The sequence below is a fragment of the Elgaria multicarinata genome, chromosome 13 (genome assembly GCF_023053635.1).
Source record: "Elgaria multicarinata webbii isolate HBS135686 ecotype San Diego chromosome 13, rElgMul1.1.pri, whole genome shotgun sequence".
NCBI lineage: Eukaryota > Metazoa > Chordata > Lepidosauria > Squamata > Anguidae > Elgaria > Elgaria multicarinata.
Window position 1 is genome coordinate 11,763,920 of NC_086183.1, and position 70,192 is coordinate 11,834,111.

Genomic DNA, 70,192 nt, shown 5'->3' on the forward strand with positions numbered 1-70,192 from the left:
TAACTATGCCCTGTGTGAAGAAGGACTTCCTTTTATCTGTCCTGAATCTCCCACCAATCAGCTTCATGGGAAGTGACCCCATTGGGTTCTAGCATTATGAGAGAGGGAGGGAAACGGTCTCTGTATCCACATTCTCAGCATCATGCTTAATTCCATACTCCTCTGTCATGTTTCCCCTTACGCGTCTTTTCCCCCTGGTAAACAATCTGCCCCCTTGATCATTTTAGTTCCCCCTTTCTGCACATCTCACTATAGTATGGAACACTGTGACCAGGGGACCTGCATGTCCAGGTGCTAAGAGCTGATGGCCAACTTTTCTTACGATTCTTTTAGCTTTAAAGTAGAATTGGATAGGACCTCCCTTCAAATAGATTACGCTCCTCTGTAACAGAGGAAGGACAATCCATGCGCTTTTATCTCACTCCATAACACTTTCATCACAGCCAGTTCCCTTGAGGCGACTCCGCAAATTGCTGCTTTTGAGCTAGGCTAGCTTGGCATCCCCTGTTCTTAACCCATGGAGCCATGCTACCCACATTTCTGGGGCAGGTATGCCACGCTTTGCCAGATACTGTTACCTTGCCCTGACGCACGACACCACCATCACGCCAGCTGCTGTTGAACCCGGCACACACCCTGTGAGGCTCAACAGAACATGAAGAGGAGGCTCAAAGCCTCAGGCCTGCTGGGGCCCAGCCCTGCCCCGCCCCAGCTCAGCGGCGAAACTGCAGTGAAGTTGCCGAGGCTGGCGGGGCTGCAGGTGTGAGAAGGGCCCGCCCACCGGCCTGCGTGCAGGCGGCCTGAGATGAAAGGCACTCCTTGGTGAGGAAATCAAAGCGAACCATCTGAGGCTAGCGCTCTCCGCCTATGGAAGAAATTTGCAAAGCTCATAAACGTGAACTGGTGGCAGCTGATGCCAACACCTTTGGGAGCCTTGACTGGGAAGAACTGGAGGGCTGACCCCTGCCACTTCATGGCACCAGAGAAGGTCCCAAACTCAGACTTAAAGGTTTCCGTGTGCTGGACAACCTCAAGATGGGCGTACGGTACAGCCTGGCATGCCAGGTAAAGCCTCACAATCACGTGGAGCATTTCCATGGCAATGACACCACGTGCAGCCTCCCAGAAACGTTTTGGAACTGGCACACAAAAGAAACTTTCTGCATGATCTTGGAGAACTGCAAAGAAGGGTTGAGAAAACCTTCCTGTTTTGCTTCTCCTGTTTTCACGTGTGTGTGTTTTTAACCTGAAGTGTTTTTCTCTATCCCAAATATGTAGAACGTCGCACGTTTTGGTAAATTCTGATAACCAAACTGAAATGAAATTCTCACCTGTCTGCACTGGCCAAATTCAATCGGTACAGCTGTTCCCAGCATGAAAAAGCACATGATGTACCTGCTGTTAAAGATGAGAAGCCTGTCAGAAAAAGAGGTGGCAACTCTAGTCCAGCACTAATAGGGTTGCATGCAGAGGCTGGGTTCACACAATACGCTAACCCATCCACTGTGGGTTGGTGTTGAGCCATGTGTTGTCTGAATGCAGTGCTATTTCCGCAGGGTGGTTATTGTGTTCTCTGAACCCAATGTGTTTTCCACAAGCTTGGTTGTTAACCTCCCTGAACAACCCAACAAGAAGCCATGGGTTCTCAAGGTGGCTTGTTCGAGAAAAATAAACCACACTGCAGGGTTAACAAGACACCCTGGGGAAAATGCACTGCAATGGGGCAACTCAATAACCCATGGTGAGTTAGTATGTTGTGTGAACCTAGCCAATGATTCAAACCCAGGCTTTTAAGCACCCAAAGCACTGAATGTCAGTTCTGGTTTCTCCCAGATTGGAATGTTTAAAGATTTTACATACATCTTGTCCCTAATATGGAGAACTGGACAAATACTGGTAAATTCTTACCAAAACCAAACTGAAATTCTCTACCATTACTAGCCACATGGCAAGCCAGAAGCGGCTTAAGATGTTACAGCAATTTCGCCAGATGATCAACTGAGAATCTTCAGCTTGGAGGCTCCAAAATCTCTTTCTTCCTTTTTGCACATCAACCTCAGGGGTTGGCTGGTGGTGGTGGGAGAGGAGGAGCATAGGCAGACAGTTCTGTCGAAGCCTCTCTTTCCGTGTGTGCTGGAGATCCCCATTCATGACACAGACCATGGGAATAGGCCTAAGGCCATCTTCGTCCACAGCCAAGTTTTGTGTTGGAGACGGACTTCAACACAAGACACACCCAGCAAAGTCGCATTCCTTGCATCGACAGCAACCCCTTGTGGCATCAGCGAAGCAACACCCAGCAGAGCAAAGGAGCTGATGTGACGTGTCAGAGGCGCGTGGCGAAGCCTGGAAGAAGCGATCACATCCGCTTCTCCCTCCTACCTGCTTCCCCCTTTGGGGAATCATCCGGAATGTCCGCAACCCGGAAGATACCTCTTGCCCCACCCAGGAATGTAGCAGGAACATACCACAGCTGTAGAAAGCAACAGGCTGGAACACCCAAAGAAAGCACTTTTAGGAGTGCTGTAACATTGGCTGGCAGCAAAAGACAATGGGCAGTTAGTTCAGCACCACAAAGGCTCGTGATTTCATATCTGATTTATCATTTATTAAGCACTTAAAACCCAGCTTGCTAAGGACCATGCGATAAATTTAATGGGGGAGGGGGCTGGAGGGGAAATCCCCCTCCTCTCCCCCCAACAGAGCACACAACTTCTTTGAGGTTAGCTTCTCCATCCTCAAATATAATTTGGTAAAATGCTCCTTGCCTTTCTTCTTGCCACTTTGATAGACATGACCCAGATGTAATCTCTAGCTTGGATTACAATTTATCAAGGAGTTCAGTTCTATCAACAGTGGTTTGAATTGTGATAATGGCTTCCTATCCTCCTACAGGTGTTAATTAGTGCGGGAATGCTAGGATGTTTGTTTTGTGGCGAATGGTCAGCTTTAATGTAAGTGTCACAGACTGTATTTTTTGCATTCGGTTTCCTTTTGACCTCACTGTTCCCATTACCCTGTTCTATCTATGCCTATGTTCAGATACACCTGCCATCTGTAGATAATACTCAAATGTGACATGGGACTCTAGTTCACAAAACCGCATAACATAATAAATGCGTTAATCTTTTAATGCACCACAAAGGAAAGGTTACATTTGGGGCTGCTTAGTTTAGGGAAAAGGCAAGTAATGGGATGGGAACATGATATCGGTGTATAAAATTATGTATGGAGTGGAGAAAGTGGATAGAAAGCAGCTTTTCTCCCTCTCTCATAATACTAGGATCCAGGGTCATCCGCTGAAGCTGATGGGGAAATCATGGCAGACAAAAGGAAGTACTTCTTCACAGAGCGTGGAGTTAAACTGTGGAATTGGCTTCCAAGGAATGTAGTGATGACCACTAACCTAGAGGGCTTTAGCAGGGGATTAGACAGATTCTTGAAGGACAAGGCAAAGGCTAGCAAGGGCTGCTGATCACGCTACGAATGGCTGCTGTACACTACTTCCAGGATCAGAGGTGACAAAGTCTATCAATGGCAGCTATGTACTGCCTCCAGGATCAGAGGTGACCTACCTCTGAATACCACTTGCTAGGGAACAAGAGCCACGGCCCCCATGACCTACTTACAGCCTTTCCATGGGCATCTGGTGGGCCCCTGGGAGAAACAGGAGGCTGGACTGGACAGGCCTTTGGTGTGATGCAACAGGGCTCTTCTTCTGTTCTTTTTTCTCTTCCAAACTACTATTGGAGAAGGAGGGGGGAGCCACAACATCCCCCCCAAATGCCAAAAGCCTGCCCATACTTACACACCAGGGAACAGATGCGCATAGGTCTGGTGCAGAGAGCATGGAAATGTTTTTATTCAGCAGTCTCCCCAACAGAGCACAACTCTGCAGTTAGTGACAACCGAGCAATGCGTAACGAGGCAGAGCAGCCTTCTGCAATCTGGCTCGCTCCAGATGTTTGGGCCACAACTCCCATCAACCATGGGAAGCTGAAGTCCAACCCCTATGGAGGAGCGCCCGGTTGCAGAAGGACAGAATAGAGAAACAGAAGCAGGGACATCTCTCTGGTTATTCTGTATGGAAACGTCTTTCATGGCAACATCCATTATTTTGCCCCTTTGCTGGGAGATTTGATCTTGGCTACACGTGGCCAACTCCTGGGCTCACAGGTGCCAAACCACAACACACTGCCATTTCTTCTTTGGTCAGCTACAAACCATGCACAGGACGACCATCTTCCTGAGAGAAAAGCCTCTCTCTCTCGGGTAGGCAGGTTCCCAATTACCCCAGCACGGTAGCTCTTGTTGGAAGGAACCTAAGGGCACGAGCTGCATTGTGGTAGCCTGTGTTTGCTAGAGGCTTCTTCTTCAGGTCCAGTGACACAGGGGACCCCCCCTCACACCCCTGATGGGAAGGCATCTGGGACAGGGTAAGCTCTGGTCACCAGCTACAGCTGCGGCAGGCACGCTACACGTCCATGGCTTCCTGCTCCAACGTCTCCTCCGGCGGCTGGACATATTTCTCCTGGACTGCTAGTGTGCTGTTTATTGGTGAGTTAAGGTGAAAGGAGCAAACGGCCTGATGCTCAAAGTGTGAGAGGCAGGCAGGCTGATCCATCAATCTTTATCTCTATTTGACAGGTAGCTGACAGTCCAATTACTAGGAGGACTTTCCAAAGTACAGCATCGGAGGTAGCGGATGATACAAAAAAGGGAATTTGAGCTACCTGGAACGAAAGTGGGAGAAGTATTTTTTCTAGATCACAGGTGGCTACCTGGCAGCCCTCCGGCTAAGAGCAGCCTGCAAAATGATTTTCGCCTGACCTCCCCTCCCCCCCCCCCCCCCCCGCCAGTGGTGCTCAACCTTTAATCAAAGGGTGGTACAATTTTGCTCACGGCCTCACTCGTGAGAAATTGCTTTCAAAAGCGGCAAGGGACAGCGATTCCGTACTTCAGTGTTACATCTGTCTTTGAGGTTTTGCTCTGGTTAGTGCCCCCCAGGGCTAGAAACTTACTTGTAAAGCTTGAGTTAGTGTTCTTATAAATCTCTCATAAAGCAGACAGGATCTGTACTAATAAGCCAGATCTTATGGGTTGGCCTATCTTGTCAGGATCTGTGCTAGTGCAGAGTATTCGCAGGGCCCAGGGCCCCTGTCAGGAGCTGTTCTGCTGTAGAGTGATGGCTGGGCTCAGACCCTTTGCCAGCAATACTCCATGGGGGCTGATGTGGATCAGCTGGGAGCAGGTAGGGTCAGGGCTATATAAGACCAGCATTTCTACTCTAGCCTTTGCCACAGCAACGCAATCTCTTGGATCTGTTGTAGCCTGCTCCTCCGGACCCTGCCTTGCCTGAACTGCTGTTTTGTCATGACCACGTCCCTTGCCTCTGGCCCTGCTCGAACTCAGGTTTGCCTTTGGCTTCTGAAACCTGCTTCTTTCTGGACTTTGCCTCTGGCCCTGCTTGGACTTTGTGTACCGTTGGCCTCAGAACCCTGCTATTCCTAGACTCTGCTTTTGCCCCTCGCCCTGCTTGGACTTCGTGTACTCCTGGACTCTGAATCCTGCTCACGCCTGGACTTTGCTGTTGCCTCTGGCTCTGCCATACCTTGCTAGTATTATTAAAGTAAGACCTTTCCAGACTACCTGTCTTGTGTGGGGCTCTGTTATGTTTTAGTTCTCCCGGGTCCCAGAGGCCTAGCCCTAGAGTCCGGCCGCCCACGCCTCGGATCATTACATATGTTGGCTTTGGCAATCTCACCTAACACAAGATGCAGATGTGTCAGTCCGAGGCTCCTGCCCATCAGTATGGTATCATCTGCACTAGTTCTACACACTATCGCTGTCTGCAAAAGGTTGGGTTAATTGCCATCATCCCGACATGCTTTTAAAATGGGGCCACCACTGCGGAAATAGGCGGATTTCAACACACACAGTGATTATGTGCAGGTTTGATTTTACAACTTAAGACCAGCACGTTGACAAGCCACCAATGCCACCGCCAGCCAGTGCAAACTAGCCCTCGAAATGGCAACGCAATGGCTGGCTGGTAGATGTTTTAAATCTTGGATGATTAATTCCCAAAACACATAAGCAAGACCCAGCCTGCCTCTGAGCGGGAGGAGGGAAAGAGAAACAGCAAAAAGGATACGACGTGAAATGGAAATCAGCTCCCACCGCTGCAGACATCAGGGCGCCCAGGCTCCTGTGCTCCAAGTCCCCGAAGGAGTAGCCGTTGGCTTTGTCCACGGCCTGCATCACACGCTGCATGCTCTCCTTGTCCTGGGAAGGGGGAGAGCAAGAACACACGGAGGGCCAGAACGGATTCCTCTCTGTATTTCATCCTGCTATTCAGAGGGATGATCCACATCACATGATTTATCATCACTTGCAAAGACACTCCACTGAGCAGCCTCACGTTCAATGAGACATAGGAGTGCTGTCTTGGGGAGTCAAAACATTCACCCATACATATTTCCATTTGATGCTGCAGCCATCAGGTGGTGCAACCAGCATGTGAACTGGCTTATAAGCAGTTTTTAAATACAGAGCATAGGCTGAGGGTATATAATGCATCCATTTTGCTGAAGCTAAGCAGGTGTGAGTCTGGTCAGTGTCTGGATGGGAGACCTGCTAGGAAACTCAGGCAATACTGACTTGAGTTTCATGATGGAAGAAAGGTGAGATATAAGTGTACTAATAAAAAAATAATCCCAAGCTGCTCTTCCATCCTTGAATACTTATTTCCCTGGCAGCAGATTTTTTTAGCCTTCTAGACTCAAAAGGGTTTTGAGTCCTGCTCAACTAGTCAAATTCACAAGGTGGATCCCAGTGACTGTATTAAACTTTTTGCCTGTTAATTGCAGGGGTCCTTCCACCATTTCTGCACCAATAGATGTTTTCTTCCAGGGACAGTGCTACCTTCTCTGGTCACTCTTACTCCAAACCACCTTCTTCAACCAGATGCTCTCGGATGAACTGGACTACACTTCCCATCATCCCTAGCCCACATGGCAAGTCATGCTGGTTGGGGATAATAGGAATTATAGTCCAACTCATCTAGAGGGTACCAGGTTGGGAAAGGCTGCCTTAGACGATTCAGCTGCCCAAGGAAAACTGTTCTGTACTTTCCTTCCTATATTTTCCATATTTAAAAATGTTATGTTATAACCACATTATTTCATATATTATACCAAGCAAACCCTTTCTTTATGTTCCATACATTGTAACTTCTAATATTACAATAGAGATATTCTATACCAGGGGTGGACAATGTGTGGCCCACTAGATGTCTTGGACTACAACTCCCATCAGCCCTAGTCAGCATAAAAAGTGGTGAAGGATCATGGGAGATGTAGGCCAAAACATCCAGAGGGCCACAATTTTCCCACTCAGGCCCTAGATATAAGGGCTCAGGGGACACACACACACATATTAATATATAATAAATTGCTTATACAGCATATTAACAGAGATACAAGTTTTACTTTGTCAGTAATTAATAAAAGCACTCCTGTTCTTTTTTATGATTTCAACTGTTTCCTTATGCATCACTGTCCAATTTGGCTAATATACACAACTGCATTACCAGTAAAAAGAATCAGTGGTTTCCTTGTTTTCTGGAATGCAGTTTAAGCAAATGTATATGCTTGAACTAAATACTATTTTAAACTTTCACATCATCATCAATGCTGCTGCTTCTTCTTGGTGCTTTTATTGTGCTTTATGTCCTATACTTGGACAGTCCCATTGAGTTCAATGGGACTTATGTAAGTGCGGATAGGGTTGCAGCTTTACACGTTAGCCACAGCTGCATATAATGATAAAACAGGATTCCTAGCTTATCCTGGCTTATTGTGAGGGAGCGGTAGGCACATGCCAACAACCCCTTTGCTCCTGCTTTGCTCCTACTGTTTGTGTGAGTGGATAAACAACCCAGAAATGGTCAGCTTAGCATTACGTCTGAACCTGGCTTGCTGCTTTGATGCTCCCAAACAAACCAGGATTCGTAAGCCAACAACAAATCTGGTTTATTGCTGGCTGGTTTGGGACTAACAAACCAGGATCCTGAGTTCAGGTATAATGCTAAGCTAACCCTTTCTGGTTTGTTTTGCCACTTGCACGAGTGGCTGGAACAAAGCAGGAGTGAATGGGCTCCATACACCAGCATGGAATTTATTCATATAAGACAGGTATACTAGGTTATCGTTACATGAAATGTGGCCATTATCTCAGTGATGTTTACAAAAGCCCTGTGGGTGAAAGACAGAAGACTGCCTTAGTCTACCTAGTGAGCCCGTAGCAGGTGGAATTTGTATTGGGGACCCCTGGCTTCCCAGCTCAGTCTCTTATCCACTAAATTATACTATATTTAATTTAATTTAACCAAAACTATCGTTTAATATTTATTTATTTATTACATTTATATACTGCCCCATAATACTATAACGATGATTGACAGCCCAAGTCTGAAACGGAAATCCACAGATCCAAAAAAATATTAATTTTCCTGCAGGAGAAGGAGGTGAGCCCTTAGAAGTCCAAATGTGGCATAAGTGACTTTAGAAAAATGGATGTGTGCTCCAAGGCTTCAGTGACTGGCTTCCCATCAACGAGACTTGGTTACCTGGACATTGAGAGGTACAAAGGAGACCAAACTGTAGTCTTCAATCACTTCCACAAGCTTCTTGTTCAGGCGATGATAGTTCTTGAAGAAAGGGTCAGAAGACAGGTGATCCAACAGGTAAGACAGATCAAGAACCTCCGTGTAATAATCTAGGTTAAAGGCTGCAAGAGAAGTAAAACAGAAAAATCTTCAGGAAATTCAGGGACAAACGTGCCAGTCAGCCATCTCCAAGCTGGTGCACTCCAAATGTGTTGTACTACAACTCCCAGTATCCCCCACCCAGTCATGCTGGGAGTTGTAGTCCAACACATCTGGGGAGCAGCAGATTGGAGAAGGCTGCTGCAGATCAAGGGGGAATCTGCACGTCGTTCCGAGATCGCTTCTAAGCGACCCCAGTGCGGCGTGAAAGCGAGCGTGTAACTTGCCTTTTGAAGAGCCGACGAAGAGACGTCCTTCCTGCCGCCGCCGCCACCCGCAGACCTCCTCACCGGCTGGGACGGAGAGCTCGGGGGAAGAAGGCGGGGTGGAGAGCTTCTTCCGCTCTCAACCCCGCCTTCTTCAGCCGAGCTCTCCTCGCTGCTTGGCGAGGAGGTCTGTGGGTGGCGACGGTGGGAAGGACGTCTCTTCGTCGGCTCTTCAAAAGGCAAGTTACACGCTCGCTTTCACGCCGCACTGGGGTCGCTTAGAAGCGATCTCAGAACGACGTGCGGATTCCCCCCAAGCCAAATCACATTGGTAATACTAATAGGTTCCAGAGGTCACCTGGATCTTTGAGAATCACACAACAGGCAGAAATTCAGCAGCTGAACCTTTTCACTGCACCTGCTGAATTTGTGTCTTTTAGGCACATATTGAAGGCCAGAAAAGGGCATTTTAGTGGAGAGCAGAAACTGGTCTCTTGTTAATATAGCCAGCATTTAGGCCTGCTTTCAACATTTCGAACATTTCTTCCTAAAACAGGCACAGGGAAAGCGTGGCCCTCCAGATGTGGTTGGACTGCAATTCCCATCAGCCCTAGCCAATATAGCCAATGGTGGAGGGTCATGGGAGTTGCAGTCCAACAGCATCTGGAAGGCCCCACGTTCCCTGTCCACCTCATTAAAGAGGGTAATCTTTCCCTGCCCCACTGCGATCCACCAGCACCAATGGGAGCTGTTTTATGTTGCCAATTGCAGCACACGGAGTGAAGGATTTTCATCCAAATTGCAGCATAAGAACATAAGAAGAGCTGTGCTGGATCAGACCGAGGGTCCACCTAGTCCAGCACTCTGTTCACACAGTGGCCAACCAGCCATCGGCCAGGGACCAACAAAGCAGGACATGGTGCAACAGTGCCCTCCCACCCATGTTCCCCAGCAACTGGTACACACAGGCTTACTGCCTCAGATACTGGACATAGCACACAACCATCAGGGCTAGTAGCCATGGATAGCCTTCTCCTCCAGGAATTTATCCAACCCCCTTTTAAAGCCATCCAAATTGGTGGCCATCGTTACACCTTGTGGTAGTGAGTTCCACAGTTTAACTGTGCTCTGTGTTAAGAAGTACAGCGGGGAATGGAAGAGCCAAACCTCACACACAAACACACATGCTGCAGTCCTGATTCAAAGTGCTCCCCCTCCACTTATTATTTCTTTTTTTAAAAAATGCTCAAGCTGGAACAATGCTGTAGATGACACATTTAACATCACACGTAGTTAAGGTCTCAAATCCTTTTCAGTGGAAAAGCCAGGAATTGAATGAGCAAAGCAAATGCTCTCTCACTCAGCTATGGCCCGTCTCGGGCTACGGGACACGATCAGCCACATCTTTTGAAGCTGCCATCTGATCGCCCCGTAGCAAGAGGCTTCGTTCGTCTACTCCGCAGCCATTTGAGGCCTTCCTGCGACGGGGCTCTCACCCAGTTTCCCGTACTGTTCGACCAGGTCCATTTTGGAGAGGACGTTGACGTGGGGCAGCTCTACGTGGAGCATGGCGGAGAGGGACGTGCAGAGCACGGAGATGAACTTGCCGGGGTCTGTGCAGTAATGAGAATCCACCAGATGAACAGCCGCCAGCTGCGAAGCGCAAACAAGAGAAAGGGAGAGAAGAGTGAGAAACGAACGCGGTGTCGAGTCTGGGATGTTCTAGCACAGCCTTCCTCAACCTGGGGCGCTCCAGATGAGTTGGACTGCATCTCCCAGAATAACCCAGGTGGCTGGGGTATTCTGGGAGATGCAGTCCAACACATCTGGAGCGCCCCAGGTTGAGGAAGGCTGTGGCAGGTCAACACAGGGGGGAAAAGTAACTGGCCAGGGCTTTTCCTTAAGTCAACCTCTAGATAGGTATTTACCGCAGGAGGACAGGGCAGTGTGATGGTTTTGGTGCAAATCTGGTCTTACTTCTGTTCTTCTCCAGTTTTTCACAACATTTTATGTAAGGTTAATAAACAAAGTACCAGGTATCCATGTTCTCACTTTCAGTGGGGCCACCAACTTGGCTGGCAGAGGCATCTGATCCAGGCTAGATGTTACGGCATCAGCCAAGTAGTTAGGGCTTCCAGTGAGCATGGGAAAGGAAAAAAATGCTAGTAGTAATATATATATACTATATATATACACACACACACACAGATAGACACAGACACACACATACAAACACGTACGTACACTCTAAGACAGGGGTCAGCAACCCACCACCAGCACCTGTTCCTCCTACCCCACTGCTCCTTCCTACTGCCAGGCTCAGCTCAGCAGCAAGGAATAAGAACATGGGGCTTCCTCTCTGCTCCCGTTCTCCCAAGGAGAGTGCGGAGGAAGAGGGCAAGTGGGCAGACTTTACTTATTATTTATTTATTACATTTATATCCCACCTTTTTTCCTCCAAGGAACACAAGGCGGCATTCATAATCCCCCTCCTCTCCATTTTATCCTCACAACAACAACCCTGTGAGGTAGGTTGGGCTGAGAGACTGTGACTGGCCTAAAGTCACCCAGTGAGCTTCCGTAGCTGAGTGGGGACTAGAACCTGGATCTCCCGACTCCCAGCCCAACGCTCTAGCCACTACACCACACCTCACAGACATGCAGGGAGGGGGGGTCAGAAGGCAAGCATCAGAAGTGGGGGTGAGGGTGGAGAACCTGCAGGTAAGCAGCAGCGGTGGCAGCACCAGGTACAGCCAGCAGAAGCCGGGTGGTGGTGGTGGAGAAAGATGCCAACAACAGGAGTGGGTGGGAGAGAAAGAAGACGAAGACCGGAGGAGTAGCAGGGAATGGGTGGGAGGAGGAGGAGGAAGGGAGGAAATTTGGAATGGAGGGAAAGAGAGAAGGAAATCCAGAGCCTGCTTGTGGGAGTGCAAGGAAGAGCAAGAGGAAGTCCTAAGTACGTGCTTTGCATGCACAAGGTCCGAAGATTCAGCCGCCTCCAACCCCAATAAACACTTGCTTCCTGTGTGTTACAAGAGAGTCTTTGAGTGGGCTCTTGTGTGCGGCTGCCTGCCCGTGTAAGTTCATAAAATGACTGACCACATGCTTTGCATGCAGAAAGTCCCAGGTTTCGGTGACTCCCATCTGCAATACTTAAAAGGTCTGCTGAATACATTTTTTCTCTTTAATGACTTTGGTATCCTTTGTTCTTATTACTGAGTGCCCCGATGGTCCCACCCCAGGGGCATCCAGTTTTGTGGAAGTGCAGTCTTGCCACTTCCTCAAAAAAGCCACAAACACGCCTACAAGGCTTATCTCCTCCAGCTCTTAAGAGTATCGTTCACCACTTGCCCAAAATACAGAGCTTGGTTCAAGACTTGATTTGATCATATCTCTATGCCAGACGTACCCTGAAGTTCCACTTAGCAAGCTGAGCAAAGATGTTTCTCAACGAACTATGGTGGGTGCAGAGCTCCACTTGCCCTGGGCAGTCAAATAAGAAGTAATGCCCCTTAAATTGGGCTAGTTTCTCCTGCAGCCAGTCAAAGTTGGCCTCCAGATACTCCATGCAATAGATCAAGCCACCATTGGGTCCCAGTTTCAAGTTCTCCATCACATCAGTCAAGGTGATCAGTTCTGAGATATCCACAGCGCACTGGTAGGGAATCCCTTCATTGGCTGGGTCCAGATTCACCACAGCTACCTTGCGCCCAATTGCAGAAAGGAATTCCTGCATGCCAAGACAGTAAGTTGTTTTCCCCGAACCTGGAGGCCCAATCACTGCCTGGCCGAAGGCTAGTGAGGACGGCTTGCGGCTTTTGGACATGATGTACGCTTCTTTCTTTTCCTTAATAATAATTTGTAAAAAAAAGACAACAGAAAGGATGTCAATATATAAGTACCGTTCCACACACCACTCAAAGTTGTGTTTGCCATCAAGTGTATACCCATCAGGAAACCAGCCAATTCTGGCTGCCTGGTGAGAGTACTTGTGTGATCATACTTATTTAGAAGTACACTTAAAACGTTTTAAGTATACATATAACAACACAACATATCAAAGCAACAGTAGAGTAATGCTAGATAACTGCTGTCTTTGAGAGAGCCAGTGACTAGACTGTTAGTCTAGGATCGGAGAGACCTGAATTCGAATCTCCATTCAGGCCACAAAACTCACTAAGTGACTTTGAGCTAGTCCCTTTCTCTGAGTATAATCTATTTTGCAGGATTGTTGTGAAAATAAAGGGGGCAGCCCAATCCACATACTCCTTGGAGAAAAGATGGGAAATAAATGAAAAGAATAATAATATTATTATTATTATTTCAAAGGGGAGCAGTTACTGCTTCTCTGTTGTATCGGCACATAGTGCAACCTGAAATCTGTTTGCCCAGTTTAATTAAGTCTGCATAATAAAATCTAGCAGTATATTTTAAGAGTGCAGAATTTGAGGCTTTTCTGTCCAGCTTTCTCCCATTTTTGTTGCTTTACGTCCAGTTTGACGAGTCCTAGAGAGCTTGAAATCTCGCTCACTACTTCATGACATTTTAGCTGGTCCTAATAAAAGGTATTCCCCTACTGTGACTTTTTAGGTTGTTTTGTGTGGACCAGCATGGCTACCTGCAAATAACTTGTGAAGTGTTCCAAAGTAGTGTAATGACTAAGAGACTGAGCTATGAATCTGGAAGTCCCAGGTTTGAATCTCACATCTGTTGTGAATTTGCTAGGTGGGCTTAGGCAAGCTACGCACTCTCAGCCTCAGTCCTCACATCTGCAATATGCACATAGCAATGCTGACTTGCCTTACTACAGGTCTGGGGAACATATGGCCGCCCAATGTTGTTGGACTACAAGTCTAATGAGCCAGAGCCAGCGTAGCCAATACTAAGGGACAATGGGAGTTGCAATTCAACAACATCTAGAGGGCCACACATTCCCATCCCTGCCTTATAGGGTTGTAAGGATTACAACTAGATACTAACGCACGTGAAGCACTTTAAATACTTGAAAGTAGTAATCACTATTTTGTAGGCAAGAGCAGTCTATAGACCTGAGTTGCCACCAGCTACATCATTACGCAATAACTTATGTACTAGATAAAGCATTGTTTATATTGCTGCACTTTGGGGTGGCTGGGTGGGTGGATAAAAGCTCCCCTTCCTTGGAGCTTTTTTCTTTTCTTTTGCAACAGACTGTTCTATTCCACCCACCCACCGCCCATAACCTAACATAATACAAAATGCACTAAAATCTCCCCTTCCAATAAAAACAATGATTGGAGCCTTCTTAATGAGCCTATGAGACATCTCTGCTTCTAGGGAGCTCTGTGGGGGAAATGAGACATAGTTTGAATGAGCTGCCCAGGGCCATAATGGTAAGCAAAAACCGTGTGTTTTGTGGAGGTTTGGGCTCTGATGGGCTTGAAGGGATGCGCCTGTAGTTGGGGGAGCAAGACCTTCCCCAAAATGCAGGGAGAGTCATGGGGGTGGGGGGTTAAATAAGGTAGGGTGATCATATGGAAAGGAGGACAGGGTTCCTGTATCTTTAACAGTTGCATAGAAAAGAGAATTTCAGTAGGTATCATTAGTATGCATGCAGCACCTGCTGAATTTCCCTCTCCATCCCAACAGTTAAAGCTGCAGGAGCCCTGCTCTCTTTTGTAACTGGTCAGTCTAGTATTGCTAGAGCAGCTTTAACTGCCGTGATGAAGAGGGAATTTCACCAGGTGCTGCAGGCATACAAATGACACCTACTGAAATGCCTTCTTCATCACAACTGTTAAAGATACAGGAGGAGCATCCCTTTTAAGACAAAGAGTTCCCGTCAACCGTTGTCCTCCCCACCCACTTCAAGCTCCCATTAAATAAACTGGGGAAGAAATAAATGGGCCCCTAGAGCGGGGCAGGAAAGAACCGGGGCTAAGAAGTATCCGGAACAAGCACAAAAGTGTCTCTCACCTCCCAAGCAACTGCGACACGGAACCTTTTCGCCGTCACACCGCATCCCCCCTCCCCCATCCGACATAGAGATAGAAAAAGTAAAGTGCAGATGGATGCTGGACTTCCGCTAAAAATCAGAGTTAGGTACTGAACTCGCTCAAACAGTCTACCTGACCCGGCTCCTTAAGTCTCGCCTCCCCCGAGGAGGAGGAGGAGAGAGAGACGCCCATAGAAAATAACGGAGAAAGCCATAATTTTAGAGTGGGGTGTTTGAGCTCCCCCCCACCATCCCCAGAACAAGCGATTGCAGTTCAGAAAGTTGTCCTACTCTTCGTAGATTTTAGAATTCAGGCCTTAGTTCGTGTGAGTAATGTAAAAAAAATATTTTGGATTTTTGTTAAAAATTTTTTTTGTATTTTTCGATGTGCCCTGTATGCGAGAAGGGGGTTGGAAGGAGAAATTTAAGTACACTGATGATTGCTTTTACCCTAACACTACAACCTGGGAGATGTTCATGAAGGATTTGGTTTTCAGTTTTTGCAGCAGGAAATCCAAACCAGCCTTGATCTGTTTTTAATCTTCTCTTTGTTTTTGATGTTGTCATTTTGCCTGTTTAAGTATTTTTGGATTGGATTGGAATTAGGTGTTTATTTTGCCACTTTGGGTAGTTTGGGGGGAAAGGCTAGGATGGAAATTTCAACAAATAAGTAAATAATTATCATACGAATTGTGGGCTACTTTGCAGGACTGTTGTAAACCACTCTCTCTCACCATCACCACCAGCCTACAATGTTGTTTTATTAAATTATAAGAATCTATAGTTCTCTGCAATCAAATTGACTAACTGTTGTTTTATTTTATGTCAAACATGTATGTATATGTCACCTTTCAGAGCAAAAGCCTCCCAAGGCTGGTTATATCAAAACCATCTTATTAATACCAATACCAATACAAAACTAAACATTATCAGAGCAATCCTAAATCACCTGGCTGACAGGAATTATAATATTGAGGGTGTCTAGCCCAGGGATCCTTGAAAAGCTGGAGCCAGCATTGACAACAGCTGCTCTGGAAGCCAGTCGTGTCCATGGAAAGCTCCAGGAGATGGTAGAAAGGAACTCTGCTAGTTGGGGGGCCATGTACAGGGCTGGCATCAAGGGTAGGTATGGTTGGGCAATTGTCAAGGGCCCACACCCCAGTGACAAGAGCCTCCTGGAGTTGGGCCTCCTCTTCACCATGACAACCTGCTTGTCCCCCTGCCTCTCACTCTGGCCCAGACCACAGAGGTGTTGAGAAGGAGGAGAAGATGCCACGGCCTACTTGCTCCCTGGCTCCGGCCTGTCAAGCAAGCAAGGAGGAGCAATGATGAGAAGGAGGAGGCATAATTAGGGTGACCATATGAAAAGGAGGACAGGGCTCCTGTATCTTTAACAGTTGCATAGAAAAGGGAATTTCACCAGGTGTCCTTTGTAGGCATGCGAAAATGAACAGCGCCCAAAGAGCACCCAAGTGCATACACTGAGTACAGTTAAACACTTAACAAAAGACCATGAGACGTCTGTATACGCTCCTACACGTATAAATTATTACACCCAATACAAATTCTTAAAGACAAGTTGCAAAAGTGTTTAAAGCAGAATAGCCAGTTATCTTAACACTCAAGGTTATATATCATAAGCATAACAAATTACATTTGTAGGCATGCAACACCTGCGGAAATTCCCTCTTCATCACAACAATTAAAGCTGCACGTGCCCTACCCTCTTTTGTATGTGGTCAAGGGGGCAGGGCTCCTGCAGCTTTTACTGCATATTAGAAATATGGGGTTAATGAACTGTATTGGCAGGGCAATTTTTTAAGCGTTTTAAACCTTGTGTTTCTCAGTGTGTATGTATATATTTAAATAGCATCCATAGGAAATAAGAACAGAGTCATTAAGAGGTTCTTTGTTCTGCTGCTGCTGCCTTTTGTTTCTAGGTGGACTCACTGCTGCCCAATCACAGCTATACTGAAACCTTAGGTTTCCCCATTGATTGATTTCTGTGGGGCATTCTCACTTCCACCCTGAAAGACCACCCAAAAAAGGGAGAGGTGTTCAAAGTAAACCTGGAATTTTCCTATCCAGATAGTATGGTGAGTTACTCTTAACTTTTCTTACTTCTATAGTAAAAATGGAGAGCCCCCGTTAGCTAGGATTAAGAGTGGCGTCGCTCTATCCCTTGGCATCTCTATAGCAAGGACAGCCATGATTTACATAATTCTGGTTCCGTTTAGGCCGGTTTGTTCCTTCCGCTGTACGCTCTTTATTCCCATCCGGATGGGGGGGAAAAATAAGCGAAGACAACAAGGTTCCGAGCGTACTGCGCGATCATTGGGCAAACGCCCTTGTAAACTGGGCGGCGCGCGCCCCCTGCAGAGCAGAAGTTGTAGTGACACGTCGGCGTCTTTCTGGTTGTTGCTTTTGGCGCGCCCTCTGGTGACGGCAGAGCGAATGACAGCGCCCTCTGCTGATGGAAATTCACCAGAGCCCTGAAGTTTGGAAGGAGGTCCTGTCCTTTGAAAAGGAGAGCCTCTATCACTGCCTTGCCCAACCAGATCACAACTCACATCAGCCCTAGGAAAGATTCCTATAGTCAGGGGTAGTGGGAATTGTAGTCCAAAACATCTGGAGGGCACCAGGGAAGGCTGTGAAAAGCATATTCTTATGGCCATGTGGAAAGAACCACTGCATTCCACTATTTATAACACTCCCTTGGCCTGAACGTCTGGTAGGGGCTCACTAAGACTAAGCCCCCAATGTTAAGCACAGCCAGACTGTAGCAGGAAGAGCTGCTAGGGACAGGCAAGTGTTGCTTTCTGTAATACCTGCAGCTTTGTTCTGCATGTGCCAATCAGTGGCCCTAATGTCATCATCCAGGGAAGCATAGGCTGTCCCCCGTCCCACCCCCCCAATTTGAAATGGCTACACACCATAGCTTCTGGCATCAGCCAGGGTAGGTAGGGCCACTGGGAGGCTGTACCCCCTGCTTCCCAGGAAGGACATCAAAGGGGAAGATGGACCTGGCCATCCCTTGGGGGCTCCTCTCGCCAAAACACTCAGCTCTGACTGACAGTTGCCAAGACGGCAGAAGTAGGAGGAACGATTGCCCTCTGGCCCCAGCCATCCGCCAAAGAAACAAGAGTCACCGACTGGTATCGAAGCAGGACCACCAGCAACGGTAGATCAGCGTAGCCTGCTGTGCATTTAAATGCCCACTTATAGCTCAGCACCCTGTTCTGGTCTTGAAAAAGCAGGCCTTCCTCCTCTTCCCGTGCCCTCCACTCCCAATGCCTTCTGTGTCATGTCTTTTTAGTTTGTAAACCTAAAGGCTGGGCTTCTTTTTTTTTTTATTGACAGGAGCGGCTTTAGGAGAGAATTGCTATCTGGGAAACAGGATAAAAATACAGTAAGCAAGGCGAGGGCAAGGGGAGAGGCTTTCAGGAGACACTCTTCCCACCCACCCCGGCCCTCCCCACGGAATGGTGGCGCTCCGATATGGAAAGTGGGAACCAGCGCTACCATTTCATGGGGAGGACAGAGGGAAAGAGATGAATAGTCAACCCTGTGTGCATAATCCACTCCACGGATGACTATGAGCATGTTGCGTTGAATGCCACATGCTCATAGTCATCCGTGGAGTGGATTATGCACACAGGGTTGACTATTGCGTCCGTCCGAATGTGGCCTACAGCTACTCAGCCAATAGTTTGGGGATATTTCAATTTGCTTTATTACAGTCAAGACTCTCACTTATCTCCACTCCTTAAAAGGAATGGTGGGAATGAAAATAGAACAAACACCAAAAATTGCATTACTGTCACTATTTGAAGATTTAAAATGTGGAAAAGAAATTAAAGAATTGATATCGAGTTTGCTGACTGCAGCACGATTGAGGGTAGCTAGGAACTGGAAGATTCAGGGGGAATACTCTATTGAAGAATGGTATAGAGAAGTTTGGGATATAGCTATTAATGATAAATTGACTTATAATATTAACTGGAGGAAAGGTATAACCAAAATAAATGAGTTTGAAGGAATTTGGAAACAGTTCCTAATATTTGTGTTCTCTAAGGGAAGTGGGAAACCGCCAGCGGAAGAAAGCATGAGATTTTGGAAGCAGGAATAGATCCCGAGGTGGGGGGTGCACTTATATGTTAAGAATGGTTATATTGTATGATAGGATAGGTTATAGATAATATTTACTCAATATATATGTATTCAACATTTATTCAAAATGTATGTAGTATGTTGTGTTGTTGTTTCTTTTTTGTAAGATGTTTATTTTGTGTCTTAAAATAAAAATTTATAAATAAAAAAATAAAAATAAAAAAATAAATAAAAGGAATGGCGTGTTTTCTAATTCGCAGCCACTGCTCTCCTTTTGTGCTTCGTGCCTGGAGTGGCCCTCTTCACTGCAAAGGATTGTTGCTCTTGGCCTGAGCAAGACTGAATGCTTGAACGGCTACAGGGCGGATGTGTGAACTCTGCAGAGGAAGGTGAGGTGAGTCAAGGGCAGCACCGGCAGTAACGCTTCAATTCAGCGTAACGGAAAAAGCCGCAAGAGGTATCTGTTTGTCAAGATTTTAAATAAAAGTAATTAACATTTTGCTCCGACTTGGGCTACAGTAACTCATTTTCTGTTCATTAAAACAAATAAATGCTGGAACGATTCGCCAGTAAGAAAAATGTCTGCCGTTGCAAAAGTAAACGTTGTCCGAGAGTTTCTCCTGGCTGGCCAGCCGCTCAGGAGGAACTGGGGCTCTGATGAACACCGCGGGTGGCCTGGACAAAGGGCACATCTGGCCGGTACTTCATGCTGGTTGGCAGCTGACGCCGGAGCAGTTGCTGGTCTGTGTCGTCGGGACGGGGGTCATCGTAGACGGTGGAGATCAGGGTGGTGCCGTCCCCGCGAGGTTTCTTGCGTTTGGTGAAAGTCTGGAGCTTCTCACCGTGGTAGCTAAAGAAAAGCACAGAAAGAGACTCAGCCTTCAGAGACACAGCACAAGGGAGGGGAAATTCAGTTTGCCCCGACATCCCTTATCTGCATTTAACAGATGACGGCTCTGTTCAGGGTAATTAAGCAGATGAGCCCGAGGCCCCATTTGTAGGCATGCAGCACCCGGTGAAATTCCCTCTTCATCAGAACAGTTACCGCTGCAGGACCAGATACAAAAAAGGACGGGGCTCCTGCAGCTTTAACTATTGGGATGAAGAGGGAATTTCACTGGGTGCTGCATGCCTACAAATGACACCTGCTGAAATTCCCTTTTCTATACAACTGTTAAACATACAGGAGCCCTGTCCTCCCTTTCCATGTGGTCACCCTATTTAAACAACCCCCGAAATGCTTGAGATCAGTTTGTTTTATAGGTGGCCTTTCGTGTGAACACAGTTACCAACACAATCAAGCCACATTGGAGGTCGCTGTTTGTGAAGATCGCCGTCTTATATGGGGAGATTCAAGCCCTTCCTTGCATGTACCACCTTTAAAGGGTAGAACACTCACCCAAAGCCCCTCTTGCATTTGGGGTTCTGGCCCTCATTGTCTAGTGCTTCAGCCATTCCAGAATTGCTGCTTCCCAGGCCGAGGCCCTCAGACCAGCCCTGCTTCTCCATCACTTTCCTGCCGATACCCTGGAGGAAGGAGGAGGAGGAAGAAAAATAAAGTCTTTATAGCAACAGACCAGCCTTCCAGATGTGTATATTATAGCACTTTTCTCCCGTTCTTTAGCTAAACAAGGCTCTCAAGGCGGCTTACAAAAATATTTCTTAAGACAGTCCCTGCCCACAGGCTTACAATCTAAAAAACATGACACAAAAGGAAAGGGGATCATGAGGGAGGAGGGGCAAAAAGCAGATTTAGGCACAAATTCTTAGTTGTTGGACTGCAATTCCCATCAATGCCAGCCAGTATGGCTGGGAACGTCTGAAGGGCACCAGAGTGGGGAAGCTGCAACAGATTATCGATTCTGGAATAAGGAAAGGAACCCAATTTTAAGCTAAAGAAACTTGAGAGCCTCATTATCGGAACCAGGTTAGGGCTTTGCGAACTCCAAAGCAGCTTATTATTCAGGGACCCAGTACAGCCAGACACCCATCATGTACTCTGCCCTTCGCATTACAAACGCACATTCCCGTTCAGCTGCCCAGGCCCTTCCAACTGCAACCTTTAAGATCAAAAATAAGTGAGGATCTTCAACATCGCCCCTATTTCCTTCTACAAACATCTGAGAGTCTCGCCCCAACATCTATACTTACCTTGGTATATTTTTCAAAGTTCCCAATCTGTTGGCCCAGAACAGACCCATCTTCCAATCCGTCCCGGAGTCTCTGTTCAAACCGCATCTGGACCAAATCCCGAGCGTCCTTGTCACCACCATCTGGAACGAGTGGAAATCCCATATCGCTCTCTGCCCCAGGAAAAGAGCAGGAAGCCTAACGGCTCAGAGACAGGAAGGGGAGGGCCCTCAGCTTAGTTCAGCCTTCTCCAAACTCCAGGAGTTTTAAAATGAAACCAGTCAACCTTTCCATTTTGGAAGACATCACTCACTTTCTTTTCGAATGTGAAGTCTACTCTGACATTAGGAACATTTATATCCTTCCCTTCGCTGGTTCAGATGAAAGGAAGATCGCCCTTTGAAAAGCTGCACTTCTTAGTGAATGATTTTAATAAATATATCACTTTTAGAACTGCTAAATTTCTTGTGCTGGCCCTGCATTTGCTTGCAAAGGCCGAGGGGATGAAGGTAACATATGTATGCGAAACTGTGGCTGGTTGCTAATTACAATAAACTTGACTCTCGAATGCAACTAGTTTGGGCTCTGCCCATTCCTGGAATCATACACCCACCCACACAGAGCCCTTAGCCCGAGTACCTTTGTCATAGTAGATGCTCATGTCCACATCCCAGTCGTCTGCTGTCTGCTCATCAAAATCTGCCAAACAGAAGGTGAAGTGTCAAGCCGTTAGAACATGTCAACTCGCTCCAGCTACTGTCGGATCATGGTCATTCTCTTTTTAACCACAGCCAAACACTTCATGAATTCTGTGCAGGTGTTGAAGCTGGATATAGAATTCAGAAGCATTTCATCCATAGTCTTTGCAGAAGGAAACACCTAAAGCAAGGATGGGCAGAAAATAGATCTCCAGATGTTTTGGCCTTCAACTCCCAGCATTCCTGACTTGGCCATGCTAGAAGGGGCTATGGGGAGTTGAAGTCCCAAACATCTGGAGATCTACCTTCTCCCCAATCCTGACGTAAAGGACTGCCTTCTCCCATGTAAACCTGCCCATACATTGGTGTTCTCTATTGAGGCTCTGATCCAAGTGTGCCCACCTTCAGGGTAAGGTGGGCAGCTATTAGGGACAAGGGCCTTTCTGTGGGGTGCCTTGACTGCAGACAGCCCTCCTCAAACATAACAAGCTACCAGATGTGATTTATTTTAGACACGAGGCAAAAGATACTGACCCTGTTCAGATGACATACTAAGCCAAGGTGGTTAAGCATTTTGAGCTAAATATTATTGGTTAGTGTGTAGTGGCTGCATAACCACAGTTCAAATACGTTCACTAACCATTTGCTGCAAAAGGGTTAGCGGCCTAACCATGGCTTCATGTGTTGTCTGAATAAGCCCACTATTTTCTAAACCCTTTGCCTAGTTGGTGACTGTTCATGTTCATCTTAGATTTTATTCTAGTTTTATTTTTTAGCTTTGCACAAGTTGTAAAGCCACCTTGAAGTGCCATTTGATGGACAAGCAGAATAGCAAAAACCTTTTTAAACTGGGTTTGACAATCCCACTGACCCACCTCAAACCAGGCTCTGGTGGGATAAGGGCCAAGAATTCACAGAGGCTACACCAGCCTTCCCATACCTCAGGGGTGGGCAACTTGAAGCCCTGTAACTTCCATCAGCCCTGGCCAGCATAGCCAGTAGGGAGGACTAGTGGGCGTTGTAGTGCAAAACACCCAGAGAGCCAAAAGCTCCCCACCCCATCCTACCTGGTGGCCTTCAGATGTTTAGGACTACAATTCTTCACACAGCGCATAGTTAAATTATGGAATTCACTACCACAAGGTGTAGTCACGGCCACCAAACTGGATGGCTTCAAAAGGGGGTTGGATAAATTCCTGGAGGAGAAGGCTATCCATGGCTACCAGCCCTGATGGTTGTGTGCTATCTCCAGTATTTGAGGCAGTAAGCCTGTGTGCACCAGTTGCTGGGGAACGTGGGTGGGAGGGTGCTGTTGCACCATGTCCTTCTTGTTCATCCCTGGCCAATGACTGGCTGGCCACTGTGTGAACAGAGTGCTGGACTAGATGGATGCTAGGTCTGATCCAGCATGGCGCTTATGTCCTTAATTCCCATTGGCTCCAGCCAGAGAGCCAAATGGTCAGAGATTATGGGAGCTGTAGTCCAAAACATCTGAAGGACACCAGGTTGGGAGAGGCTGAGAATGCAGGATAAAGCGAACTCTTGAAAAGGCAGCCTGACTTTTGGCAACCAGGCAGAATCTCGCTCATGGTTACCTCTTTCTTCTTCTTCGTGCCAGTACTGTGCGTCCGTGTAGAAGACCAACCCAGAGCCTCCCTTCTCCCACTTCAGTTCAATCTCTTCCTCGTACAAACGTTCCTTTGTGCGCTCCTGGCTGGTGACATCCTCGTGCAAGGCTTCGTGGCGCTCCCACTCTTCACACCTATCGTCGTCATCCTGTAGCGGAAGTGGGAGGGGGGAGAGTGGAGATACAGATGAATATAAGAGCAAAGGTTTGGCTCTGAATCCTCTCGCCACCCCTTCCTCCACCTCAACCGGCCTAGCTGTGAATACATCTCTATATATAAAATGCTTAGGTATGTTTCTGTAAAGGCTTCAGCTGATACAGGTTGCTAAGCAACAGTAACGTGTAACGTCAGCTGATACAGGTTGCTAAGCCCCTCGCCCAACTCCTCCGGGCTTTCCAAGGTAATCCTACCCCCCTTTCTGCCTCTTTGCTCCCCTCCACCACAAAGGGGGCAGCGCCACAGTCCGGAGCATGAGAGAGGCACGGCCTGGGCCCTTGGTGGGCGGGTGGGAGGCCGCTCGCCTGCTGCGAGCCCAGGCCCCGGCCTAATCTCATGTGAGCTGGGCAGGCGGCCCAAGGCTGATATGCTACAACGGCGTATGTCACGCCGGGTACAGCTAGTTACTGCAATTAGCTCATTGCTCAGACAGTACTCACCCTGGAACTTCTACACATGCAGAAATCAGGGGAGGGTCTGCCCATCCTCCCTCCCCTTTCACTGTGCATCGAGTTAGACGCCTGAGCTAGGAGGTACCATGTCTGTTTGAATCCAGGATCTGCCTAACCATGTAATCCAAACTTTGCTTTCAGAGTGTCCGAATTAAAGTGTCATGAAGATCCCCCCTTCAAGGACCTGCAGGATCTGTGGGTTGAGGCATTACACTCTACACACACGCAATGAGAAGAGCAGCAGAGGGAGGTGCACAAGCCTGAGACCCGCTCTCGATTGCACTGCATGCAGATAGACACTCCGCAGTGGAATATCACCAGAACAGGCCCCAGGAGAGAATCATTTTGGTTCGTGTTGTCTGTTGGTGATAAGCGACCTGCCATTTTCTGACAGCTCAAAAGAGATGCACAGAACATCATACAATGGTTCTTTGGAATCAATTGTATGTATGTTTATGAACTCACTACATTTCTGCAAAAACCCTTCTTGTTGGTTTAATGAATTCCATCTACAAAGCTAATGACATGGACAGGCTAGTGGCTCTAAAATATGGAGAGATCTATACTGAGTGGCAGCTATGTTGCAGCAAAAATAACTGAAAGTTTTGTGGCACCTTAGAGACTTAACTGATTTATTATGGCATAAGCTTTCATGGACACTATTCACTTCATCAGATGCATGAGATGTTAACCGCAAATTGGCAGATTTGTATACACATACTGGGCAGGGAAAGGGGGGGAACTATAAGCAGTGAGATCAGGGAGAACTGAAATGCCATAAATGTTGGTAGTGATAATTATCTTAACGGGCCATTCACAAAACGATGCTGCATTATAACACAGGCATCATTAGTGAGCCGATTAACTGTGTGATTTTAAAAACCCATAGTTGGCTGTAAACAGATCACGAGGTGAGATCCAAGCAAGGTACTAACAGGTTCCCATCAAAGTTCTCCCCTGAAGCTCTTCACCTCTACTGCTGGTACCTCATTTGTGTTTCCTTCCCATAGCTTCTTCTCCCAACCCTACGTCTCCCCTTTTTCTACCATGCTGGCCTGTATGCACTTACATGCAATTCTTAAGAGACCATGAGCTCCTTTAGTGCAAAGCAAAGACATCCTAGGCTGTGAGGTAGAGTCACACATGTATATTAAACCTCAGATAAACCTGCCATTCAAATCCTTCCTTAACACCTTCCCACCCACTGACCAATTCATAGCCTCAGTTTGGTTATGAAACAGTGTTCTCCAGTCTGACTTGCAGTGTGAAGAGGTGGTGAGGTCTTTGGAATCTGGGCAAAAGCCGGGTTGGGAGAATGTAACTGTGATGGCAGGAATTATGAAAAGCATACATTCCCGCAGGTAATCACTCTGAAGTTTTATTGTGGAAATTAAAACTTTCTCAGCTAAAGTACATGACTCCCAGTTCAAATAATGTTGCTAGGATGAGAAACTAGACCTTGAACTTCAGAACTATAAGGACATATTTCCAAGCTTGTAAGGATTACTAAATATTTATTTATTTATTACATTTATATACCGCCCCATAGCCGAAGCTCTCTGGGCAGTTTACAAATATTAGCAAAAAAAATTTTTCCTTCCTTAAAGCGAATAAAATTGCATTTCTAAAATAGCTATGAATGCATAACAACTTCACTTCAATGAGAAGAAACTACTTACGTCGTCCAATTGAGATTCTTCTGCTACTTCCTTCTCTGGATCTCCCCAGTCTCTCTCTTCTGTGTCATTGACTTGGTTAGCTATTCCCACTCCTGGCAAGTGCTCCCCTTCTGTTATCTCCTCTCCTGTAGCAGTGTAAACTTGCTCCTCTTCAACAATAGTCTCAGTTTCTTCATATGTGAACGGTACACTTCCATACCTGCGAGAAGAACCAGTCCTGAGGAACTGCAACTGCAGTTTCCTGATCGCACGGGTAGGCATCCGGCAGGCTTTGATGAGATCCAAGAAAATGCTCAAAGGAGTTCCCACATTCCCACAGGGCATGAATGGAGGAGGGTTCAGTTCAGGTAGTTGTCTTAAGTCATCCTGGGTGAAAGTTTCATTCGATGCTCTGTTGAGCTCCGTTTTGGTTTTATAGGGAAATGCGGCAACATCTGCAAGAAAATATAGACACAACAGCTAAGAAAAACTACATAGCATAGCCTTCCCATATACTGTTTTCAATACTCGTTCTACACTACCTTCCAGAAAGAAATAAACTTTTCCCTAGAGATATATCTGTGTTTGGCTATTACAGCAAACACACACTGAGTCTTATGGCACCCTTAAAACTACCAGATTTATTACTGCGCAATCTTTTGTGGACTACAGCCCATTTCATCAGATACATAAAGTATTAGACCATTTGGCATAAGGTACCCTGGGGTTGGTGGGGATGTGATCTATGGGGCCCAATTATTATTATTTAAATAGATCCCTATGAAACGCAAGAAAATGCAAAGTGTATCCAAGATGAGTGCAGGGACCATTCCCGGAGCCTCCCCTTCGAAACTCTCAATACCTCTATCAGGGGAAACCCGAACTCTTCGGATAATGCACCGCCCGGGTAGCATCTCTCCCTTCTTATCGATCCACCGTTTGCCCGAGTACATACGGACCAGGCGGAGGGACCAACCGGGCCGCACCATCACCAGGCAACAGCAGCTCGAGCCTGGCTGCGAAGGGGCGACCGACCCCGGATCTCTGCGCTCGGGGCGGTGCCGGTAATGGAAACAGAGGAAAGCGTCTGCCTCGATGGACTGACTGAAATAGGAGCGGAGATCGACGGAGCGAAGCTGGGCCGGAACGCCGCTGACCAGGCAATACTGGCTGCCGGGCTGGACGGAGGAAGAACCAGAGTCGGGCGCCGCCATCTTGCAACGCCACAGGCACATCACGTGACGTCAGAGGCGCAGAGTGATTGCGTCATGACAGGAGCCCGCGGCTCCAAAGTTCCAGGAGGGTCCTTACTGTCGACTCCGAAGTCCTGATCATAGAGATGAGAAATAGTTAGAGTTGCCCATCAACGCCCATATTCTAGGTTGCTCAACGCAGTGATGGGCGAAGTCTACCAATGCGAGGAACGTAGGCCCGGGAACCAAAGAAATACGAATCATACAGCTGCTTCTTTTACAGATGGAAAAATATTTCGGGTCTAAAATCCACTTGGGTTTTTCCACTCGATATCTTCCATTCCAACACAAAGTATACAGGACTTTCACCATAGAGGTGCCAGCGGGCAGAGTGACATCAGCCCAGTGCCGGATTTAGGAACAGGCTAAGTAAGCCATAGTGTAGGGCCTCTAGTTATGTTGGAGATAACTAAGGTGAAATCGCTTTGGCTTAAATATGTTGGAAAGTCTGGTGTGACTTACATCAGAGTTGCCTTAGGGTGACCATATTTTGGAAACCAAAAAAGAGGACATGTCCAGCCCCCAAAGGGGCGTGCCCACCAACATGTCCAGCCCCCAAGGGGACGTGCCCACCATCATGCCCAGGCCCCAAGGGGGCGTGCCCACCCAAACATGGCCTTAGTCATATGTCTGATTTCACAGCACACAATTAAGACAAACCTGTTCTACATAACATCTTAATGTTAAAATCACTGGAATAAAGAACAATGTATCTGAAATTAACTTCACTCATTTCTATTATTATTATTATTATTATTATTATTATTATTATTATTATTATTATTTATTTATACTTTTGTAGCTTTTGCTGTACTTTGAAGCTTTTGCTATACTCTGCGATACAGTCTCCCGTTCCCTCAAATAATCTTTGCTGACTGCAAATCCTTCACTGGATGACCATAGTCTAACCTTTCCTAACATTTACCGAATTTCTTCGAATGTAAGACGCCATCGATTGTAAGACGCAACCTAATTTCAGTACCACCAACAGAAAAAAAAAAAACCCTAAGACACGCCCGCGATTCTAAGATGCACCCCATTTTTAGGGATGTTTATATGGGGAAAAAAGTGTGTCTTAGAATCGAAGAAATAGGGTAACACTCTTTCCCCATCACCTTTCTCATATCCATACTCACAGATTCAGCATACTGCAACCACTGAACAAATGAAGCAGTTCATTTTATTTTATTTATTTATTTTATTATTTTTATACCACCCAATAGCCAAAGCTCTCTGGGCGGTTCACAAAAATGTACAAGTACAAGTACAGAAAAATGTACAAGTACAGAAAAATCTAGTACAACAACCAAGCAACCAAGCATTCAGAAAGAGTATAAACTACTATTACCCTGCAAACATTAGCCATGGAACACAATGGACTAAAGGCTAGCACCTCTTAGCTTGTTTCAACTTCAGCCAGAGATAACAGTCAAAAACAACCAAGAAAAACACACTCACCTCATTGACATAGCAATACCTAATGACAAAAATGTTTCAGAAAAGGAAGAGGAAACACCACTGGCTATGTAAATTAAAGAACTATGGCAACAGGAAAAAGTTACAATTATTAAGTTAGTCACATCAGTCACCAGCATCATATCATTCAGAGAGAGAGAGAGAGAGAGAGAGAAAACCTACATGTACGCCAACATCCAGAAATCAGTCATAGTTGAAACATGTTCAATAGTCAGGAAATTTCTGAATCAGTAAAAGACAGCATGACTTGGCAAAGTCCATCATGTTCATGTAGAAAAACCACCACAAGCAAGAAAAGAGAGATAAATAATGATGATGATGATGATAATGGCAACCCTGTTAATTTTTAAAAGATTGTTCAGCTATTGTTACAAAATATACATCATGCCAATTATATCAAACAAATTGGAGGAAGGTCTATGGGTCAAAATGCACTATTTAATAGGGATATCACGTCCAAATCATCCCCCACAAATTGCAACAAACTACAGCTCCCCCCGCCACACACACACTGCAAACATGCATCCATTCATAGGGATCACCCATTCCAAAGCACACTCAAACAACCAGGCACCCTCACCCATACACTCACTTTCACACACAGACACACACACACAACTTAGTCTTACCTTCTACTTGCTTCTTCTTCCTCTTCTTCTTCCTCAGAGCTGTGGTGTGTGTGCTGGAGGCCGCGCGCTGGAAGTTCCCGCACGCAGCCCCCAGCCACTCGCCTCACGTCGGTCCCAGATGTGCGACGCGAGGTGATGGGCGGGGCTGGAGGCTGCGCTCCCGCACTTCTGGGAACGCAGCCCCCAGCCCCGCCCGTCGCCTCGCGTTGCACCGTTCCGAGGCTTTTCTTGGCTGGCGCCATTGAACTGATTGAACTGATGTCCGCATCTCTAATAGAGGCAGCAAAGTTTAAATGGGAGACTGATCCTCTGTTTAGAGTACGAAGAATGGTCGCAAACGGATAGAGTGCTGGGGGAGGCACAGATTTGCAACCCTACTCTCAGTGTAGAGAGTCCTTGAGTATCCAGGATGGATGTCTGTTATGGGGATCCCAGATAGCGGTACCACCAGGGAGTCGGTCTGCTGCGCTGAAGTGGCTACGTGAAGCGCATCCTGACATTGTGCTGTTGAAGGGGCTAGCACGCGGTTATGTGTGGTGGCCAGGAATAGCCCAACAGATGGAGACAGTAGTGCGGCAGTGTGGTGTTTGTCCCCCTAATTGCCATGCTCCTCCAACAGCACCCTTGGGAGTGGCCACAACGACCCTGGGCAAGACTTCAGGTAGGTTATGCTGCTCCATTTAGGGGCGGGGGAATGTTCTTGATATTAACAGATGCACATTCTAAATGGCTTTAAAAACATCTCCTGGCAGGAATAGGTCCCTGCTTCCCTGCTGTGGGGTGAGGTCCACGTACACACACCTCCCCGCCCTGCCTCTACATCCACGTAGCAGCTTGCCCTCTCTATGGACGCACATACCGGGCTCCGGCTTTAGCACGGACCTTCCCAGCACTTCCCGCCTGGCTTCAGGCAGACCTTGGCTGTGTTTCACCATTTCCCCCCAGGAGGCTGGCATGTCGATCCACTTAAAAGTGGGTGTTGTTGTTTTTACTTGAAACATTCGTGGTGGGTTCATCATTGTGGCAGCAGCCTGCCTCAGGCAGCTGATTTTGGGTGTCATGAAAGGGCAGCAAGTTGTTATTTCATTTATTTATTATTGCATTTATATCCCGCCTTATGAACAACCCAAGGGGGTGTACATAATCCTCCTCCTCCTCCTCCTCTCCATTTTATCCACACCACAACAACCCTGTGAGGTAGGTTGGGCTGAGAGTTTGTGACTGGCCCAAAGTCACCCAGTGGGAGAGGACTAGAACCCAGATCTCCCGACTCCCAGTCCAACACTTTAGCCGCCACACCACACCAGCTCTCGTTATGTCTATAAGAACTTAGCTGCCCTGGGGCTACTGTGAGCCTTTACTTGCAGGGTAGAGGAGGCGCTTTATCTTCAGCCTACTTTGGGCATTAAGGGCATCTGACCACTTGGATTTTGGCTACCGCTGCATTTTTGAAAGCCCTGGCAAGAGGCCCGGCCTCCACAGGATTGTTGTGTTAGTGCATTTCTTTTTTAAAAAGAGAAAAAGTCTAAAATACCAAGGAATGTTTTATAATAAATGCCCGTAAGCCCCTCTAGTCCAAAGGGTTCATATCCTTTTAAATTGTATCATCTACATCCGCTGGAGAAGTGCCCAGCTCTGAACCAGAGTAACCTACGGTAGTTGCTAACAAAATGTTGCAAAATTGAAATGTCTAAGAAGCCAAGAAATTCTTAGGCAACCGAAATCAAGTGAATGTTCTCTTAAAGAACAGTGAGTACCTATCTCTTTTAGTAGATGCCTTCCAAAAGAACAGAGACTGTATTTCCATGTACTTTCTTTTCAGCTAGAAAGTTCCTGTTAGATGGTGCCTGCATATGCGGCTGCCTGAGAAGGTAAGTGTGTAAATACCTAGCTACCGCCCTTGCGAGGTAGGCACATGCTTTGCTGCAATTAGCGCCCATGCCTCTTTATTCTGCAGAATAAACGCTGTTTGACCCAAACTTCTTCTCCTCTCTTCCTTGTGTGCTGAACTGGACTTGGTACACCACGGAGCGAGTTATTTTTGCTACACATCTGCAACCCAAACTGGATTGTCCTGTTTTAATTACTAATTGAATCACAGCATAGAAATCTTCAACATTGTTTTTCATTTGTTTCAAGCTAAAAGATGCAAATGAAAACTTTGATATCAGGGGAAACCTAAACTTCCTAGGGGAATCCTGATGGGGAAATGGAGAAGCACCTTTGTGTGTGTGAAGGAATTGGATTAATGGTGGAATTTATGCTGTAGATCAGCCAATAGGCTCAGCTGATGAGTTTTTATCTTTTTCAACACTCCAGAATAAATGTCACTAACGAACTAGTGCTGGGTGGTAGCTTATTCAACCGCAGCAGCTTTTGGTGTCTATATTCGGGTGTTTGAGAGAAAAGGAATAAGGAACTGTAATGTTCTCTACCACCTAATCCATGGAAATTTGCCTTAGTGCCCACAGGAACACATTCTGGTGGATCCGATTCCAGAAAAAACCCAACGTTTCCTGTCCACTGGAGGCCACATAATCTGGTGCTGGGGATGGAACGTGGACGATGCCTCACTGAGGCAAATGATGAGGACAGGCCCTGTTGCTAGCGCCTATTTAGCTGACTGTTACTGCTACCAAAAGACAAAGTACTCTCTGAGAGCCCAAACAGATGCAAAGGAACTTCTGCTCCAAACCTCAATAAATAAATAGCTACCACCAGTGATTCTGCACCCAAGGAGAATGCCTACAGACGGCTGGAGAGAACCCAGTGGAAGGGCTCTCGTGGTGCTCCTGCTCAACATGGAGAAGGCTGTGCAGGCGAACCGCACTAAGCATGGGGCCCCAAGCGAACAGAGGGCTGCCATTTGGATTCTCCGCCCCAGCCACAAAACTGGGCTTCCCCAGCCCCCGCTGCATCTCTCAAAAGCGCTCTGTGAAGGTTCACAACGCACCTGGATGGACTGCTTAGAGGCGCATCAGGTCTACATATTCATGCTGCAGGTGCTGGACCAGAGGATGAGGCCTCTAGAGAGACCTTCCCCACCTCTCTGGTGTGTGTCTCTCTCTCCCACACACACACAAGCACACACCTCTTCTCCGTCTGCCCTCCTCTCCTGTTCTCTGAAGCTGGCGATGAGGACTCAGAGGGCTCCAAGGCCTCAGCTCAAGCCCCCCTTCTCATCACTGCTCTCCAGACGAGGCTGCTGGAAGTTGTTGCACCTGGGGCTCTTTGGAGACGGATCAGGTCAGGAGATGGCTGCTGGGCTGCTCACTGGGCCCAGGTAACTCTCTGGTGACGGTTGAGGAATCATTCTCAACGTTTCCACTGAATTCTATCTGTTCGGGATGACAGCTAAAAGACGCAAATGAAAAGCTTCCTAAGGGGATTTGCATCCAGAACCCAGCAACGAGGAGACGAGGCAACAGTCCAGGTTTGAAAAGGGAAACAAAGTTTATTCATGACAATTTAAAGGGTTACATAAAGGGTTACATAAAGGGTTACATTACATGCTCTCGCCCGTGCTGGTCCCTGTGAATCGGTGTGGGTCCTCAGTCGCCTCCCGTCATCCTCAACTCCTGATGGCTCCGGCCCTGGCCAGTGCGGCGTAGGCGAAAACCCCCTCTGTGGGTCTTGGAGGGGGGAAAATTCCTACGCGGCCCCAGATGGAAACTGGCGACCAGAACCTCCCACACTGCACCAAGGGCCGGCCGGAGGCTGCCAGGCTGGAAACGGGCCTGAGGGAGGAGACGCGGAGCAGGGCCAAACGGCACGGCCTCTTCTTTCCTGGGCCCCATCTTCCAGACCGCCTCTTCTTCCTCCCTCGATGTCCCAGGAGGCTCCAGGGCAAGGGGCACCTGCAGGACCAGAAAACGGCGTCAGTCTCATCGGCTCTGCTCCTCCCCCCTTCCCACTCCGGCAGCCGAAGCCACGTCCAGCTCGGTTCGCGGGGATTGGGTGGTGGTGGTGGGGCCCGGATGCAGCCGGGAGAATCCTCCTCCCCGGTGCATCTCCTCCTGAGGGGGGGAGAGCACACAACGCAGCAAGGACCTGGCCCCGGCCCCCACCGTAGCAGGCAAAGGGATGTCTCTGAGTTGCCTCCGGGCCAGGACAGGTGGGAGCGTTGGGCTTTTGGGGGGCAGGAAGCAGAGGAGAGCCCCCTCCCAATGGGGACCCCATCCTCGGAGTTGTGGAGAGGGGAGGGCGGAGCCAGGGCGGGAGGAGCTCCCTGACCGACCCCGTCTCGTACACCGGGGGAGCAGCAATGGCAGGGGCCGGAGAGACCCCCGCTGCTCCCTGGCCTGGCCGCCTCTCCTCCTCTGCCAGGTACAAGGCCAGAGGCCTGGTTGAAGGTAGGGCGATTTATGAGGCATCGTTCTGGGATGTCTGGGCAAGCGGGTCTCTGTAGGAGCTCCCACGGGAGTAGCTCTCTGGCTCCCTGGTGTGGCCTTGAAGCTCCAAAGGCTCTCTGGGAACTCGGGAGTGTTTTGGAAAGGTGGGCCCCCCTTAGTCAAGGGGTCCCTGAGATGGTAGCCTCACCTTCGTGGCTTGTGCGCTCCCGCCCTGTTGGCACATGGGCATGGTGCCCAGGTCAGAGGACCTGTCTGTCAAGTGGCTGTGAAGGGGCTGATAAGCGAGATTGCAAAGCTGGAAGTTCTCCTCATGGCACCGTCCTTAGAAATCCAGAGTCCCAATAGCAGCGCGTCCACGTGCAAAGTGCTTTCAAAGTCCCAATCGGAGGTGGAATCCAAACAGCAGGGATTTCAGGCCTTGCCTCAAGGGATGGAACCTAGCAAGGCTTTCAGCTCTGCAGTCTCGCTTATAAGCCTATTCAAAGTGACTCCTTCAAAAAGTGGGCCCCCTCCTTTCCAAAACAGTCCCAAGTTCCCAGAGAGACTTTCGGGCTTCAAGGCCACACCAGGGAGCGAGACAGCTAGTCCCACAGGAACTTCCAACAGATTTCCGCTTGCACAAACAGTCCAAAAGGATTCCTAATAAATCCACCTGCGTTCAAACAAGGGCTCCTGCCCTGTACCTGACCTCCTCCCGCTCCTCCTCCCACTAGCCTCTTGGGCTCCCAGGGGCCTCTCTGCTTCTGGGGATGCTCTGCGGCTGACACTGCCTGGGGAAGGCGGCAGGGAACGAAGGGAGACGCGGGGTTTGGCTGCCGGAGAGGGAGGGGAGGAGGAGCAGCACATCCCGGTGGGGAAGGGGGCAGGGACGGTGGCCCGGAGGCCGTTTGGGAGCAGGGAAAGGGGTTCAGAAGTAAAAAGGGGGCACTCCACCCCCCAGCAGATGGAGGTGAGGGGAGATGACCTTCCTTCCTCTTCCCTTGCGGCCCCACAGCCCCTCCTGACCCAGCAAAGGATCCCAGAGAAGGTCACTTGTGCAGGGGAGGGGCCTTCTGAGACTAGGGGTGGGGCTGCATGGGCTCAGGGGGTGGAGCCAGATTCCCCCTCGCTGTTCGGCCTCACGTCACTTCCCTGGGGGGCTGCGGCATGGCTCCCAGGCGGTGTTCCGAGCCAGAAGTCCAGGAGATCTCATTCCTGAAAGACACAGAGAGAGAGAGGAGAGATTTGGGGCTGTGCCAGCCTTTGCCTAATCCTCACGTGAAACGTCCACAAGAAATAAGCCTCTCTCACTATGGCATCCTGACCGGAAGGGAATCCAGCCTTCCCTAAAACTCCACCCCTCCGCCCCGTCTGTCTTCCGCCAGAGGAAACATCCCAAAGGCAGCATCCGCTTGGGAAGAGCTCCGTGTTCCTCGGCGCTTCGGCCTCCTCATAGAACCACCTCATGGATGCGCAGCCCCAGACTGGTGGAGCCCAGCAGAATCCAGCCACCGCAAGGGCCGCGAAGCCCCGTCGGAGGGAGGGCTCCTGCAACCCGCCAGGCCCTCAGCCGTCCTGCTCCAATTACCATTCCATCAGGCAGGGAGGTCATCGTACTCTGGCGGGTACCTCGTCCGCCTACAGCCCGCAACGAAGCGCCGGACGGCGGCCCGCACACCGCGGCGGGAGTGGAGAGCGAAGTTCTTCCGCAGGATGTCCCCTGTCCGGTAGCCGACTCTCCTGACGGCAGGGTCCTTGTCGCGGATCAGGAGGTCGACAACTGCGGGGACGCACGAGAAAGGGAGCTCACAGCCAGGCCCGGCGACACCGAGGGGACCCTCTCCGGGCCCTGAAGCGCACGTCAAAGGGCCGGGCCTCGGAAGCGGCCGGAGGGACACCTTGTCCCCCCCCTTCCGCCCTGAGAGGTGGCAGTCCTACTGGGAACACCAACCCACGCGCCACAAAATGCCCAGCCAGCGGGAGCACCCATCCCCTGCAGTCCTCCGCACCGCCATCAGCCCAGGGAGGGAAGTGGAAGGAAAGGGAGGAACGTGGGCTGAGCACCCTACAGTTTTCCGCCCGGGGGAAGTGACACCCGCAGCTCCTCACTTACAAGCATGATAGGTGCCGACGACGCATTCAATGATGACGCTGCCATCCTTGTGCATCAAGTGACCTGGAGAGACACGGAGGGAGCCATAGGAGACCTGAGCTGTCCACGTCCACGTCCTGCATCCCATCCTCTCGCAGAGGGAACCCAGTGGCCTCGGATTCCCGGGAGCCCCGAGGCAGCCTGAGCAACACCTCCAGGGGCTCGCATCTTGCACTGGGCCTTGGGGGAAACGGCACAGGTGGTCCTGCCCAGCCAGGATAAGGCGCTCCATCAAACGCTGAAAGAGCCAGGCCTCTCCTGGGCGCCCCACATCCTCCAAGGCTGGGCCAGAGGCCGCCCTTTGACCTGGGGCTGTCCATGAAGGGAGACCCAGAGGTTGTGCTTTCTTACCCAGGAACATGGCAGCCGTCCTCCTCACTGAAGCCTGCTTGCTGCGGAAGTAGGTCATGATGTCGTACACCTCGCTCTCCAGCACACACCTCGACATGTAGAACCGTAACTAGGATGACACGGAAAAGCGCAAACGCTGAGCCCTCTGGGAAGTTCCCCCCCCCCCCGCTCTTGCCTGAGCGGGACAGAGAAGGGCTCTTACCAGTCGCTTCGAGATCTTGTGCAGCAGCTCCTGCAGGCTGAAGGTTTCCCTCGCCAGAACGTGCCAGGGCAGGTCCCACTGCAGGTCCTCAGTCAGGCGCCGGGCGATGTCCTTCGCTGCCTTCGAAGGAACAGAAGCAGACAATGAGATGCTAGAAGGCGGAAAAAGAGATCTCCAGGCAGGGAAGGGCTCCTGCACAGAGACTAAGGAGCTGAGATCCCCAGGAGTGCCAGAGTGGCATCCATGGGTGAATATCCGCAAGAGCCACGGAGGACGTTTGCCGTGGGGAAGCCAGAAGCCCTTTGGAGGGGCACGGAGGGGCCTCACCTCTGCCACGGCCTCATCCTCGTCCTCCACATGCATCAGGGCCGCTATGAGGTCTGTGACCTTCCGCCTCCTCTCCTCATGAGGTTCCTGGTGCTGCAGAAGAACCCGGTAGTAATGCAGGGCTGCCTTTCGGACCTGAGCCGACTCCTACGAAGAAGGAACAAAGAGGAACGTCAGAATCGTTTCCTCGCCTCTGTCACCACGGAGATGCCCTCTTCCCCAACCGATGAGAATCCGAGTGACGGGGCCCGGGGCTGAGTCTCCGTCGGTCACGCCTGCCCCAGCTTCTGTGCTGGACGGAGCACCCCTCGAGGGCTGGCGTGCAATACTCACGTGGTGGAAAAGAAGGCAGACCTGGGCAGCCAGCGGAGCATTCAGAGGCACCTGTTCTTGCTCAGGGAGGTGGCACCACAGCTGCTGGGCAAAGTCCAGGGCCGCCAAGGTGGCGTCTCCGTCAAAGGACCCAAGTATGCCCTGGATGAATTCCTCGGGCCTCTTCCTCTGCGGGGAGAGAAGGAGGATCCTGTCCTATCTCCTAAGAGGTTGCCCTCTGGGTGAGATCAGATGACTCCCTTGTGAGGAAAGCCCTGCATTCACTCTGAGCCAAGAGTCCTCCCTGGAACTTCCAGCCACCCGCCGGGATACAACAGGGGTAAGAACAGCGAGCAATTTCAGGGACAAAGTTCCGCTGGAAAAGTGCAATAAAACGGAAAGGATCATGCCTGATCCCACCATGAGCTGGCTACGGACAGGGAAGCATCAAGAAACCCCTCCCTCGGCTGCAATACCCTGGATGCGACAGGAGCTGTCGAACCCAGGGCCCGGTCCGCCATCCTGCTACTTCGGTTATTGCCTAGAAATAAAGCCAGCAGACGGAGACAGAGGAGCTGCTGGGAAAGTGAGTGTGGGTGGGTGGCTGGGTGCCACGTTTGGCCCCCCTTAACCGTGGGTGAACGAAGAGTGGCAGTTCCCCAGTAGGAAGGGCGAGAGCCACTCCTGGGCTCGTGTGTGGCTGCTGCCACTTACCCTCTTACAGCTGACGTAGAGGTGGAGAAGGCCCTTCCTGCTCAGCTGGAAGGCGGTCTGACTGGGGTGCACCAGCCAGCCCGCGAGGAGCGGCCAGGTCTTCTCTAGGGAGACAGGGCACATGTCGTTGAGCAGCAGCTGAAATGGAGGAAGCCAGGAGAAACCGCATCAATACCTGGAGCCCCACCGAGAGGCGATGGTCTGGGTGCTCCAGCCCTGAGCGCATCAGCACACCTCCGCCACGCTGCACGTCGCTTTGCCCCTGCGGGGGCTGTGGGTGTCCCCTCCCCACCCCAGCCCCCATGTCCAAACCTCAGCGGGAGCACAGGAGGAACGGCCAGCCCTGCCCAGGAACCAGGCCTCTCCAGGAGGAGGAGGAGGAGGAGGAGGAGGAGGAGGAGGCTGCTCTGCTCCCACAAGCGGAAGAGGCGAGGGGTCAGGGAGTTCTCCGCCTCCCTCAGGGGAGGTGCGAGAACCCCGTTTTCTGGACCCCTTCACACGAACTGCTTCTGCCCCTCTACTCTCCACGGCTGCTCCTACCTCGATGAAGAAGGCCACCGCTGCCACCGAATGCTCCATGGGTTCTTCTCTCTCAATGAGGGACCTCAGGTGTTCCTGGAGGCCCTGCTGTGTGGAGGGCGATGCTGTGAGGAGGGTCCTGCAACACACAAGAGTCCCGGCTGACTGCGAGGGAACGTCCTCGCGGAGAGCGGGAGGGGCTGACCTCCAGGCCCCCTTGGACAAAATGCGCCACACTCCCTCTTACCTCACCAGGACGGCCACTCCGTCTAGGCAGGTCTTAGGGCTGCGCAAGATGTACCAGCAGACCGGGTCCACCGCCACGTGTGCTGCCGCCCGCTTCAGCAGCATCTGGATGATGACCACCGTTTCTCTGCAGAGGAGAGGGGGAGGCCAGAGTCACCGAGGCACCGCTTGCCCGGGCGAAGGGGGCCTTTTCAGCCAGGAAATGGCATGTCTGGGGAGAAGGGCCCTCGTGCCCAGAGGACGCCTCCCTGCCCTAAACATCTCCACTGCCGGGGAACGTGGGGCAGGGGGCCTTTCCCGTGCCCACTGAAGCGTGGGGAGACCAGCCCCCTTCTGCCCCCGATTTCCCTGTGCCGTGACTTACTTAGGAGGCAGGGAGCCGATGTCTTGGCTCTCGGATCCCTCGGACGTCCTCTGCAGGCCGGCGGCTTGCATGATGTTATTCACCAAGGCCAGCAGAAGTTCCGGGAACCGGGCCTCCAGTGCCGTGACGTCATCCGTGGACTGGATGATCCTGCCAATGGTCCTCGTGGCTTCTGCCTGAGGAGAGGAGGAGATTGGGACTCGTCACCAGGGCTCCTGGGAATGGGGATTTCCCCACCGCCCTCCTCCGCAGTCTGGGATCTGTTGACCCTCAGGGGTTGGACTCTGCCGCTGCCTCCCCCCACCCACCCACGGTTGCCCTGTCCCCAAATGTTGCTGAAGGCAGGCTGTCCACCCAGAGCCTTTGCAAACAGCAAGGGGGCTGAAGGGCTGAAGTCCTGCTGGAAGCAAAACTCCAAAGGTTTCCGAATATCTCTGCCTGCATTGTCCCAGGCGGCTCCTACATCCAAGCAGAGGCGATGTAAGATGGCTGCTGGATGAGGGCAATGGGAAATCCCTGCCCTGAGTGCTCTTGCAGGGGAACTCCCCTTAGGTCCGCTGGAACCTGTGGGGCGAAGGGAGGGGAGGGGCCTGGAGCGGCAGGAAGGCGAGGCCTCGAGAGAAAACGGCCCCTGGGGCCAAGGAAGGGTTCTCTTCAGCGGGGGCCGCATGTCGGTGTCATGGATTCTCTCTCGTGGAAACTGATGTGCTGGGCGCAGAGGGTGCTAGGAGAAAGGGGCACTGGGGAGGGGAGGGGGCGCTCTGGGCGCCCCTGTTGACGTATGTTCAGAGCTGCCTACCTGGTTTTCCATGGTTTTCAGGAAGAATGAAATGTCGTCCATCCTCTCCTGGGCCGCCTCCTTCTGCAAACCCCAAGAAAATGTGAGGGGTCAGTGTGGATGTTTCAGTGAGGAAATGATGTCTGGCACCTCTTGAGATTTCCCACAGATGTGCCTGAATCCCAACAGGACCGTTGGCCATCTCCACGTCCGGCCAGGAGAGGACGTTCTGGGAGCGGGAAAAGGTGGGCAGGAGAGGCGGTGGCGTGGAAGGAAGTCCTACCACTCCTCGCTGGGCTTTCAGGCCTTACCTCTGCCAGGTTGACTGGCCCTAGGCAGCTGGGGCTCAGGGTGGCGTCTTCCGGGGACACCCGAGGGAGCTGCAATCCCAGGCATCCCTTGTCCCCCGTCCTTGCCTCTTCGGCCTCCTGCTGGTCCACGTGGTCCGTCTGGAAATCCAAAGAACATGTGAATGCTCCATCTTGGGGAACAGGGAAGCCAACTTGGAAGAGGATGGGGAGATGGCCATGGAGGGGCAAGTGGGCAGGCGAAGCCAGCCTCAGGGCCTGCTCCACCTGGAGCGCCCCGTCACGCCACGCAGAGCCAGCTCACATCGACGGCCCTCTTGCAAGGAGCGTTAGAATGAGCGCTACTCAAGAGAAGAAAGCCGGCCCTCTCTCAACCTCAGGAAACAGCGGCATGTCTGAAGTCCTTGTGGGGCCGTCAGATGAAGAGCTGAGCATGGATTCAGGCTGCAGGCTCCAACGAAGCCCCTGTGGCCACGTCCCTGTTTTGCATTGGCATTTGCAAACCCGGTTCAGAACCTTGGCAACGTCGCAAACCGGGCCAGAGAAGCATCCTTCCACGGGTGGCGATGTTGTCATGGAGCAGTGATGGCTCAGGAGATGCCTTGGGCCTAAGCCAGGGGTCCCCCCTCGTGGGTCCCCAGCCGAGGCCAGGAGGCCAGGCTCCCTGCACTTCCCCCAGGCAGGCCGGACCAACCGAGAGCCTTCCTACGGCCAGCCAGGCGCAGGGACTGACATTGGACACCCGGATTGGCCAACGTCACATCTGTCCCGGAGATGTGGTTGCCAGTGAGTGGAATGGGGCTGGGTAAGAGAGGTGGTGGGTCAAAGGAAGCCCCCAATGTTCCCCCGGGAGTGTCACGCCTCACCTCTTCCAGTGGCGGTAAGCAGCTGGGCATCAGCGGTTGCTCCTCCTGGTCCCTGAGAGGAAAGGAGAACGCTTGGTTAGGCAGCTCCCGCCTTGGGAAAGGCAGCCATTGCTAGACAGACCCCAAGGGAAGGCAGAGCACTTGGGGCAGGCAGGGAGGGAGGGAGGGAGGGAGGGAGGGGCCTGGATTTCGGAGCTGGGCGGGAAATGACCCTCAGGAGCTCCAAAGAGCCTGGCTGGATGGCACCCGAGATCCACCGTCTTCTACGGTGGCCTTCCGGATGCTTCTGAGAACTGGGAAGCCCCTGAGGAAGGAGCAAAGGCAACATCCCATGGCCACCCCACCCCCTGGGTTCGTCCCGACACCTGCTTGGTATGGAGAAGGGCGGAGCTTGCCCAGTCCCACCATGGATGCGCCTCCTTCCTTTTAAAGCGAACGGCCATCCCGTCTTGTGGCAGTGAGTTCCACAGGTAGGCCAATCGGAGTGTGAAGACAGACTCCCTTTGGGCTGTGCTCAGTCAGCTCCTCTGGCTGGCCCCCAGTTGCAGCATGGGGAGGGTGAACCAAGTCCCCTCCGAAGTGTTCTCCTCCCGCCCCACCCCTGGATCCCCCTGGAACCTCTGGGGGAAGGTGCTCCCAGCCCTCCACCGCCTGAAGCGCCCTTCCGCGGAGGACAGGCTACCTGGCTGCCTCGGGGGGGAGGTCCCACTCCTCGTCCTCGATGCTGCTGATGTCAGCCAGGGTGTCATCGCTCTGGGAAGGAAGGAAAGAGAGATGAGGCCGACGGGTGTGGATGACATGGAGGACAGAGGTCCGCCTGGAGGCAGAGTCCGGTCCCGCGTTCAAGAGGAAGGGAGGGTTTGGGCCCCCCAGGGCCAGGTTCCCTTGGGCTTTGAGCCTTCGGCATGGGGAGGGAGAAGGCCGGCAGGCCTCTTGCAGCCGGAGGCCTTGGCGTCTTTCCTGGGGAGACTCCTCCGCCTCCGGATGCAGAGGGGGGTGAATGTGGGGTGGCCGTTTCTGGCATTTCCTCCCGGGGTGGGAGTCCCCTTCAGGAGCAGGGGCTCAGCGGGGAGGGAGTGAGGGAGGGAGGGGGGAGCAGCGTCTGCTGAGCGCCGCAGCTGAGTGATGGAGCTCCTGATGCGCCTGCAGCAGCTCCCCATGGGCCTCTCCAGGGAGGGCTGGGGAGGGCCCTCGCTGAAACGCCCCAGAGCCCTTCCAGGGAGGCTGGGCCAGGGGAGAAGAGGCCAGGGCTGGCCTTCTCCTGCCGTCCCCCCACTGCCAGGGAACCACAGCTCATCGCTTTGCCACGGTAAACAGTACACCCCAAAGGTTTGTGCTTGTGTATCTTGTGCGTGGTCTGGAGGTTTGTACGTGTGTGTGTATGGTTTGGGTTTTGTTGGTGCATCTGTGGATTGGTGTTTGTATCTTTGTGGGAGCGTTTATGGTTTGGGGTATATGTGCTCTTGTGTATATACAATTTGGGGTTTGTGTGTGGGTATGCTTGTGTGCTCCTGTATGGGTGTACAGCTTTGAGTGTGTACATTTGGGGGAGTGTATAGCTTGAGAAATGTGTGTGTAAAATTTGGGGTCTCTATGTCTATGTTTATGCTTTGTGAGTTGCGTGTGTTTGTGTATTTAATAGTTGTGTTTGTGTGTGTATAGTTTGGGTTTGGGGTTTGTAACGTTAGGGTTGCGTGAGTGTATGATTTGGGGGTTTGGATTCTGTGTGTGTCTATGATTAGGGTTGTGAGTGGGCCTTGCTAGACTAGGGCGACCATATGACTGGATTTGCCCGGATTTTTGATGGCAAATCCGGGAGGGGGAGGGGAAATCCGGATTTTTTTCCAAAGAGCAGTTCTAATGGGAATTAACAAAAATGCTTATAACTCCGTCATTTTTTAACATAAAGACATGAAACTTGTCACAATGGTAGCTCTTATAAAGGGCTTTAGTTATACCAAATTTGAAACATATCCGTTCATCCATTGATTTTTTAGGAATTTTTTAAAAATTGAGGTTTTAAAATTATTATTTTTTAAATCGTCATTTTTAAAGATAAAGAGATGAAACTTTGCAACATGAAAGGATTTAGGTAGAGCTTTAGCCACACCAAATTTGAAACAGATCTGTTCATCCATTGATTTTTTAGGAATTTTTTTAAAATTGAGGTTTTAAACTTATTTTTTAAATCGTCATTTTTAAAGTTAAAGAGATGAAACTGTGTACCATGATAGGATTTAGATAGAGCTTTAGCCACACCAAATTTGAAACAGATCCGTTCATCCATTGATTTTTTTAGGATTTTTTAAAAATTGAGGTTTTTAAATTATTATTGTTAAACTGTCATTTTTAAAGATAAAGAGCTGAAAGTTGGCACCATGATAGCTTTTAGGTAGAGCTTTAGCCATACCAAATTTGAAACAGCTCTGGGGGCCGTAGCAAACCCTGTTAACAGCAGCAGCTTGCAATGAGTGAAGATACAGTCAGAAAAGATATTTGAGGGAAGGAGAGAATGTAACACACAGAGTGTAGCAAAAGCTTCAAAGTACAGCAAAACCTACAAAAGTAGGAGTGAGTGAAGTTAATTTCAGATATACATTGAATCTCTCACTTGTTCTTTATTTCAGTGATTTTAACATTAAGATGTTATGTAGAACAGATTTGTCTTAAATGTGTGCTGAAAAATCAGACATGTGACCAAGGCTATGTTCGGGTGGGCACGCCCCCTTGGTGCTGGACACGCCCCCTTGGGGGCAACCATGTTGTCCTCCTTTTTGGTTTCCAAAATATGGTCACCCTATGCTAGACCTACCGGATAATCCAGCAGGGAGTCAGGGCGATGGCGCGCTACAGCTAGCGTGCGCCGTCGCCCTCTTCCAGACATAAGACGCGACGGAGCAAGGGGAAGCCCCGTCGCGTCCGCCATTTCCCCCCCCCTTAAAGGGCCATGTGCGCCAGAGCGCACCACCGAAAGGTAGGTGATTTTTTTTAAAAAAAATAAAGCCCCTCTCCCGCTCCCCCTGCCTGATTCCCCCCCGCCTGCTCGCTCGTCCTCCCCACATCCACCAGGCCTGTCCCCGTCCCCGATCTTCTCTCCCCCCTTGCCAGGCCCGATGCCCGCTCTTCTCTCACCCGCCCCCCCTTGCCAGGCCCGATGCCCGCTCTTCCCCCGCCTGCCCCCCTTGCCAGGCCCGATGCCCACTCTTCCCCTGCCCGCCACCCGCTTGCCAGGCCCGATGCCCGCTCTTCCCCCGCCTGCCCCCCTTGCCATGCCCGATGCCCACTCTTCCCCTGCCCGCCACCCGCTTGCCAGGCCCGATGCCCGCTCTTCCCCCGCCTGCCCCCCTTGCCAGGCCCGATGCCCACTCTTCCCCTGCCCGCCACCCGCTTGCCAGGCCCGATGCCCGCTCTTCCCCCGCCTGCCCCCCTTGCCATGCCCGATGCCCACTCTTCCCCTGCCCGCCACCCGCTTGCCAGGCCCGATGCCCACTCTTCCCCTGCCCGCCACCCGCTTGCCAGGCCCGATGCCCGCTCTTCCCCCGCCTGCCCCCCTTGCCAGGCCCGATGCCCACTCTTCCCCTGCCCGCCACCCGCTTGCCAGGCCCGATGCCCACTCTTCCCCTGCCCGCCACCCGCTTGCCAGGCCCGATGCCCGCTTTTCCCCCCCCTCTCCTGCCAGGTCTAGCCTTCCCCCGCGGCCCCTATCTCGCCCCCCCTGGGATCCCCCCTGGCCCGATGGGCACAGTGCTCCTATGAGCGCTGTGCCCAGTCCGTGGCTTCTTCTGGCTACTTGCGAGTAAGCAAGCAGCCGCAAAAAGCCACGGACCGTTAGACGTTCCGCAGAAACCGGGTCATAAGCGAATCCACTTAAGCTGGGTTAAGGCAGGTTTTAGCGCAGCCTGACCCCATATTCCCCTGTGCATCATCTGGATGCACAGGAGAGAAACTGGGCCGCACACCGCGCTAACGCCTGGTCTAGCAACGGCCTGTGTGTGCTTTTGAGTGGTATAGTGTATTTGTGTGTGCATATTAGGGGGGTTTGGTGTCTGTTTGTGTATGGTCTGGGTTTCGCGTGCTTTTGTGTATATACTATTTGGGCTTTGTAGGTGTGGGTCTGCATGTGTGCTCCTGTATGGCAGGGATTTGTCTGTGTTTTTAGGTCTGCTTGTGGGTGTGTCTCTTCGTCATCACCAGCAGCATCAGGGTTAGCATCAAAGGGACGCCCATCCTTCCCCTTGGGCCACCCAGGCCTTCCTTCTCAGTCCCGTCACTCTCCCCGGAATGGGGCTTGTGGCTGGGAGAGGAGACTGTGGGTCCAAAGGGTCCCCTTTGGGCGGGCTGTGTGATCTCCCCCCGCCCCTTTGCATCTTCTGTGCGCCAGTTGTCTCTTCCGGTGGTGGTGTGGGCTGCTGACTCTTGGGGACTCCAAGTCGGCTCCACTCCACTAGCCCCCTTGACTCCGCCCCTTGTGTCCTTTGGCTCCGCCTCCCGTGACCCCTGGGTTCCACCTGTCTTCCACCCCACCAGTCGGGCGGTTCTGAGGGCCCAATGGAGAGGCTGGTCCTGGGCAAAGCGGCCGGCCTGCTGTATGCTTACGTCTCCGGAAGGGGATCCCTCTTCCTTCACCTCCATGGGCTCTTCAGCGCCACATCCCTCTGGCTCCAGGTCACTGAGGGGAGAAAAAGACACAAGCCCTGAGAATGTGGAAAGACTGGAAGAGCCCTGCTGGGTCGGCCCACGGGCCCCGCACCTTGCTTCCAGCAGTGGACAGCCATACACCTTGAAGCAGGCTATGGGGAGCCCAGCAAGGCAACGGCCAACCCCACCGCTTGCACCCCAGAGATCTGATTCTCTAGGGCAGTGGTTCTCAACCTTCCTAATGCCGCAACCCTTTAATACAGGTCCTCATGTTGTGGTGACCCCCAACCATAAAATTATTTTTGTTCTTCTCTACACGATCCATTGTCATGGGATGGTTTGCTAATGAAAATAATACATAACAATAGCTTTAATAATACAAAAGATGATACATGACATAGTTCAGTCAATACAGTTTCCTAAGACCATCGAAAATATGTGTTTTCCAATGGTCTTAGGCGACCCCTGTGAAAGGGTCATTCGACCCCCAAAGGGGTCCCGACCCACAGGTTGAGAACCGCTGCTCTAGGGGGACTCACAGCATGTTTGTGGGAGTGGTCCTTACCTAGAAGCGGCCCTTGAGCTTCCAGCGCAAGCCCTCTGGCGTCATTTCACCCCCAAGGCATGGCACTGGCTCCGCGGGACCCCTTCCTCCCCTTGCCTCTCCCCCTCCTCTGCCCATGTCCCCCAGCCAAAGGGTGCCAGGTTGGGGAAGGCCGACCGAGACCGCAAGCTCCTTGTCCACGGGGCCCTGGCTTTGGGGGCTGACGTAAGGAGACGGCGGTGGCGCTGAAGCCGTGCGAAGCAGAGGTTGGGAGCAGCATATCCTACCTCACCGAAGCCAGGGGATCTCCTTCTCCGAGGATGTCCAGGAGGCTGAGGGGACATCCCGGCTCCCTTTCCTGCAGAAAGAGGAGAGAAGAAATGCCCCCGGGTCAGAGGGGAAGGGGAGAGAGGGGTTGCGCCCACCTGGGCCACCCCAAAGTGGGCACGATGGGCCCCCATCCTAGAGTGCCCTGATCCAACAGCCAACCAGCCCCAGAGCCCAATTCCCAACAAACCTCTTTAGCTCCCAGGGGAAGGGGGTCAACACTCACTCTGGACCTCGTCTTGACGGCCATCTCTGAGGCGGAGGTGGCGCTCAGGTGCGGGCAAGCAGAGCTGAGCTGAGCGTTGGCAGGAGCGATGCAACGGCGCTTCTGCCTGCAACGACGTCCAGAAATTCAAAGAGCAACAACGGACACTTCGGAATGGGGTGGGCTGGATCAGAACCTCAGCGACCCGGCAACCGTGTAAACACACCCGGGACTGGGCGGCAGAGCAGCAACTGCCACATTTCGAACCAATACACGTACGGTGGCCTTCTCAGGGCCCAGGGTGGTCATGGGGCACAACCAGTAGGCAAACCTGCCAACTCTTTGACTGACCCGGCTCCTGCACACAGCCTCACATACAGAAAACAAAGACATGGAAATGTTATCTCACTTTATCTCCATACCAAGAAAAGCTTCACCTTCTACATTTATGCATGTCAAGCCTTTGTCAAAGGGACAAGAGCCAGGCCAGGAGAAGAAAAAAGAAGAAAACATTTAGCCTTCCAGGCAGGGACCCAGAGAGAGAGAACATGTGTGCCATCTTCCAAGCAGAGATTGGAATGGTCTTCTTCAGTTTTCACAACGTGTTGCCCACCAAGCAGAGTAAATCCCAGCAGCCACATCATCAGCATTATTATTATTATTAATAATAATAACAACAACAATAAAGTTTCTAAAATGTATTAAAGTATTGTATACAGATTAAAAACAAGTCAGTCTTAAAGACGTGGCATCTTTAAGGGGGAAGGAAGCAAAGGCAAAAGCATCTCCAGGCACTCTTGAATGAAATGGATTATCTAGATGCATTTCCATCGGGCTTCAGGCCTGGCTTTGGAATGGAGACTGCCTTGGTCACCCTGTGGGATGACCTTTGCGGGGAGAGGGACAGGGGGAGTGCAACATGGTTAATTCCCTTGGACCTCTCAGCGGCTTTTGATAGCATCAACCATGATATCCTTCTGGATAGGTGGGCTGGGCTGGGAGTTGGAGGCCCTGTGTTCTACTTGGATGGCCGATTCCAGAAGGTGGTGGTGCTGGGGGATTATTGCTCTGTGCCATGGTATTTAGGCCATGGGGTTCCCCAGGGCTCTATTTTATCCCCTATGCTGTTTAACATTGACATGAAACCTCTGGGAGAGGTTTTCCGGAGATGTGGGTTGAGGTGTCATCAATGTGCGGATGACCCCCTGCTCTGCCTCTCCTTTTCATCAAACCCAGGTGAGGCAGCGGCTGTTCTGAATCGGTGCCTGAGCACGGTAATGGGCTGGATGAGGGCCAATAAACTGAGACTCAATCCAGACAAGGCAGAGGTACTGTTAGCCGGTGGTTCACCTTTTCTGGCTAGGAGATGTTCACCCTGATCTGGGCGGGGTTGCACTCCCCCTAAATGATCGGGTTTGTAGTTTGGGGGTGCTCTTGGATCCAGAACTGTCACTTGACGCACAGGTGAATTCAGTGGCCTTTTATCAGCTTAGGCTGATATACCAACTGCGCCCTTATCTGGATGGAGATGGCCTAGCTACAGTTTATTTTATTATTTATTGAGTTAAAACATTTATATCCCACCCAATATCATTAAGATCTCAAAGTGGTGTACATGCTCTCATAACCTCTCCTTTGGATTACTGCAATGCGTTATAGGTGGGGCTGCCTTTGAAAACAGTCCGGAAACTTCAACTGGTCCAAAACAGGGCAGCACGTTTACTAACAGGGACTGGCCAACGAGACCACATCACGCCAGTCCTTTTCCAGCTTCACTGGCTGCCAGTCCAGGTCCGGGCCCGATTCAGAGTGCTGGTATGAACATTTAAAGCCCTAAACGGCTTGGGGCCAGGTCATCTGAAGGAACACCTCTTCCCATATGTACCTGCCCGGACCCTAAGGTTATCCTCAGGGGTCCTTCTCCGTGAGCCCCTGCCAAAAGAAGTGAGGCGGGTGGCTACCAGGAGGAGAGCCTTCTCTGCTGTGGCACCCCGGCTGTGGAATGAGCTCCCTACGAGGTTTGCCTGGTACCTACAGTATATTCTTTCAGACACCAGAAACCTTTTTATTCTTTCAGTATTTTAACAGTCTATAAATTAATTTTAACTTTGCTGTTTTATACTTTATATCATGTTTTTATACTGTTGTTTTATACTTGGAATGGTTTTAATATTTTTGTGAACCGCCCAGGGAGCTTCAGCTATGGGGCAGTATAAAAATGCAATAAATAAATAAATCACTTCTAAAAGTTATAAAGTTTGTTATGGTTTGCCAGGAGGAGGGGCTTAATCCCTCCGGGGATGTTTCAGTCTGTGGCAGGCAGCAGCAATGGGAGGGTCACCAAACCATGGGTCAGAGGTCATATTGGGCTGCCAGGCAGTGTTCAGCATGGCAGGTCCAATTCAGCCAGGACCTTCCTAAAAGGAGAGGCTCTGAGGCTCGTGCAGTCCTGGAAGGGGCAAACGCTGGCTTGGAAACCCTTCCACTCAATTCCAGGTGTGCAGGACCTGGCAGTGGGCGTGGAATGCTGAGGGAAGGGCCATCTGAGCGCCCTCAGGGCAGGCATGGAATTTTGGCTTTGGATGAATCGGAATGTGAGGAGGGGGTGGGGTTTGGGGGTCGTGTTGTGGGAGGGGGAGTGTGGAATGTTAAGGGAAATGGGAGGGGGAGCGCGGAATGGCAGTTAGGAGTAGGAATTTGGGCAGTTGAATGCTGAAAGTGGGGAAGGGAAGCGAGGGGGTTGGACTCGATGGCCTCAAAGGCCCCTTCCAACTCTACTATCATATGATTCTATAAAGGTGGCGGGGGTGAGGTTTTTAGGACATCGCTAGTTGTGGTCAACACAGTGCTGTTCAGCACAGTAAGACTGTGAGCCAGTCTTGGTCCCATCCTGGGCAAGTTTGCCCTTTTCCTGACGGAGCTCATCTGTAGTCTGATCTGTAGTCTATGGCACGAAGCACCTTCTTCCCGCTGAGGCTGGGGCGCCAGCTGTGATCCTCCACAGACAGAGATCACCTCCGCTTAATGATCCAGGCCCAGATCACCTCCAGATCCGAATACTGGGATGCATTGCATGTGGGATTTCTTCTGAGGATATCTTGGAAATGGCAAATAGCCACTCGACTGCTAACTGGGACTGAGTGTTACAATGCTGTCATGGGCCCTGCTGAGATGACACCTTAAGCCACAGCTTTAACCATGGTGAATAAGGCTTTTTGCCTCATTCGCGGTGGTTAAAGCTATGGTTCAAGGCGTCTTCTGAACAGGGCCATCAAGATCGTTGACAAAGGCTCTTCTCCAGGTGCCCCCCACCAATAGACAATGGCTACTGTGTGGCCATATTATGGGATGCTCTCCCCAGGGAGGCTCGCTGATGCCTATTTTGTTGTCCTTCTGCCCATGCTTTTTCACTGTTTAACATAATGTGTTTGGTCTCTGTTGCTGAAATAACACTGCTCTTTTAGATATCACTGCATCCAGTATTTAAATTATCTCGTATAGAAAAACCCTCTACTGCTTCATTAAAGACCTTTTCATGCCGCTCTGGGGCAGGCTAAGATATTTTATTAAAGAAACAAATAGGCATAATATTAAGCCCAAACTTTGTTTCAGTCTTAAAAAATTAATTCTGTGATTCCTATCGGTTTAGTTAATTAGGCTAAAGTCCCTGCTTTTCACTTGCAGGGTAATCTCAATGCAGACGTATCTCCCCTCTCTGCTTTTAGGTCCACCCCCCTTGCCGCTCTAGTAGCAAGCATACCTGGCTCCAGCTCCAGCATGGACCTACGTACTACTTCCCTCCTTGCTCCAGGAAGGCTTTGGTTGAGGTTTGCCATTTCCCCCCCACCCCGGAGGGTGGCATGTTGACCCATTAAAAACAGTTTGGGGATTTTGAGACTTAAAAGATTCATGATGGCTTCATAATTGTAGCTGTCTCGGGCAGCTGATTCTGAGTGTAATGAAGGGGCAGCAAATTGTTAGTTATTTAATTTATTACTCTAATAACTTGGCTGGTCTTGGGATACTATACAACCTGACTTGGAGTGGGGGGGTGGGGAGCACCATTTGCTGCTCCATCTCAGGGTGCCTCCCCTGGGCACTTGACCCCTTGGATTTTGGTTCCAATTGCATTTTTGCAGTGCAGGACATGGAAGTGAATCGGATTCACAACCTGACCTCCATAGAGTTGCTTGGCATTTGTTAAAAATAAGATCTAAAAGATTCATGTCCTTTAAATTATATCAACTACATCTGCAACTAAAAACTGGTCTGTCCACTTTTAACTATTCATTGAATGATCATTTAAGAGTTTTTATCATTTTCTTTTACAACATGGGACAAAGCATGCAAATGAGAACCTTCAAGTTAGCACTTATCCCCAAACCAGAGGAATGAGGAGAAATGCAGTCGTTTAGATTTTGAATGGGCAAAAAACTTTATTGAATACAATTCAAAACAATCCTAGTTCCTAATTCCCTGTCACCAGTGCAGGTCTCTATCAATCCGTGTGAGTCCCAATTAATTTTCCTCAAGCCATCGAATCTTGGGCAAGCTCAGAGAGTAGCAATATTCCTATTTCTAGCCCCTCCTGGATTCACCAAGGTGTTTCTGGCTGTATCCCCACCTTCTCGGCCTCACAACGTTGAAGTTCGCAGACCGAGGGTCTCATTGGTCTGACGGCAGGGGCGCAGGCTGTCCAGAACTGGAGGAATGCAAGACAAGGGCAGCTTACAGTCTGGTACATAAGACCCTCTCTGTGCCCTGAAATTCATGACATAGGAAGGGTGGGGCATTGGAAGTTGCTGGAGGGAAACTTCAAGCCCATTCTTCATGTTTCAAGCATGAAGAAACATGAAACTTCAAGCACCCCATCCCCTGCCACTCTCTGCCATTTGCAAGGGCAAATCCCCCAACAGTCCACCCACTCTTCTCTGCTCAGGTGCTTCGTGATCTCATGCAGCAGGTCCTGCATGCTCTAAGTGTCCCTTGCCAGAAGGCTGCCCTCTAGTTCCCATTGGACGTTGAGGAACCATCCCATGAGGTGAAACTAGAGTGCAAAAGGGACCTTTGATATGGGGAAAGCTAAAAGGCCTTTTGAGGGACACAGAGGGTCCTCAACTCTGCCACATCCTTATTCTCACCCTTCACATGCATCAGAACCACAATGAGATCTTTGATTTCCTACTTCACAGTGTTTCTAGTGCTGTAGACGAAGCCAATAGTTCTGCAGGACAACTTTTCAGATCTTGACAATTTCCTACAAAGAAGAAACAAAGAGAAAAATCAGAAGCATTTCCCCACTTCTGTCACCACAGAGAAGTTCTCACATTTCCCTTCTGTTCTTGGACAAGTCACCAGAAAAAATGTGCCTCCTCCTCCTCCTCCTCCTCCTCCTCCTTCAGTCCCATGAGGACTAGATTGGATTGACAGGCTACGTCACAGAATCAGTCTGTCAGTGAGTCCTAGTCTAGCATAAGTGCTGAATCGACTGGCCACTGGCTGGTCCCCAGGAGGGAGAAATTGTAGGCAATACTCACATGGTGTGGTACTGGGCAGCCAGCACAGCATTCAGAGGCACCTGATCTTCCTCTTGGATGTAGTGCCAAAGCTTCTGGGCAAAGTCTACAACCAACAAGTTGACTTCTATATCAGTGGACCCAAGTATGTCCTGGATTTCATCGACAAAATATTCGGGCCGCTTCTATTACAGAGAAAAAGAAGGAATTTGTTACTTCTCCCACCAGTTTCCCCACTGTGTTACCTCACAAGACTTCCTGTGGCTCCTTCTGAAGAAAACTCTGCATTAGTTCTGAGCCAAAAGTCCGCCATAGAACTCTTCTGGGTCAACCCCCTCCCCCGGATATTTCAGGGGTAAGAACACTTAGTGATTTCAGACACAAACTGTACCTGGAAAAGTGCAATAAACTTCAAAGAATTAAACATGATAAAATAATTAGCTGGTTACAAAGAAGAAACTATTAACTAACCTACTCCTAACACACTGGACCAAATGAGCTCTCTAAACAAATTGCCAATTCAGCCATCCCATAAAAGCAAGGAAAGGGGAAGGAATAAATTGGGCACAAGCCTCCAGGGGGACCATACCCCTTAGCTCAGCGGTTCTCAACCTGTGGGTCGGGACCCCTTTGGGGGTCGAATGACCCTTTCACAGGGGTCGCCTAAGACCATCGGAAAACACATATTTCCGATGGTCTTAGGAAACTGTTTTGACTGAACTATGTCATGTATCATCTTTTGTATTATTAAAGCTATTGTTATGTATTATTTTCATTAGCAAACCATCCCATGACAATGGATCGTGTAGAGAAGAACTAAAATAATTTTATGGTTGGGGGTCACCACAACATGAGGAACTGTATTAAAGGGTCGCGGCATTAGGAAGGTTGAGAACCACTGCCTTAGCTCATCTACACCTGCAGAGATTGTGCTATTGTTCGGTTATTGCCAAAAACAAAATAAGCAGACAGAGGAACCACAGGTAAACCACAAGATTTGATTATAATGCCCTTTAAAAGTCTGTGAACAAAGGGTGGGGATTTCTCAAGAGTAATCATCTAATAATACCTGACGCAACGCCTCTCCCGACATAAACCTACCCTCTCACTGCACTCTACATCTAAGGTCCTCCTCGGAGTGGCTACTCCGAGGGAAGCTCAGAGGATGGCAACAAGGGAGAGGGCCTTTTCAGTGGTGGCCCCCCAATTATGGAATGATCTCCATGATGAGGCTTGCCTGGCACCAACATTGTTATCTTTTCGGCACCAGGTTAAGACCTTCCTCTTCTCCCAGGCATTTAACAGCATTTAACAACATATGCTGAGTTTGTTTGTTTTTAACAGACCCCAGAATAGCTGTTCTTATAAGGACACTGTGTTTTTATGCTTTTTATCTTTTTAAACTTTGTATATTTGTTTTAATGTTTACTGTTTTTAACTTTTGTAAACCGCCCAGAGAGCTTCGGCTATGGGGCGGTATATAAACGCAATAAATAAAATAAAATAAATAAATAAATAAGAAGCACTGCAATCACTTGGGGAGTGGTCTGTCACTTACCCTCTTACAGTTGGCATAAAGGTGGAGAAGGCCTTTCTTGCTCCGCTGGAAGGCGGTTGGACTGGTGTGCGCCAGCCAGGCTCTCGAGAGCTTCCACCTCTTCTTCATGTGGGCAGGCCGCGTGTCTCTCACCAGCAGCTGAAGCAAAGCAAGCCAGTAGAAACCCCATCAGTGGCTGGAGCCCCATAGAGAGGAGTGGGTCTGGTTGCTCCAGCCCTGATCACATCAGCTCATCTCCACCACTCGGCACATCACACCTGTGTTGCCTGCTTTTGTGCCTCCCCTCCCCCACCTGAGACCTTGCTTGGGTCCCCCGTTGGGAGTTCTTCATCCCCTATCTGAGTGTCCAAGACCCAGTGGGAACAGGGAAGAGATGGACAGCCTCACCCAGGAAATAAAAGAGCTTAACAACCGTAAGTCAGAGAAATGCTAGACTGATAAAGAGAAGGAAAGGTAGGAGGACCATATGAAAAGGAGGGCAGGGAATTTCACCAGGTGCTGCATGCATACAAATGACACCTGCCTAAATACCCTTTTGAATACAACAGTTGAAGATGTGGGAGCCCTGTCCTCCTTTTCATAGGGTCACCCTGGAGAAGGAGGCTTCTCTGCTTCCACAGGAGAAAGAAGAGAAGGGTCAGGGAGCCCTCCTTTTCTCTCAGAGAAGGTGTCGAAACCCCTATTTCTGAGCTGCACCCCACTGACTGCTTCCCTTTGAACCTTGTCTACCTAATTAATTGTCTGGCTTTCAGCTCCTTTGTGTGATCCCAGCTGATCCTCCAAGGCCCCAGCTGCAGCCTCTCCCAGAGTTAAGACAAGGGCTCACGGGCAGCCCTGAACATAGGCAAGAGAGGCTGGAACAACCTTCCTTCCCAAAGCTGGTTTTCAGGCCTGCACTCCTATGTCTCCCACCTGGTTTTCAGGCCTGCACTCCTATGTCTCCCAGCTGGTTTTCAGGCCTCCACTCCTATGTCTCCCAAAGCTGGTTTTCGGGCCTGCACTCCTATGTCTCCCAAAGCTGGTTTTCAGGCCTGCACTCCTATGTCTCCCAAAGCTGGTTTTCAGGCCTGCACTCCTATGTCTCCCAAAGCTGGTTTTCAGGCCTCCACTCCTATGTCTCCCAAAGCTGGTTTTCAGGCCTGCACTCCTATGTCTCCCAAAGCTGGTTTTCAGGCCTCCACTCCTATGTCTCCCAAAGCTGGTTTTCAGGCCTGCACTCCTATGTCTCCCAAAGCTGGTTTTCAGGCCTCCACTCCTATGTCTCCCAAAACTGGTTTTCGGGCCTGCACTCCTATGTCTCCCAAAGCTGGTTTTCGGGCCTGCACTCCTATGTCTCCCAGCTGGTTTTCAGGCCCGCACTCCTATGTCTCCCAAAACTGGTTTTCGGGCCTGCACTCCTATGTCTCCCAGCTGGTTTTCAGGCCCGCACTCCTATGTCTCCCAAAGCTGGTTTTCGGGCCTGCACTCCTATGTCTCCCAAAGCTGGTTTTCAGGCCTGCACTCCTATGTCTCCCAAAGCTGGTTTTTAGGCCTCCACTCCTATGTCTCCCAAAGCTGGTTTTCGGGCCTGCACTCCTATGTCTCCCAGCTGGTTTTCGGGCCTGCACTCCTATGTCTCCCAGCTGGTTTTCGGGCCTGCACTCCTATGTCTCCCAGCTGGTTTTCAGGCCTCCACTCCTATGTCTCCCAGCTGGTTTTCAGGCCTGCACTCCTATGTCTCCCAGCTGGTTTTCAGGCTTGCTCTCCTAAGTCTCCCAGCTGATTTTCAGGCCTGCACTCCTATGTCTCCCAAAGCTGGTTTTCAGGCCTCCACTCCTATGTCTCCCAAAGCTGGTTTTCAGGCCTGCACTCCTATGTCTCCCAAAGCTGGTTTTCAGGCCTGCATTCCTATGTCTCCCAGCTGGTTTTCAGGCCTGCTCTCCTAGGTCTCCCAAAGCTAGGGTGACCATATTTTGGAAACCAAAAAGGAGGACAACGTGGTCGCCCCCAAGGGGGCATGTCCAGTACCAAGGGGGCGTGCCCACCCGAACATAGCCTTGGTCACATGTCTGATTTTACAGCACACATTTAAGTAGGGTGACCATATGAAAAGGAGGACAGGGCTCCTGCATCTTTAACAGTTGCATAGAAAAGGGAATTTCAGCAGGTGTCCTTTGTATATATGGAGAACCTGGTGAAATTTCCTCTTTATCACAACAGTTAAAGCTGCAGGTGCCCTGCTCTCTTTTAAATCTGGTCACAGTATAGCTCCTGCAGCTTTAACTGTTGTGATGATGAGGGAATTTCAACAGGTGCTGCATGCATACAAACAACACCTGCTGAAATTCCCTTTTCTATGCAACTGTTAAAGCTGCAGGAGCTCTGTCCTCCTTTTCATATGGTCACCCTAATTTAAGACAAATCTGTTCTACATAACATCTTAATGTTAAAATCACTGAAATAAAGAACAAGTGAGAGATTCAATGTATCTGAAATTAACTTCACTCACTCCTACTTTTGTAGGTTTTGCTGTACTTTGAGGATTTTGCTATACTCTGTGTGTTACATTCTCCCCTTCCCTCAAATATCTTTTCTGACTGTATCTTCACTCATTGCAAGCTGCTGTTGTTGTTAACAGGGTTTGCTACTGCCCCCAGATCTGTTTCAAATTTGGTACGTCTAAAGCTCTACCTAAAAGCTTTCATGGTGCCAACTTTCAGCTCTTTATCTTTAAAAATGACAGTTTAAAATATAATAATTTTTAAACCTCATTTTTTAAAAAAATCCTAAAAAATCAATGGATGAACAGATCTGTTTCAAATTTGGTGTGGCTAAAGCTCTACCTAAATCCTATCACGGTACAAAGTTTCATCTCTTTATCTTTAAAAATGATGATTTAAAAATAATTTTAAAACCTCAATTTTAAAAAAAATCCTAAAAAAATCAATGGATGAACAGATCTTTTTCAAATTTGGTGTGGCTAAAGCTCTACCTAAATCCTTTCATGGTGCAAAGTTCCATCTCTTTATCTTTAAAAATGACGATTTAAACAATAATAATTTTAAAACTTCCATTTTTAAAAAATTCCTAAAAAAATCAATGGATGAACGGATCTGTTTCAAATTTGGTATGACTAAAGCCCTTCCTAAGAGCTACCATTGTGACAAGTTTCATGTCTTTATCTTAAAAAATGACAGAGTTATAAGCATTTTTGTTAATTCCCATTAGAGCTGCTCTTTGAAAAAAAATCCTGATTTCCTCTCCCCCTCCCGGATTTGCCATCAAAAACCCGGACAAATCTGGGCATATGGTCACCCTATATATGCAGAAAGTGTGGTAACGCCGCGTTTCATTTTGGCTCTGTGCTCACTAATGATGGTCAACAGTTCGTATGGTTCTTTATCTTTTAAACTAGTAATGGATAGGACAGCCCTTCAAATACTGATGCTCACTCATGTCAAGCACCCTGTTTTCCTATTTGCTTTAGTGAAGATCACGGGTCAACTTCATAAGTCCTATCTAGAGTAGACCCATCAAAACAAATAGGTTATGACAACCTTAAATTGCATTCACTTCGATTTGGTCTACTCTAAATAGGACATATGTTGGATTTTACCCCGGGGGTATATCCTTTTGTGGATCTGTCCCTCTACTGAGATGCGTGGGCGAGCTCTGGATCATGGTAAAAACCTGCAAGCATGAGCATGGAGAAGTTGCGGGAGGAAGCATACTATTTCTTCTAAATGAAATTAGGCAGAAGCCATGTAACGTGTGCTTTGGGTTGTGTCCAGTGTAAGTCTAACTTAAGTCCCATTCATTTCAATGGGTTTACTCAAATTGGAACTAACGTTGGACACAACCTTTTGAGTCTACTGGCTCATATGAATTCTGCCAAGGGGCCAGGAATGTTTGTGCTCATTGATGCTTCACTTATAATTTCTTCAAAGTTAATACATTGATAAATAAGACTTTGAGCAATTGTTCCAAAGGAAACCCATGTCATAAAGTAGCTTCCCTGAACACCACTCAGGAAAGGAAAGGGTGTGTTGAATTAAATCCTGTATGTTCAGTATTGCAGAAGATGGGCAATTTTGGCTACAGAAACCACACAAAATCGCAGGATCTTAGCATTGGAAGTGATCTTGGTGGCCATCTAGTCCAACCCCCACCCCCTCTGCTTAATGCAGGCAAATCCAAATCCAACAGATGGGAGTCCATTAGGCAGAGTAAAACTATCACCTCAGGCAGCAGATGTTGGGGGATGGCAGCAATGTACTGGAGGAGATACCTCTGTAACATGCAGCCTGCCTTGTGTGCCTGCTGCCTTCAGGTGTAGGAGAAGATGTTGTTCTATTACCAGAATTGAAGTAATATTCAACTTCCAATTGTGTAGGCTTTTTATTTTATTTATTACATTTATATCCCACCTTTTTTCCTCCAAGGAACCCAAGACAGCGTACATAATCCTTCTCTCCATGTTATCCTCACAACAACAACCCTGTGAAGTAGGTTGGGCTGAGAGTCTGTGAAGTAGGTTGGGCTGAGAGTCTGTGACTGGCCCAAAGTCACCCAGTGGGCTTCCATGGCCGAGTGGGGACTAGAACCCGGATCTCCCGACTCCCAGTCCAACACCTTAGCCACTACACCAATGGGAGGGGCGCCATCTTGTCCTTCATTTCAGGTAGGGTGACCATATTTGGGAAACCAAAAAAGAGGACACCTAGTGTGTGTGTGGGGAAGCAGCTTTCTGAGTCCTGCAGAAAGTACGTTATTCCCCCGCCACCTTAAAGAACCTGATTGGAGTGGAGGAGGGGAAAGGATTTCATTCTGCTCCACCACCATCCACTCCAATTGGGGCCTTTTCTATAATGTCCACGAATGACCCACTTTCCCCTTTAAGACCTCAATTGGAGCTCGGGGAGGGGGAATGATGTGCCTCAAGAAAGCATGTCATTCCCTCCTGCCATGCTAATGGCAGCCTTAAAGGGGAAGGTGTGTCATTCCAGGACATTATTGAAAATTATAGAAAATCCCCCCTGACACCATGGAAAGAACAAAAACCAGGACAAATCCGGGGAAATCCTGACAGTTGGCCACCCTATTTCAGGCAGCAAAACATCTTGGGCCACCACTGTTCTGCTTGAGCCCACAACCCCTCAAGGTAATTAGTTCTTCTGGCAAAGTGTTCTTACAGTTAAGACATTTCTTCTAATGTTCATCTTAAACCAACTTTCCTGTAACCTAAGCTCATTCTATCTTTGGTGCAGCAGAAAACATACTTTTCCTGTCTTTTGTGTGACAATCTTCGCTTTTCCAGGCTAAATGTATCCAGTTCCTACAACCTTTCTTCATAGGACTTGGTTTCCCATATCTCTGATCATCTTCATCACCCTCCGCTTTCCCCGTTCCAATTTGTCTATATCCTTTTAAAACTGCAGCACCCAGAACTGGACACATTGTGTGAAAATACTGATAAGCCTAAATCTCTTTGGTCTTCATAAATGACAGCAGCCATGGTCCAAACTGCAAAAACATTTTTATTTGTTTGGTTTTTTTTTAAAAAAATAATAACTTAGAATATCTTATTACATACACATCGCCAGGAAGCACCCACTCACAAAATACTGACATCAGAAGTCTGTGCAAAGATGTTACAACCCTGCATAGAAGAGCACTATGATCCGGAGAGAGGGGAAGTCACCCCATTGGGCAACTCACATGAATATAGCCAGAAATCTGGGGAAATCAGACTGGTTATGGAATAGATTGACGATGTTCAGATAACATGCTAAGCCACGGTGGTTAAGCATTTTGAGCTAAACATTATGGCTTAGTGTGAACCATGGCTTAATGTGTCATGTGAATCATTCCTAGCTGTGGTGGCTACATAAACGTGGTTTAAACACACTCACTAACCATTTGCTGAAAAAGGGTTAGCGGCCTAACCACGGCTTAGCATGTTGTCTGAACAGCCCTTTGATATGTCTCTGCCTGCCAGTGTCCATGGATCACCTTTTCCACTGTCCCAAGACCTGACAATGTGTGAATGTATAGTGGTTAAGAGGAATTAAGGTTTCTGGCCAAGCTGTATTAGATGTCACGGGAAGCAAAGGTTGAATAGAGGATAGGGCCCCAAACCAAACTAGAAACTGTACTGTATCATAATGATTTACACAGAATGGGGGTCATATGAGGAAACCCATCTTGTTTTCTTCTGTATCATTACTCTTGGAGTATTACAATTCAGGGCATATAAGGGAGGTCAGGCAGCCATCAGCAGGTTCAGAACGAAAACCATCTGGCCATTTCCTGCTGCATATATGTTCAAAGGCATCTTTCTTTTCCAGTCAGCCTCTAGGCATTAGAGAAAAATAGTCCGAACACATATACAAGGGGGACATTATGATTCTTAGACAAGAACGCCCAGTATTTGATGCCAGCTCATATCAAAACCTTCTGAGAACCTGTCTCCAATTGACTTCAAAGGATCCGCATCTGGATCAGAATACAAAGTATGGAACTTATTCCGAAACTGACCGCCATACTCATTACTGAATACATGAAAATGCAGGTCAGTTTCTGCTTGAGTTCCATAGTTCAACAAATGTAGTTCTAATAACGTTTTTTTTAAAAAAGGGGAGGAAGCTTAATCCTGGAGGCTATAATCCTGCATGGGAGGGCCAGGAATCTCTTAACACAATTGTCAGCAACCCCCTCTCCCAGCCTAGCAGTTGTTACCTGTCCTAAACACTTGGTGACACTAGGTATAGCTGCGCTATAAGTCACCTTCTTGTGTTCTGAGCTACATGCGCAAAGTCATCTGCTAAGCAGCTGCCTGTCTCTCTGGAAAGTTATCGTCAGGATGCTGCATGCTCTCTTCTGTCTGATCCAGGTGAGCTGGGCCGCCTCTTGGAATTTAGCACAAAGCAGAGCATACAGTGGGTGCCCCGGAAGCCAGACTCGCACCATGATGTCGCGGCCGAAGGAGCTACTTCATCATCAGCATTTCGGAAAGCAGCTCGAAAATGTCTGTGCTGCCGATGACCGGTTGGAAGAAAAGGTCAGTAATGAGGGTGGGAGGGATGGACTTCAGGGAGGAGGCGATCAGCATGATGTGGGCGAAACGGCCATGATCCTCCAGGTGGAGAAGCGTTAGAACTTCTTGGAGTGCTCTCTGCGCTTCTCGCTGGAGACTCTCAATGTAAGAGGAAGCCTTTAGACCAGGCACGTCTGGGAGAGGGCGGTGGGGAGAGAGAGAGAGAGAAACAAAATCTAAGTTAACCCCAGATTGCACGAAAACATCAAATGATTTGAATGTTTAAATCCTAGGAAGCAGACAAAATTATGCAAAATGAGCCAAGCGCGCTCAAGCTGAATCGTTTAATCAAAAGCTCAAAAAATTGATTGCAGTCACCGACAAGCAGAAAATGCAACTAAATCCCAAGTTTAAAACATGCAACCAGCATTTCTCCAAACTTGTTCTCATAGCATTTTCAAAAACATCTTGCAGCACCTTAGCGATTAACCCATTTATTCTGGCGCAGACTTTGGAGGATAATTTCCACTTCATCAGATCCAGAGGTATCTGATTTCTTATATTTACTAAACTATAAAACAGCCAAGTAAAGTCCCATCATTGCTAACCATTGGCTAGGCTAATTGTGGCTAATGGGAATTGAAGTCCAAAAGATCTGGAGGGCATCAGATTGGGGAAAAGCTGGGCTGGGCCAGGGTTGGGGAAAGCAGCGTTTGAATTCCCACTCAGCCGTGAAGCTCTCCCTGGGTGACTTTGGGCCAGTCACTATGGCCAAATCTACATCAAGCAGGATACAGCGGTATGAAATTAGCATATAAGAGGCAGGAGCCACACAACTGCTTTATAGCGGTATTGAAGTGTACTGACAACTGTTGGGGCCCATGGCGCATACCATATACCGCTTTCATAGTGCTGTATCCTGCTTGGTGTGGCTCCTGCCTCTTATATACTTTCATAGTGCTATATCCTTCTTAGTGTAGATCTGGCCTATATCTCTCAGCCGAACCTACCTCACAGGGTTGTTGTGAAAGTAACCTGGGGGAGGGAATGGACCACATATGCGGTCTCTGAGCTCCTTGGAAGAAGGGCAGGATTTAAAAAAAGCAATAGATGAATTCCATTTAATTCTATAACAGGGAGATTGCATGGATGGATTGGGTTGCTCTGTGCGTGTCGTTCCCTGAATCTCAAACCCTCCCACGTGTTTCTTTTATCAGGTAAAGCAGCCAGCGGGTATCTTCAAACTGAGAAGAGGAAAGAATCTGTTGTTCTTTCCAGCTATTTGCCCATTCAACTGCCCCCATGAAAGAGGGACATAAGGTAAAAGCTTATTGTAAATTAGAACCGCCTGAGTAAGACAGACTTCCTGATGCCTGTCCTGGTTCAGGTTGACCCTGCCATGAGACAGGGTGAAGCTGTCACTTCAGACAACAGAATTTAAGCATCATTACGAGGCAAATTGTCAATAACTTGATTTACTATTTCTTTTTAACTGGGCTGGGAGAGGGTGGGAAGGAGGATGATTTTAAGGTCTGTTCATAGGCCAAAAATACCCGGATCCCATTCTGGCTGCTCCTCTCTTATTTTTTCCATACAGATTTGACTTCGGTTTGGTTTTCAGATGACTCCTTTAGATGCAGGCTTTGCATTTGTCACAGATCCATTCCTTGATCCTTGTTTTAGCTGGATCTCCCACAAACCTCCCTTGACTCCAGGTCGGCCCAAGACATTTTGCTGCCTGAGCCGATGAACTAGATGGTGCCATGCCCTTCTCCATCACTGAAGTGGCAGATCAGGGCATAGTTTAAGGGAATGGCAAATTTGGGGGTCAGGGAATGGACTCAAGACACAGGATGCAAGTCCTTGTGCTGAAGCTCTGGTCCTAAAGCAGCTTGGATAGGAGGACGCCAGGGAGCGATATGGAAAGTGGAGATATTGGTGTCACTACCCTCCTGCTGAAGGAGGCATCACAGACATAGGGGCAGTGACTGGATCCCACGAAGCAGCCAAAAGACTAAGGCCAACTTTGCTCATTGGCCCCTTTATGCTTCCATTTCTTTGGCCCTTCCTCTCCATCAATCTCACCCAACTTTTCTTTGCATCTCACTATCTCCAACACAAACATGATTGTGGATTTTGGTTCTTCTTGTTTTCTCTAACCCAAATACAAGTGTGTTTGAAAAGTTCTGACGGAAGGCGCCATCTTAAAAGAGGCTGTATCCCTTTTGCAACACATAGGACAAAAGCCTCTTCAAAATACCTACTATAACACACGCACACATATTTTAAAAAGGAAGGAAATACTGGTGGGATCTGCAACAAAATGTTGCAGTGTGGAGTTACAGCCAGCCAGTCATACCCTCCTCCAGGATAGTTCCTTCTTTTGTTTTCCATTCCCTTCTTCCCCAAGTTAGTCAGCATGTTCAGTTCTCCTTGGGCCGGTTCGGGATTCTCTCCAACACCACACCCCCAATTTAGGGTTTCTCTGTCCCCCCTCCCCAACATTTTTTGTACTTCTACAAACCTCAGGATTGTCCTATGCATCTTGATAACCACTCTCTTGTGCATGGATGGTGCCTTTTTGGCTATATAAGGATCGACACCAAGAAAATGACTTTGGCGTTGGTATATATCAGCATTCCCCAACCTGGTACTGCCAGATGTTTCGAATTACAACTCCCAGCATTCCTGATCACACTGAATTGAGATCCAAAACATTCGGAGTGCATCAGGTTGAGGAAGGCTGGAGTGTTTAATGCTTCTTGCTTCTGTTCATTTTTCTTTAACCCATGCGCAAATTTAATCAATAGATTAAAATGCGAAGGATGAATCGGTTAAGAAGTTCCTTATTCAGGTTGTGGCCCAATTGAAAAGACATCCGTGTTTTCCTTCTAGGCTCACACACACCCCGCTTTTTTTTTCATATTGAGAAATACGTAGTGCTTTCAAAGAGCTTTCTTTCCAGCAGCACTTACCGGGGTTGAAAAGAATGGCCCCTTTCAGATAGGCATATTCTTTAGGGCTCAGGTCCAGGCTCCAGAAAGCGTTCAAGCAGCACTGCAGGCGCTGTACACTGGCCAGGGTGGGCTGTGCCCTCTGCAGCTCCTGCCTCTTGCACTGGCCATCGAGGAGGATTCTCTCCAGCATGCTGGGAGCCGGAGTCTCCATCACCTCAAACGTCACCATCTCCTGGACCAGGCCCAGGAGGAAGAGGGGAGCCCAACAGCTGTCCAGCAGCAGAAGCTGGTCTTCCCAAGGCAGGAGCTGGAAGGAAGGGAGGTTCTTCATGAAGCTGATGGTCTTCACCAAGACGTCGGAAGCTGCTTGGCAGGTGACCTGGGGGGTCTGAAGGCAGACTGTGTGGCGCTTGTGGCACAAGCAGCGCTGTTGGGAAGGGCTGCAGCTCCCTCCGCGGTGGCTCAGAAGAGTGTAGAGAATAGCATTCTGGTTCTCTTCGTTGTGGCATGGGCACTTCTCATACTCCATGTCCACGGTGGAGCAGAGCTCACTGGGTTGCTACTTGGATGAGTGCTTTCCACACAGCTGCCGAGTTGATCTGGGCACTAGTTTCCAGCACTTTCAGCTAGGGGCACTTTCTTGTCACTTCAGTCTCTTCCTCCCTTCTTGTATCTGCTTGTTCTCAGCTCGGCTTATAAGGCCCTTGGAAGGGGTGAAAGAAACCACCCCCTTCGGTAGCCTTGACCTCCCCTTTGACCACCAGCGGCAGTTCATTGGAAAACAAGTCAGCCCTGCATCGATTGGTTAGGGAGTAGCGGAGTTTCCACGTGGCACAGAGAAAGGTTTTCTCAATGAAGGTGCCAGCCAGAGCCAGGAGACTCGGGATTTGGAGGGCGGCCTTATCTGGATTGCCCTTATCAGTATAAACAAAGTCATTAACCCAGCCTGTACCATGGCACCAAGGCTTCAGGTGTGTAATCAGGTTTCAGAACATGGTAAGGGTCACTGCCAAGGAGTTCACACTCACACAAACACACACTGATTACAGCCTTGCAAAGACTGCCCAGTGGCAAAACAGCTCATAAAGTTCTAGCCTTGGAACAAGCAACCTGGAAGTTAAGTTATCTGCAGGTTGTTTGTTTAATTCAGACGGTTGCTCCTTGCTGATAATGAAGAAGGGTGTTGCGGAGGGGTGGGGGAGCATCCATAAGCTCACTACAAAGGCCACCTAAGAGGCCAAGGCTACAGGGTTTCCTATAGAAGAGAAAGCCTTGTGGCCTAAGAATGGAACAGCTCCGCTGGATCAGACCAAGGGTCCATCTAGTCCAGCACTTTGTTCACACAGTAGCTAACCAGCTGTCGGCCAGGGACCCACAACAGCCCCCCTCCCACCCATGCTCCCCAGCAACTGGTGTACACAGGCTTAGTGCCTCTAATCCTGGAGGAAGCATATAGCCATCAGGACTAGCAGCCATTGTTAGCCTTCTCCTCCAGGCATTTATCCAACCCCCTTTTAAAGCCACCCAAATTGGTGGCCATCACTACACCTTGTAGTAGTGAATTCCACAGTTTAACTCTGCGCTGTGTGAAGAACTACTTCCTTTTATCTGTCCTGAATCTCCCACCAACTAGCTTCATGGGATTACCCTGGGTTTTAGTATTTTGAGAGAAGGTGAAAAGTGTCTCTCTATCCACTTTCTCCACACCATGCATAATTTTGTACACCTCTGTCATATCTCCCCTTAGCACCCCCCTTTCCCCAAGCTAAACAATCCCAGCTATTGTAACCTTCCCTCAGAGTGGAGATGCTCCAACCCCTTGAACACTTTAGTTGCCTTTTGCTGCACTTTTTCCAGCTCTACAGTTTTATTTTTTGGGGGTGTGTGGTGACCAGGTGTGACATCTCCATAATCTAATATGGGGGGGGGGAAATAAAATGCTATAATAAATAAAAACACACAGGCAGTGTCAGCTCCACATTACCAGGGGCAGCTATTGAATTGTCTGATCTCCTTTACCCACACACTCTTCTCTCAATGCTGAAGGCACCTGCATCTCTTCCTCCAGCCCCATAGTTCTTGGTCCCTTGGGAGATGGCACCACACCCAGCTGCTCAATGAACAGAAGATAGGGTAATTAGACTTGCAAGGATCAGTTCCTATACATATAACTTGCACAATATACAAGCAAGAGGAGGAAACTGTGTTGGGTGCTAACCAGCAAGGGTCAGTGGACCATCAAAGCATTTCCAAGGTTCAGATGACAAAAGGAGTACAGAGACATATTACACCATTGCCCCATGGCAGAAAGTCCAGCAGTCAGCGAACGGCCATAAAACACAAATTAATGGGGTCGATGGCCTGCAGTGAGCTCAGGGTAGAAAAAAGCGGACGGTGGGGGGGAGAGAGAGAGAGATTGCAATTTCTAGCAGGGGAAAAACATTAGAGCACGAGAACTGTCTCATAACCTGGAGCTTGTTGAAAACAGCTGGCTACCATGCTGCAAAAGCTTCTCCTGAAGGTTATATAGTCTTTGCTGAAAGCTGTCTGAAGAGACCTGGAGTAAGAGCAGCTGACAAATGCTGTTTAATTACACAGTGTAGGTACAGTAGAGTTTTATTTAGAGCTGCTAATTACCTCGTGGCTCCTAGGGTACTTTGACTGGCCTTCCTTCTTCACATCAGTCCGTTGGTCTCGGTCCACCACTCTGCCGCTAAGATCATCTTCTTGGCTCGCCGCTCTGATCATGTTACTCCACTTCTGAAATCTCTTCATTGGCTTCCAATTCACTTCAGAATCCAATATAAACTTCTCCTGTTGACCTTCAAAGCTTTTCACTGTCTAGCTCCTTCCTATCTCTCCTCTCTCATCTCACACTATTGCCCCGCTCGTGCTCTTCGTTCCTCTGATGCCATGTTTCTCACCTGCCCAAGGGTCTCTACTTCCCTTGCTCGGCTTCGTCCATTTTCTTCGGCTGCCCCTTATGCCTGGAACGCTCTTCCAGAACATCTGAGATCCACAAGTTCAATCGCAGCTTTTAAAGCTCAGCTAAAAACTTTTCTTTTTCCTAAAGCTTTTAAAACCTGATGTTGTTTGGACTCTATACTGTTAGTTTTACTCTACCCTGTGCCTGTTTACCCTACCCAGTGCCTGTTTGCATTCTCTTCCCCTCCTTATTGCTTTACTATGATTTTATTAGAATGTAAGCCTATGCGGCAGGGCCTTGCTATTTACTGTTTCACTCTGTACAGCACCATGTACATTGATGGTGCTATATAAATAAATAATAATAAAAACCAGAACACACGCAGTGACAATACATAAAAACGTCACCCTTTTTAATTGTACATGCAGAATACAAGCTGTTTTTAAGCAACAAAGAACATGCAGAAGGCTCTTGTTTGGCATGTCCTACACGGAAGGGGGAATGTATGTGGAACAGCTCTAGCAAGGTGTGTAGCTGGTCTCCAGCAAGCCAGAGATCTGCCTGCCATCCAACCTGACAGCAGAAAGATCTTACTTACCGTTCATAAGTCATGAGCACAATTTACATTGATCAGTTTATCTTCGGTACTGCAAGAATAGAGTCCACATCAACCTCCTTGAAGTAGTCAGTCATTTAACAGCCCCTCTCTATTTCTAAATGTTGGTTTTGTAAGCCCAAAACATCAGTATTGCAAGTTGAACCTCTACTGTCTGGAGCAGATATATATTATCAAAGCTCTGAAATGGTTATAAACAGGGCCTGGCAGAAACAGCTACGGACAGATCCATTTGATATAATGAATGTAGGACCCATATGCCAGATCCCAGTGGCTTATTGCACTGGCCTAAAACACCGTTTAATCTCTTTTCAATCTGCCCCAAATCCTAAACAAATGAACATGGTAGTCTAGCTCATTCGCCTCCAAGCTTATGCATTTATGCTTGCAATGTTAGAATAACCAGAGGTTATAAAAAGTAACGACAAGCAATTATAAGGATTCCTCGTGGAGCTGCTTTCTGTGCTTTTACTGTAACTTCCAAAATGGCAACCCGCACAAGCTAACGTACATCACTCTTACATGGGTTCTTCTTTGGAGATTCCAGTGCAAGTGCAAGGAGCACAAGGCACTCATGGATTAATCTGTTCGTGTTTCTTACAATGTCTGAAAGTACTTTCAGAATTGCTGCATTGAGTTAGCATTCTGCAGGGTTTGCTTGGTTTGGAGCAGGAATGCTAGAGGGAGTGATTCAATGGAGGACTTCAAGCGCCGTCAGTTTGAGAGCTGCAGGGTGATCGAGGCTCTCTCTCTTCAGTTCCTTAAAGAATTACAGTTTCCTAGATCTGTCAGAATAACATTAAGAGAGGCGCAAAAGAAATTCCTCTTTTCCTTTACTCCTACCTCTCTGAAATATTTTGCCCTAAACACAAAAATAAAACTTCTGGCCTCAGATGACTGATACTGTTGCTGAAAATCCAGAAACCTAAATAGTAGGATAGTTTAACCATCACAGCTCTTTTTATACAGAAAGCACACCCTGGTATGCTGCGAATGCTGACAGCATTCCAAGGCTGGAAGAAATGTACGTATTGTCCTACTTGGGTCATGTATTCTTAAACTGTAAAAGTTGCATTGGTAGAGAGGGAAGGAGAAGAGGAAAACCATATCAGTTGAATTTTGCTTTGGAGAAATCCATTTCTGGATGCTGTTCCATGAACCTGTAAGAATGAGAGAGGTGCACATTAAGATGGGAGAGCTAGAAAAAAAAAATACCTGCAACGCAATGCCAAGTACACTCGGAAACCAATAACACTATTCCCAGGATGGTGCATCTGGTGCTGATCCTCGAGATTCAGGTGCCAGGTAAAAATGGCATTATTATCTATCTAGGACTTTTGAAGCAGCATTGTGTTGCTGCTTTCAGAATTTGTTTATTTCTAGCATTTCTATTCCACTGCATCTCCTAGGACATCTAGATAGTTTATAATAGTTATTGTTTTGGTTGATTGCTGCTTTATTTTAAATATTATTGTTTCTTTTATACTTTTTAAGCTGGAAGGAGAGAGATTCCATACTGTATTGTGACATCTTTTTGTTGTTGTATATAATGCTGTGCCTGAGGCAATGTACCCTGTAACTATGATGCCTTTACAGCCAGATGAAGGCAACTGTATTATGCAGCCTAACCATCTATGGGGGGTCTAGTTAGCCAGGCAACACATGCTTCTGGCCTTGGACCACTGTCTGGAAAATAAAGCAGCCCCCAGAATGCAGCTGATGGCCATCTCTATTATAACACATCCAATCAACTGCAGAACAGCCACAGTCCTTCCAGTGTGAAAAGAGGTCGTGGTTTCCCCTGCTATCGTTGTGGCTCTGTAGAGATCGAGACCTATGATGCCACATCAATCCTCCCATTAGTAATATCAGTAAAATTGCTCCATTACGACGTCCTGCTGCTGTAAATGAGCAACGGCAAATTAATCAAATATGCCCTTGGGAACTATTAGCTCCAGGTCAGACACGTAGCACCTGGCTTATTGAAAGATGTTTTCCATTGTTCTTCGTGCACTATGAGCACCACTGCTGAAGGGTGAAGTTTGAGAAATCCTGGTAAAAACACAGGACTCTTCTGGCAGATTTGCTCTGACTTAGAATCATAGAATACTAGAGTTGGAAGGGGCCTACAAGGCCATCGAGTTCAACCCCCTGCTCAATGCAGGAATCCACCCTAAAGCATCCCTGACAGATGGCTGTCCAGCTGCCTCTTGAATGCCTCTAGTATGGGAGAGCCCACAACCTCCCTAGATAACTGGTTCCATTGTTATCCTGCTCTAACAGTGTGGAAGTTTTCCTGATGTCTAGCTGGAATCTGGCTTACTGTAACTTGAGCCCATTATTCCGTGTCCTGCACTCTGGGAGGATCAAGAAGAGATCCTGGCCCTCCTCTGTGTGACAACCTTTCAAGGATTTGAAGAGTGCTCTCATGTCTCCCCTCAATCTTCTCTTCTCCAGGCTAAACATGCCCAGTTGTTTCAGTCTCTCTTCATAGGGCGGCTTTGTTTCCAGACCCCTGATCATCCTGGTGGCCCTTCTCTGAACACGCTCTAGCTTGTCTGCATCCTTCTTGAAGTGTGGTGCCTTGCCACCCAAATCATATTAAGAATGCCAGTTAGATAGTTTATGTCGCACTTTAGCGTGGCTTCCAAACTTTACATTGTTTTGTCATTGTGACAATTCTGTTTGTTTTCAGTTAGTCAGAAATGAGAGAAAGAAACAGATATGTTAACACTCGGGGGGGGAACAAAGGGGGTGGGGAGGAAAAATATATATAAGGAATAGAAGTATGTGTTTCAAGCATATGAAATAGAAAAATAGTGTACACTAAACTGATGACTATGGCACATAAATGACAAGTCTGTTGTCAACTCCAGCTGGACATCAGGAAAAACGTCCTGACTGTTAGAGCAGTATCACAATGGAACCAAGGACCTACAGAGGTTGAGGGCTCTCCCTCACTAGAGGCATCCAAGATGCACTTCTGAAATCTCTTCATTGGCTTCCAATTCACTCCAGAATCCAATATAAACTTCTCCTGTTGACCTTCAAAGCTTTTCACGGTCTAGCTCCTGCCTATCTCTCCTCTCTCATCTCACACTATTGCCCCGCTCGTGCTCTCCGCTCCTCTGATGCCATGCTTCTCGCCTGCCCAAGGACCTCC

The 70,192-nt window shown here is 49.0% G+C and overlaps 4 protein-coding genes across 4 annotated transcripts in view; all 4 read right to left on the bottom strand.

The window, feature by feature from the left end:
* Positions 1-2,586: 2,586 nt before the first annotated feature.
* On the bottom strand, positions 2,587-15,021 carry GPN2 (GPN-loop GTPase 2). The gene is made up of 6 exons (XM_063140490.1): positions 14,989-15,021; positions 12,443-12,880; positions 10,530-10,686; positions 8,630-8,790; positions 6,155-6,285; positions 2,587-4,547 (listed from the first exon to the last, which is right to left on the bottom strand). Exons 2-6 carry the CDS (start codon positions 12,857-12,859, stop codon positions 4,475-4,477), a joined length of 939 nt encoding a protein of 312 aa, XP_062996560.1. The 5' UTR covers positions 12,860-12,880; positions 14,989-15,021; the 3' UTR covers positions 2,587-4,474.
* A 4,556-nt stretch (positions 15,022-19,577) lies between these two features.
* On the bottom strand, positions 19,578-27,135 carry GPATCH3 (G-patch domain containing 3). The gene is made up of 7 exons (XM_063140476.1): positions 26,762-27,135; positions 25,921-26,354; positions 23,541-23,721; positions 21,887-21,946; positions 21,269-21,390; positions 20,517-20,644; positions 19,578-19,967 (listed from the first exon to the last, which is right to left on the bottom strand). Exons 1-7 carry the CDS (start codon positions 27,132-27,134, stop codon positions 19,754-19,756), a joined length of 1,512 nt encoding a protein of 503 aa, XP_062996546.1. The 5' UTR covers position 27,135; the 3' UTR covers positions 19,578-19,753.
* Positions 27,136-59,011: 31,876 nt separating this feature from the next.
* NR0B2 (nuclear receptor subfamily 0 group B member 2) lies at positions 59,012-64,243 on the bottom strand. The gene is made up of 2 exons (XM_063139882.1): positions 63,506-64,243; positions 59,012-60,724 (listed from the first exon to the last, which is right to left on the bottom strand). Exons 1-2 carry the CDS (start codon positions 64,014-64,016, stop codon positions 60,483-60,485), a joined length of 753 nt encoding a protein of 250 aa, XP_062995952.1. The 5' UTR covers positions 64,017-64,243; the 3' UTR covers positions 59,012-60,482.
* Positions 64,244-66,798: 2,555 nt separating this feature from the next.
* Positions 66,799-70,192, bottom strand: part of NUDC (nuclear distribution C, dynein complex regulator) — a 16,220-nt gene continuing 12,826 nt past the window's right edge. Inside the window, exon 9 of the mRNA XM_063140092.1 lies at positions 66,799-68,189. Coding sequence (XP_062996162.1) covers positions 68,138-68,189 — 52 coding nt within the window. The 3' untranslated portion in view covers positions 66,799-68,137. The remainder of the gene's footprint in view (positions 68,190-70,192) is intronic.

Excerpts from the sequence above, each read along its gene's own strand:
- GPN2 (XM_063140490.1), bottom strand. The coding sequence starts at position 12,859 with ATGTCCAAAAGCCGCAAGCCGTCCTCACTAGCCTTCGGCCAGGCAGTG. Across the intron at positions 10,687-12,442 it reads TTGCTAAGTGGAACTTCAGG|CTGGCGGCTGTTCATCTGGT; the intron begins GTACGTCTGGCA and ends TGCGCTTCGCAG. Across the intron at positions 4,548-6,154 it reads GCTGATTTCCATTTCACGTC|CACACTAGCAGTCCAGGAGA; the intron begins GTATCCTTTTTG and ends ACCAATAAACAG.
- GPATCH3 (XM_063140476.1), bottom strand. The coding sequence starts at position 27,134 with ATGTGCCTGTGGCGTTGCAAGATGGCGGCGCCCGACTCTGGTTCTTCC. Across the intron at positions 23,722-25,920 it reads AAGAATCTCAATTGGACGAC|GATGACGACGATAGGTGTGA; the intron begins GTAAGTAGTTTC and ends CTTCCGCTACAG. Across the intron at positions 20,645-21,268 it reads ACTTTGAAAAATATACCAAG|GGTATCGGCAGGAAAGTGAT; the intron begins GTAAGTATAGAT and ends TCCTTCCTCCAG.
- NR0B2 (XM_063139882.1), bottom strand. The coding sequence starts at position 64,016 with ATGGAGTATGAGAAGTGCCCATGCCACAACGAAGAGAACCAGAATGCT. Across the intron at positions 60,725-63,505 it reads GGCCATTCTTTTCAACCCCG|ACGTGCCTGGTCTAAAGGCT; the intron begins GTAAGTGCTGCT and ends GCCCTCTCCCAG.